This window comes from Salvelinus fontinalis, chromosome 26, assembly GCF_029448725.1.
Source record: "Salvelinus fontinalis isolate EN_2023a chromosome 26, ASM2944872v1, whole genome shotgun sequence".
Lineage (NCBI taxonomy): Eukaryota > Metazoa > Chordata > Actinopteri > Salmoniformes > Salmonidae > Salvelinus > Salvelinus fontinalis.
Window position 1 is genome coordinate 9,970,061 of NC_074690.1, and position 72,089 is coordinate 10,042,149.

General features: G+C 41.4%; 1 protein-coding gene across 1 annotated transcript; it reads right to left on the bottom strand.

Annotated features, from left to right (window-relative positions):
* Positions 1-27,847: 27,847 nt before the first annotated feature.
* LOC129823621 (desmocollin 2-like protein) lies at positions 27,848-47,913 on the bottom strand. The gene is made up of 16 exons (XM_055882478.1): positions 47,483-47,913; positions 42,627-42,717; positions 42,231-42,430; positions 42,001-42,105; positions 40,962-41,117; positions 40,664-40,808; positions 40,305-40,459; positions 40,044-40,178; positions 39,708-39,893; positions 39,239-39,486; positions 38,778-38,920; positions 34,998-35,222; positions 34,465-34,686; positions 31,748-31,863; positions 31,269-31,616; positions 27,848-30,940 (listed from the first exon to the last, which is right to left on the bottom strand). Exons 1-16 carry the CDS (start codon positions 47,519-47,521, stop codon positions 30,743-30,745), a joined length of 2,712 nt encoding a protein of 903 aa, XP_055738453.1. The 5' UTR covers positions 47,522-47,913; the 3' UTR covers positions 27,848-30,742.
* Positions 47,914-72,089: the final 24,176 nt, after the last annotated feature.

Here is a 72,089-nt window from a genome sequence, read left to right on the forward strand (position 1 = left end):
GCCTGGACATGTACTGGCTTAAGCAGGGGGACACGTCTGGCACTGCAGGATTTGAGTCCCTGGCGGCGTAGTGTGTTACTGATGGTAGGCTTTGTTACTTTGGTCCCAGCTCTCTGCAGGTCATTCACTAGGTCCCCCCGTGTGGTTCTGGGATTTTTGCTCACCGTTCTTGTGATCATTTTGACCCCACGGGGTGAGATCTTGCGTGGAGCCCCAGATCGAGGGAGATTATCAGTGGTCTTGTATGTCTTCCATTTCCTAATAATTGCTCCCACAGTTGATTTCTTCAAACCAAGCTGCTTACCTCTTGCAGATTCAGTCTTCCCAGCCTGGTGCAGGTCTACAATTTAGTTTCTGGTGTCCTTTGACAGCTCTTTGGTCTTGGCCATAGTGGAGTTTGGAGTGTGACTGTTTGAGGTTGTGGACAGGTGTCTTTTATACTGATAACAAGTTCAAACAGGTGCCATTAATACAGGTAACGAGTGGAGGACAGTGGAGCCTCTTGAAGAAGAAGTTACAGGTCTGTGAGAGCCAGAAATCTTGCTTGTTTGTAGGTGACCAAATACTTATTTTCCACCATAATTTTCAAATAAATTCATTAAAAATCCTACAATGTGATTTTTTGGATTTTTTTTTCTCATTTTGTCTGTCATAGTTGAAGTACCTATGATGGAAATTACAGGCCTCTCTCATATTTTTAAGTGGGAGAACTTGCACAATTGGTGGCTGACTAAATACTTTTTTGCCCCACTGTATACAGTGCTTTCAGAAAGTATTCAAAACCATTGACCTATTCCAAATGTTGTTGTTTTACAGACCAAAATTAAAATGGATCAAATGTATATATATTTTTGTCACTGGCCTACACACATTACCCCATAATGTAAAAGTGGAATTATGTTTCTCAAAAGTTTTACAAATTAATACAAATGAAAAGTTGAAATGTCTTGAGTCAATAAGTATTTAACCCTTTTGCTATGGCAAGCGTAAATAAGTTCAGGAGTAAAAATGTCCTTAGCAAGTCACACAATAAGTTGCATGGACTCTGTGTGCAAAAGTGTTTAACATGATTTTTGAATGACTACCTCATGTCTGTACAGTGAATCTCAAACACATATTCAACCAAAAGACCAGGGAGGTTTTCCAATGCCTCGCAAAGAAGAGCACCTATTGGCAGTGGCGTGTATACATGGATTGCAAGGGAAGCCAGGCTTTCCCCCCAAAATTGACCAAAATGTATTCATAAATACATACATTATTTTGTATATTTCGTCTCTCTGTGTTTCATAAATTTAAATTTGCAAGAGGCTGAATGTATCTCACTCATTACAGCATCCATGTGAACGAAGCAGAGCCCCTCTGGATCTATCTGATGCTGTCTGGTCAGAAAGAGTGTGAGTGTTGCTGTCCGTAGCATTGAATGCAAGGGAACCAGTGAGCATTTGGCCTCCCTTGATAATATTTGTAAATAATAGCCAATCAGCATTGAGATAAACTGAGTGAGCTCAGCTGTTAATGGTCCTGGTGCACCAAAATAAGTGTCAAGGGAAGCCAGTTTGGATTTGGCTTCAGACCAATCACATCACAACCCAAACGTCATTATTGACAGAAAAAAACATGAATTTTGCATCTTTTGCATCTTCTTGTACTCCAGTGGCTAGCTAGCTAGCTAAAATTGTCTCTTTCCTAAATTAGCCATGGATGAAGATAGGGATTTGGACTTGTGGTTTTATTTAATTATCCGTACTGGCCAACGATTGTAATGGTGATTCTGATCCAACCATAAATTCATACATTGTGCCCTTGGCCAGAGAGGATGGAAGTTCAACATGTAGCTAGCTAGATGTAGTATGCTAATTAAAACGTATCGTTGCCCATGAAAGGAAGTTAGGCTAGCAAGCAAGTATGTTAGTGAGCTAGCCTAGGAAAACAAAAACTTAAAGCATGTACTGAATAACAGTTATAGATTGTTTAGGCAACATTAAAGAGGAGGATGGCATTGGCGTTTCTCTACAAGTAGGGTCAGTCTACATGTTCTACTTGCACACACACACAGATATTCAGTACCATTGACAGCCACATCATATTTAGCTTACATTAAAACTAAATAGTTTTTGCTGTCTCTTAGTTGTCATTGTATTAGACTAAGCACAGTTGATTAGAAGATGTTGAAATGTTGAAGTTGAAATGGTGCTGGAATAGTGGAGGCAGCTCCTGTTTTCTTTGCGACATGTGATAACTCTTCGTGGTTCTAAATCAATATTAGTTCAGTAGACCGAATATGTTGGAAACATTACCTTGCCTGACCATGCTGTAGGTCAACAATCAATCAATCAAATGTATTTATAAAGTCCTTTTTACATCAGCAGATGTCACAAAGTGTTATACAGAAACCCAGCCTAAAACCCAAAACAGCAAGCAATGCAGATGTAAAAGCACTGTTGCTAGTAAAAACTCCCTAGAAAGGCAGGAACCTAGGAAGAAACCTAGAGAGGAACCAGGCTCTGAGGGGTGGCCAGTTCTCTTCTGGCTGTGCCGGGTGGAGATTATAAGAGTACATGGCCATTTAAGGCCAGATTGTTCTACATGATGTTAATTAATAGATGACCAACAGGGTCAAATAATTATCACAGTGGTTGTAGAGGGTGCAACAGGTCAGTACCTCAGGAGTAAATGTCAGTTGGCTTTTCATAGCCGAGCATGCAGAGGTTGAGACACCAGGTGCAGTAAAGACAGTGAGTCGAAAACTGCTAGTCCTGGACTAGTTAGCACGTCCGGTGAACAGGTCAGGGTTCCCTAGCCGTAGGCAGAACAGTTGAAACTGGAGCAGTAGCATGACCAGGTGGATTGGGGACAGCCAGGAGTCATCAGGCCAGGTAGTCCTGAGGAATGATCCTAGGGCTCAGGTCCTCCGGGAGGGGAGGGAGAGAGAGAGAGAATTAGAGGGAGCATATTCACACAAGACACCAGATAAGACAGAAAACTGGGTTCGGTCTGCTTTCCACCAGACACTGGGAGATAATTTACCTTAAAGCAGGACAATAACCTAAAACACAAGTTCAAATCTACATGTGAGTTGCTTACTAAGAAGACAGTGAATGTTCCTAAGGGGAAAATCAATGGCAAGACCTGAAAATGGTCTATCAATGATCAACAACCAATTTGACTGAATGTTGAAAAGAACAATGGGCAAATGTTGAACAATCCAGGGGTGGAAAGCTCTTAGAGGCTTACCCAGAAAGACTCACAACTGTAATCGCTGCCAAAGGTGATTCTAACATGTATTGACCCAGAGGTTGAATACTTATCTAATCAATATATATTAGCACTTAATTTCTCATATAATTTGTTTTTACAGATGTTAGAGATTTTCTTCCACTTTGACATTACAGAGTATTTTGTGTTGATCGTTGACAAGACATGACAATTTTAAAATGACATTTGAATCCCACTTTGTAACACGACAAAATGTGGCAAAGGTAAAGGGGTGTGAAAACTTTCTGAAGGCACTGTAGCTAACTCACTTTGCTCATCCCGTAGCGTCGACTGCCGACTGCTCAGTTGTGAAATTCCAGGAGTTGGGAAACACGGGAAAGAGATTGGGGATTGGGCTTAATTTTGATTATAACTACAGAGAAAAACACTTTGCCTGTTCCCTCTCCTATCCCCTTTTTTATTCACGCCAGATTCAGATGACGCCTGGTAATGGCACCATGTTCGCCGAAGGAGTGCAGTGTCACGCTGAGTCTCTGAGTGGGACTCGGGAAACAAGCACCCTTCTTTCATCTCTGATGCTTTACAGAGATGAGCAGCATCTCCCTTTAGATCCCATCGCTTGGTCTGTAATCAGGAACCATCTCGTACATTTCTCTCCGAGTGCATTGCGTGCTAATTAAACAGATTGTAACTGTGTTTTGACACAGTCAGTCGAATTGATCTCACTTTCAACCTCGCAACTGGAAACGAGAGGAGCTGAGGATTCCGTCTCAGATGTTTCTGGTTCAAAGAATTTCCAAAAGTTTGATAACCAGTGGGACTCTCAGCAGATTCAAAATATGGAACATGAAATTACAGCATGATGATTACATTTACATTTACATTTAAGTCATTTAGCAGACGCTCTTATCCAGAGCGACTTACAAATTGGTGCATTCACCTAATGACATCCAGTGGAACAGCCACTTTACAATAGTGCATCTAAATCTTTTAAGGGGGGGGGGGGGCAGAAGGATTGCTTTATCCTATCCTAGGTATTCCTTGAAGAGGATTACATGTGTCTCTTCAGCCCCACACTATTAATGAACTTTTAAAAATGGTCTTACGCAAAGACAAGCACAACCAAAGACCAAATACACCTACTCAGTATTTTTATGTGTTCCAGACCAGATTTGAATAATCGTCCAATGGAAAATTGGTTTCCAACTTCCTGTTTATAGTTGGTATAAAGTAAGGCACAATTGGACAGATGTTCCAACTGAAAAAAAGATGGAATATATATGCTAGACAAGATCTATAAGATACGTATTTTTTTATTTAACCTTTATTTAACTAGGCAAGTCAGTTAAGAACAAATTCTTATTTACAGTGACGGCCTAGGAACAGTGTGTTAACTGCCTTGTTCAGGGACAGAACGACAGATTTGTACCTTGTCAGCTCGGGGATTCGTATCTCTCATGGACAGAAGCACGTAACATAAATGGTAGTAGCGTCTGTCAACAGACTGTGGGATGTGACAACAAATGAGGAACTTTGTTCCAGTACGCTTATTTTTCGTTACTGATCATTTGGACAAATCACAATTTTGCAGGAGCTCGCGTCTTTCAAATTTCAAAAGAGGAGGGGACATTTGGGCCATAAACGTGCCTGATACTTGCAGAGTTTCCGTTTAGGGGTTTGGAGACTTCGCATGTCGCGTTAGTGTCTCTCTTAACATCTACCCCCAGAATTTAATCGAGCATCTGATGCAATTATGCAAGATTTTAATTCTAATGAGATACTGAAATTCTGTACAGTTCAGGACGGAAAATAAATTAACCCAATTCCCTTCTAAATTGTTTATTAATGCCATTGCTGACGCGTTCTGGAGCAAGCTCCATCATCAGAGCACTATTAAATACATTTTCATATCACTTTCATGTTGTAGCATGTGTGTCATTTATATCATTGTACCCCTCTCTCATGCCTTAGACCTATAGACAGATGGGACTGCGTATGCTGTACTTTAAAATGCCAGATCAAGATTATCTTCGCAGTACAACACACGTTAGTTGACCTCTTCACTTCCTATTCTTGGGTATTGTGTATGAATGTGTATCACCATATTGTGTATGTCACAAAAACATACAAATAGTAGTGGTATTGTACATTTTGTAAATAGTTTGGATTAGAATGAAGCTAGGACATTCATAAAAAGAGTGAGTTAGTTCTTAGAATTGAACTGTTGTCATACACAGGTTTTTTTTAAATGAGAGAATGAGCATGTTGTACTGAGAACATGTCAGTCCTCAGAATCTGGTAGAACATCATCCATAGACAAAGAAAAAATATATATTTTATTTTTTTGTGTTAATTCTGTAATTGTTTTGACTATCTCCTGAATCCTGTACATTTTTTTGAATTTATTGTTTCTTTATTATCCCCTGAATCATGTTGACTAATTGAGACAAAGATTCCTCTCTGGGGCTTTTCGCTGCTAAATGTATTTATCTAATTAACTTGTCAGCTGCGTGTATAAAATTTGCGTGGTTGATAGTGATTGTAACCCCGAAAGAAACACAATGGCCCAAACAAATCATTAAACAGGGAAATTATACTCTTGCATAATTAATGTACAAATAATTAATGGAATATTTTCCCAAATGGTGAGGATAGATCCAATGATGAGATGATTTCATTATGCTTAGGCATATCACATTAGTCGTACTCTTGATCTATCATATTACTTATCCCATACAAATTGATTAGCTACACTGTATACAATGGCTGAGAAAAATGGCTTGGTTACCTAGCATGTTTTACTCTTTCTAGGCTACATGTAAACAATTCTCTTCAAAACAACAATGTCATTCTTCAATCATGACTATATTTCATATCCAGTGTCCTTGGTCTTTCTAAAGAAATGCTATTCCATTACACTGACTAGCAGACTATAATTACATAAAGTCATGCAGTGCCTACACATTTCTGCTACGCAGGCACTACGGTCGATGCTGCTATGGGGAAGAGACCAAAACATATGTTCCTTCCTCCTTCCCTATTCAATAATCTCAGAACAAATAAGAGCACGAAGAAAAAATACTATTGTTGTGATCTGTTTGTTCCCTCTACCTTCCATTGCATTGCTTCATTAGTTGTTGCTGGATTTAAATTCTCCTAAATCATCCCTTATTACTGATCTCACCCATGTACAGTAAAGGCTCAGCATCAGCTCCTGAGTGGCGCAGGGATCTAAATCACTGCATCTCAGTGCAGGAGGTGTCTCTACAGTACCTGGTTCAAATCTAGGCTGTATCACATCCGACCTTGATTGGGTATCCCATAGGGTAGCGAACAATTGGCCCAGTGTCGTCTGGGTTTGGCTAGAGTAGGCCGCCAATGTAAATAAGAGTTTGTTCTTAACTGACTTGCCTAGTTAAAAAAAGATAAATAAATAAAAATAATCACCTTATAAATGAGACCTTGAAGAGCGGGGGTGGTGGATAACTAGAATCAAACTAAGGATATACAGTATGTAAGTGAATATAACCCATGCATGCCTAACAGTGGTGTGACACTGAACATCAGCGAGGAACACATTTTTTTTTTTTAACAAGGCAAGTCAGTTAGGAACAAATTCTTATTCACAATGATGCCTACCCCGGCCAAACCCTAACCCGGACGATGCTGGGCTAATGTTGCACCGCCCTATTGGACTCCCAATCACAGCCGGTTGTGATACAGCCTGGAATCGAACCAGGGTCTGTAGTGATGCCTCTAGCACATAAAGCCTCAGTGTTGACACGTCATTCAGGGCAGGTGCACCTGTTTTGAGCCCCACCTGTTTAGCTACAACAACAACAACAACAACAAAATATATATACACATTTTGCGTGTTTTGCATGTTATTTTGACATTAATACGTGTCACATATCAGTTTGCAAACAATGTAAAAAATATATATAATTGAGTTCATAAAGCCGCATTTGCTTTATTGAGAAAGGCAGCTCCAAAATGCAGGTGTTTCAGCCTACCTAGCTTAGTGCATTGTTCGCTGGTGGGGCAGCCAGCGGAAAATACGGAGCATAGGGGTTCGTAATGGCCCAACGTCGTTCGGGGTAGGGGATGGTTTAGCTGGCCTGGATGACTTTGTCTCTTTGTGCTCTAGCGACTCCTTGTGGCAGGAGTCTCAACCTTCGCCAAGTCCATAGGGGAGTTGCACCGATGAGACCAAATGGATATCACAAAAACGGGGTAACGCCATGGGCCAGAAAAGTTTGAATACATTGGCCATGCTGTCAATTCAGCATGACTTCTCCCACGGTCAAAACAAACTGGAAACTAGGAACTGGGAAATCTGGGAACTGAGTCATCCAACTCAGAATTCCAAGTCGGCATTTCGGGCCTCTTTCTAGAGCCCACAAGAAGGACCGCTGCGCCACCTTCCTGTTCAAGTGAGCACAGCACAACAAGGTGAGTCCAAAAATGTATTGTATGCTGCCATAAATTATGTAATATGCCAGGGAGATATGTATAGTGTAACTAAGAAAGTAATACTAAGTGTATGTTGTGTAGTAAGCTGTTAATAGCCCATGTGCCTCACCCTAATCATTTGGGACCTTTCCCTCTCATAATTTAGCCTACTGTTCTGACTTGGTGGTGCACATGTAGCCTATAGCCTGTTTTAGAGAAATGTAATCATCAAATATTGTAAGAGCTTTCATTGTCTGCTTATATGCCCCCTTAATTTATCCTACAATTCTGACTTGATGTACAGGGAGAATACTGTAAGAACGGCTCATGTTCTGAATTCTGTCGCTGTACATTTCAAAAGGGCTGAACAAATAGTTATTTTGACTATGTCCGTCCTAGCTCGCTCATTGTTGTCTTAATCCAAATTACAGATTGCCTCTTGCCTCTTATCATCCCCTTGTGCCATAGTTTGTACATCTCAATTGTCAGTAGAAACCACACTTGTTTAAGCAAGTCAGCCATATCATCTATGTTTTTTTAAAGGCAGTAAATTAGGCTGAATGAACTGTTTCGCTGCCAGACAAGGCTCCGCTGATAGCCAGGTGTAGCAGTGGTAAGGATTCACTACATGGTGCTTTTCATAACTCAAAGCGAGACCCAGATGCAGACACAGGAGGCAGATGTTTAATAATCCAAAAAGGAGTAGGCAGGAGAATAGTCATGGACAGGCAAAAGGTCAAAACCAGATCAGAGTCCAGTAGGTACAGAGTGGCAGGCAGGTTTGAGGTCAAGGCAGGCAGAATGTCAGGCAGGCGTGTACAGAGTCCAGAAACAGGCAAGGGTAAGCAGGAGAACGGGGGGAAAAATGCTGGTTGACTTGGACATACAAGACGAAATGGCACAGAGGGACAGGAAACACAGGGATAAATACACTGGGGAAAACAAGCAACACCTGGAAGGGGTGGAGACAATAACAAGGACAGGTGAAACAGATCTGCGTGTGACAAGTAGGACGGGCGCATACCTGGCTGGCCGGGGTATCGGTGGTGAAAATCGGTCGACGAGGGCTGGGTCCAGGATGTCTTTAGCAGAGACCCAGCACCTCTCCTCCGGGCCATAACCCTCCCAATCAACCAGGTACTGGAAACCCCTGCCCCGTGGTCGAACCCTCAGGAGGCGTCTCACCGTATACGCTGTCTGGCCATTGATGACCCGGGGGGAGGGATGGGCCTGGAAACAGAAGACAAAGGACTGTGAAACACAGGCTTAATCCTAGACACATGGACGGTAGGGTGAATACGAAGGGTATGGGGTAACACAAGATGGACAGCAGTGGAACTCAGGACTCTGGAGATGGGAAAAAGACCAATGAAATGGGGAGACAGCTTGCGGGACTCCCGAGTCCCGAGTGGAAAGCCATACCCTCTACCCAATGCGGTAGCGGGGACCTGGCGTACGGCGACGGTCCGCTTGTCGACGGTACCTGAAGTTAGTCTTGAGAATATCCGCCCTGGCTCTTCTCCAGGTACGTTGACAGCGGCGGACAAACATCTGGGCTGAGAGTACGCTGACCTCCTGCTCTTGTTCCAGAAAGAGTGGAGGCTGATACCCCATGGAGCACCCGAAAGGGGAGTGTCCCGTGGCAGAACAGGGAAGGGTGTTCCAGGCATACTCCACCCAGACCAGTTGACAGCTTTAGTGGGGTTGGTTGAGACCAGGCATCTTAAGGTGGTCTCCAGGTCCTGATTAGCTCGCGCCAACTGGCCGTTCGATTGGGGATGGAATCCTGAGGATAGACGGGCCGATGCCCCAATAAGGGTGCAGAACGCCTTCCAAAACTGATATGAGAATTGAGGACCCTGGTCGGACACCATATCCACCGGGAGATCATGGTGCAGCACGTCTTCCGCATCCATGAGCTGGGCCATTTCCTTGGCAGAGGGTAGTTTAGGGAGAGGGATGAAGCGGCCTTAGAAAACCGATCCACCACTGTCAGAATGACGGTGTTGCCATTAGACGGGGGAAGTCCAGTGACAAAGTCCAGAGAGATATGGAACCAGGAACGATGTGGGACTGGTAGTGGCTGAAGAAGGCCAGAAGGAGCTTGCCCTGGAGTCTTGTTCTGGGCGGACACCGTGCATGCGGCGACGAAGGCAGAGACATCAGGAACCATTGTCGCCACCAGAAACGTTGTTGAAGGAAGGCTAGGGTACGGCGGGAACCAGGATGACAGGTTAGCCTGGAGGAATGAGCCCATTCCAGGACCGGACTGAGCTGTAGACAAACAGCTGGGTAGACGGGCCCCCTTCAGGTCCAGGCAGGGAGCGTTGTGCCTTGCGAACCAGGGTCTCAATAACCCAATCCACTGTGGCTGCTAAGCATGAGGTAAGGTGAATGATTTTGGTGACTGAGGGTGTGGCAGCGGAACTGTATAGGCTAGAGTGAGTGTCAGGCTTCACATTTTTGGACCCTGGGCGGTAGGAAATGGTGAAGTTGAATCTGGTTAACAACAGAGCCCACCGGGCCTGCCTGGAGATAAGGCACTTGGCCGTTCGGAGATATTCCAGAATTTTATGGTCGGTCCAAACCAAGAATGGCTGTTCTGCTCCTTCCAGCCAGTGCCTCCACTCTTCCAACACCATCTTGACCGCCAGGAGTTCTCGGTTGCCTACGTCGTAGTTCCTCTCTGCAGAAATGAGACGATGGGACAGGAAGGCACAGGAATGAAGCTTTTGGTCCTGGGAAGATCGCTGGCACAGGATGGCCCACACTCCACCATCAGAAGCATCCACCACAACCACAAATTGACGCGACGGGTCCGGATGGATGAGGATGGGTGTTGTTGTGAATCGATGCTTCAGGTCCACAAAGGCTTTGTTGGCAGCAGGAGACCATTTGAACGGTACTTTCGGAGAAGTGAGTGCCGAGAGGGGGGCCGCCAGGGTGCTGTAACCCCAAATGAAATGGTGGTAGGAGTTTTTCAATCCTAGGAAATGTTGCAACTGCACCCTGGACGCTGGTTGAGGCCAATCCACCACTGCTTTCACCTTTCCAGGATCCATCTGGACATTACCCTCAGCAATGACATATCCCAGAAAAGTGATTGTAGAGCGGTGGAACTCACACTTCTCGGCTTTCACAAACAGTTGGTTCTCCAGGAGGCGCTGAAGGACATGCCTGACGTGAAGAACATGCTCTTGGGCAGACTGGGAAAAAAACAGGATGTCATCAAGGTAGACGAACACAAAACGGTTGAGCATGTCCCAGAGCACATCGTTTACATAAGCCTGAAAGACAGCGGGGGCGTTGGTGAGTCCAAACGGCATGACCTGATACTCATAATGTCCGCTGGCTGTGTTGAAGGCTGTCTTCCACTCATCCCCTTCGTGTTTCCGAACCAGGTGGTAGGCATTCCGAAGGTCCAACTTGGAAAAAATGGTTAGCCTTTTGGAGAGTTTCAAAAGCCGAGGAGTGGTAGGGGGTAACGATTTTTGACAGTAATGTAATTCAGTCCCCGGTAGTCAATGCATGGACTCAGGGTCTTGTTCTTCTTCTCCATAAAGAAAAACCCTGCGCTGGCAGGAGATGCAGATGGACGGCCCCAGTAGCCGTCCGTCTCCTCTATGTACTCTTCCACAGCCTTGGTCTCCGGCTCGGATAGAGAATATAGCCAACCGAGGTGGTGTGATGCCTGGGAGAAGATCAATGGCACAATCATAAGGAAGGTGCAGGGGTAGGGAAGTAGCATGCGCCTTACTGAAAACTTCAAGTATGTCATGGTATTCAGTGGGAATGACAGAAACATCCAAAGCCTTGCTGACGTCCTGAGGAAGACGTCTGGGGAAAGGCTGTGCTGCTTGAAGACAGTAGGAATGGCAAAATGGGCTCCAACCCATGATAGAGCTTGTGGTCCAGTCAATAACAGGGTTATGTTTTTGGATCCAGGACACCCCCAAGACAACAGGAACATGGGGAGATGCAATGAGGAGGAACTGTATGGTCTCACTGTGATTACTGGAAATCCGTATTTGAATGGGTACAGTACTATGGGTGACTCCACCTATTGAGCGGCCGTCCAGTGCCCTAGCATCCATGGGAACCGAGAGAGGTTGAATGGGAATACCTAGCTCATAAGCAATAGTAGCATCCATAAAACTTTCATCCGCCCCAGAGTCAATAAGCACTTGGAGAGACTTAGATTGGTCTCCGAACAGCAAAAGCACAAAAAAAGGTGTGAGGGTGATGGGAATTAGGGAACTCCCAGTCTGACTCACCAAAGTACTTGTACCCACCAGAGACAAGTGTTTCCTAACAGGGCAGGTAGGTATGTAATGTCCTGCCCCGCCACAGTAAAGACACAGTAAAGACAGTAAAGTTAGAATTCAGCCTAGGTGAGCGTTCCGCAAACGATAACCTAGCTCTTCAGAATAGCATAGACTCAGGAGAATCCAACTCACTCGTCATTGATAATTCACGAGGGCGCTCGGGTGGCTTCGGATCCTCTTGGGAAAACTGCCTTCGGGAACTTCCCGATTTCTTCGAGGATGAGCGAGCCATAGCGGGTGAACGAGTGTGCCGGAGGCCAGACCTACTCTCACTCCTGCGTTCCCATCAATTTTAATGGTTAGGGCAATGAGGGAGTCAAGATCCACTGGCAATTCCCGTGCAGCTAGCTCATCTTTTATCCACCTCAGATAATCAGTGAAGAAAGGTATCGAAGAGAGACTACGGATTCCAAGCAATCTCGGCAGCCAATGTGCGAAAATCAAGAGGTTTACTGGCTGCCTCTCTCCCGGATACCGGAGACTCTAATAGATTCCTCACCTTCGCCATGAATTCCTCCAGATTACAACAAAGGGTGCCTTATTTCACCCAAACAGCCGTGGCCCAGGAGAGCGCCCTTCCCGACATTAGCGTAATAATATATGCTATCTTCGATCGGTCCGAAGGGAATGAAGATGGCTGTAGCTCAAAAATAAGCGAGCACTGAGAAAGAAATCCCCGACAGGTACCCAAATCTCTAGAATATCGTGCCGGAGTAGGTAAGCAGGGCTCTCGGGGAACCGGGGTAGGCTGTACCAACTCACCACTAAAAGGAAAAAATGTACCGGGAGGTTGGGGTCTCTCAGGGATGGCAAACAGCCTATGAGTTAACTCCTTAATTTGCTCCATAGTAGCCTTACACCCTTGGATGTGGCGTTCTGTCAGAGAACGAGCGCTTCCAGAAGGTCCTGTAACAGCTCCTTATGTCTCCCAATTGTGGCTCCCTGCAGGGAGACAGCGTGACGAAGCTGGTCCAAGTCTGCTGGGTCTGTCAAAGCCAGTTTGTACTATCAAAACTCAATGCAAGACCCAGATGCAGACACAGGAGGCAGATGGTTGGAGTCTTAGATGTTTAATAATCCAAAAAAGGAGTAGGAAAGAGAATGGTCTTGGACAGGCAAAAGGTCAAAACAAGATCAGAGTCCAGGAGGCACAGAGTGGCAGGCAGACTCAAGGTCAAGGCAGGCAGGATGGGCAGGAAGGATGGTCAGGCAGGCAGGTACAGAGTCCAGAAACAGGCATGGGTAAAAACCGGGAGGACTAGAAAAATGAGAAATAGCAAAAGCAGGAGAACGGGGAAAAAAAATCTAACTGAGAGCACCAGCAAGACTGATGACTGGAATTGTAAAGGAAGGGTATAAAACTTATACCAGAAAAACTACCACAATTACCAGAAACTACCGGAATTGTATCACATCACATCACATCTAGTGACATTTCTGGGTATTTCATATTATCACAGTTACAGTTGAAGTTGTAAGTTTTTATACACTTAGGTTGGAGTCATTAAAATCCGTTTTTCAACCAATCCACAAATGTTTTATTAACAAACTATAGTTTTGGAAAGTCGGGTAGGACATCTACTTTGTGCATGACACAAGTAATTTTTCCAACAATTGTTTACAGACAGATTATGTCACTTATAATTCCCTGTATGACAATTCCAGATGGCTCAGAAGTTTACATACCTTAAGTTGACTGTGCCTTTAAACAGATTGTAAAAATCCCAGAAAATTATGTCATAGCTTCAGAAGCTTCTGATAGGCTAATTGACATCATTTGAGTCAATTGGAGGTGTACCTGTGGATGTATTTCAAGGCCTACTTTCAAACGATGTGCCTCTTTGCTTGACATCATGGGAAAATCAAAAGAAATCAGCCAAGACCTCAGAAAAAAAATTGTAGACCTCCACAAGTCTGGTTCATCCTTGGGAGCAATTTCCAAATGCCTGAAGGTACCACGTTAATCTGTATTAACAATAGTACGCAAGTATAAACACCATAGGACTACTCAGCTGTCATACCGCTCAAGAAGGAGACGCGTTCTGTCTTCTAGAGATGAACGTACTTTGGTGTGAAAAGTGCAAATCAATCCCAGAACAACAGCAAAGGACCTTGTGAAGATGCTGGAGGAAACCGGTACAAAAGTATCTATATTCACAGAAAAACGAATCCTATATCGACATAACCTGAAAGGCCGCTCAGAAAGGAGAAGCCACTGCTCCAAAACCGCCATAAAAACCAGACTACGGTTTGCAACTGCACATGGGGACAAAGATCTTACTTTTTGGAGAAATGTCTTCTGGTCTGATGAAACAAAAATAGAACTGTTTGGCCATAATGACCATCGTTATGTTTGGAGGAAAAAGAGGGAGGCTTGCAAGCCGAAGAACACCATCCCAACCGTGAAGCACGGGGGTGGAAGCATCATGTTGTGGGGGTGCTTTGCTGCAGGAGGGACTGGTGCACTTCACAAAATAGATGGCATCATGAGATAGGACAATTATGTGGATATATTGAAGCAACATCTAAGACATCAGTCGGGAAGGTAAAGCTTGGTCGCAAATGGGTCTTCCAATTGGACAATGACCCCAAGCATACATCCAAAGTTGTGGCAAAATGGCTTAAGGACAACAAAGTCAAGGTATTGGAGTGGCCATCACAAAGCCCTGACCTCAATCCCATAGAACATTTGTGGGCAGAACTGAAAAAGCGTGTGCTAGCAAAGAGGCCTACAAACATGACTCAGTTTCACCAGCTCTGTCAGGAGGAATGGGCCAAAACTCACCCAATTTATTGTGGGTAGCTTGTGGAAGGCTACCTGAAATGTTTGACTTGGATTAAATGTCAGGAATTGTTAAAAACTGAGTTTAAATGTATTTGGCTAAGGTGTATGCAAACTTCCGACTTCAACTGTATCTGAAATTATCTATGGCCCTTTGTGTGGTCTTATGGCTTCGTTTACACAGGCAGCCCAATTCTGATATTTTGCCCAGTTATTGACTGAAGCTGATCTGATCTGATTGGTCAACAGACCAATTAGTGGGGGAAAAACATCAGATTTGGGCTGCCTGTGTAAACGCAGCCTATCACATATCAAATATTTAAAATAATCAAATAAGATCATTTTAAAATATGAAATAGAATGACAAAGTTGTAAAACATTATCCTAAATTTAAACTGTCAATTTAGTGAATGCCATTTGTGTATAATATGAGGGTTTAAGCATGAAATATCCTTTATATTTTTTTACTCACTTATTAATTTTACTATTTTAGTATGTTGTAAATGTTTTGGCGCCAAACCGGTGGCAGTTGTGAAAAAAGTCAATAGTTGGAAGAGTTTTAGAGCTAATTGAAAATATTGCTATTGTTGATTAGATGCTTTTTTCATTAATTGGGCTATGTTCTCTTTAACCATATGGTCTATCCACTAGAAACTTGTGTACAACATGGTCTATATATTAATATTTTGGGGTTGTTGTATTTGTTCTTCAGGTATAAATTACCAAAATGTTTATAGATTGCCATAGTTTACTGGTAACTTTGGTAAATTACTGGTAGTTTTGCAACCCTAACTGAACTCATCAGCCACCAGCCACCAGACTACAGCCCACAGAAGGGGTAAGAGTGACACCTAGCGGTTGTAAGAAATTCCAATTTGCATTAAAATAAGACATTTCCAATGGCCAGGTCCTTCATATTGTAAATGTAAATGTCCTTACAGTGAACTAAACATCATTTTGAAGTCCATCAATGGTTAGGTCACTGTGGTAAGGGACAATTTTATTTAAAATCCACTAATATCAGAGTATACTGTTTATGGAAATTATACTGACTTTAATTATTTTCATAGAAGCAAAAATGTAAAGTCACCAATCAAATTTCAATAGTCTATTGACTTTGATATAGATTTGGAAACATCTTTCACAGTGACAAGAAAAAAAACAATTTTGGAGCGTACAGTAGGCCTTTATGTTTAAATAATAGGACTGTAGGGTAACAGCCACCAGAGGTTTAAGAGGCCACATAGAGAGCCCCTGCAGTGCATTGTGTCTCCCTGTCAGCCAGTCCATGGTGGACTGAGATGCAGCAGCCAAGTGCCCTCAGAGTGTCCCGTGGAGGACGAAAACGAACAACTAGAGAGACTGGTTTCAGAGTATGCAGAAAACTAATTACAAGCAATAAATTAATTTCACGCTGTCGCTTTAGAATTAATTGCATCTTTAAAGAACTGACTGGAAGAGATGGCTTGAGTGGTGATAACAGTGGACAAAGTGTTGTATTAATTTATGTACCAATGGCATCGCCGTGCTGAAGGTTGCACTTCATGCGTCTTAAAGGAATGCGCTAAACCTCATTTAATTGCTGCTTCAGTATTTTCGTCATACATCTTATGTGGTCTATCTACAGGCTATAAATGGCCATAAGTGCTTAGATTGCCTCAGCCTGTCTGTCCAATTTTTTCGACTGTTTGGTGTGGAATAAAACCAGGGAAAGAATGAAACAACTGACATCTCCCAGTCATCTTGACTGACAGTCTGCTAGCCTCGCTTCAACTTCTCACCTATGAGACAGCCATTTTGAGGTGAGGTGATACATTTTACACCATGCAGCTGAGGCTAATAATAACAACTGTTACCAGGTAACCCTGACTACCAGGCTTCCAACAGGTCCACGTGACACGGGTGCACGTCACAAGTCCTCAACTGGCAGCTTCATTAAATAGTACCCGCAAAACACCAGTCTCAACGTCAACAGTGAAGAGGCGACTCCGGGATGTTGGCCTTCTAGGGATGCTGGCCTTCTAGCATCCCGGAGTCGCCTTTTCACTGTTGATGTTGAGACTGGTGTTTTGCAGGTAGTATTTAATGAACCTGCCAGTTGAGGACTTGTGAGGCGTCTGTTTCTCAAACTAGACACTCTAATGTACTTGTCCTCTTGCTCAGTTGTGCACCGGGTCCTCCCACTCCTCTTCATATTCTGGTTAGAGACAGTTTGTGCTGTTCTGTGAAGGGAGTAGTACACAGCGTTGTACGAGATCTTCAGTTTCTTGGCAAATTCACACATGGAATAGCCTTCATTTCTCAGAACAAGAGTAGACTGACGAGTTTCAGAAGAAAGTTATTTGTTTCTGGCCGTTTTGAGCCTGTAATCGAACCCACAAATGCTGATGCTCCAGATACTCAACTAGTCTAAAGAAGGCCAGTTGTATTGCTTATTTAATCAACACAACAGTTTTCAGCTGTGCTAACCTAATTGCAAAAGGATTTTCTAATGATCAATTTGCCTTTTAAAATTATGAACCTGGATTAGCTGACACAACGTGTCATTTGAACACAGGAGTAATGGTTGCTGATAATGGGCCTCTGTACGCCTATGTAGATATTCCATAAAAATCTGCAGTTTCCAGCTACAATAGTCATTTACAACATTAACAATATCTAAACTGTATTTCTGATCAATTTGATGTTATTTTAATGGACAAAAAATGTGCTTTTCTTTCAAAAACAAGGACATTTCTAAGTGACCCCAAACTTTTGAACAGTAGTGTATATGTGTTTATATATATATTATCAGGGGTGCTGCAGCACCCTCAACATCCCTGCATCCCGCAGCTATGTTTAGGTGCCAAGGATTCAGACATGATGAAGCAGTGTGTAGAAGGGATATCCCACAATGTGAGAAATGTGCAGAAGGGTATAGCAGAGGGAGTGTAAAGTTGGGATAGAGAAAGCATTGTGTGTCAACTGTGGGGGCGCCCACAGCTGGGGATCTGAAGTGCCCTGTGAGACAGAGACAGGTTGAGATTGCCAGAGTTCGAGTATCCACTTTGTTAGATTTGTTGAATATACTCCAATCCGGCATCCTTCTTCTAACTAGGTTCAAAATATATCCCATCATCAACCTCGTCTTCTATCCCGCACGGTCTGCGTTCCAGTAACCTCTTTACAGCATAAGCAATAAGCATGACGCATTTTGAATATTAAGTAGCTCTGTGTACAAAGGGGAATGCTTATTTGGACCATGCCGGCCAGGCTTTGGCTTCTGTAAAATACTAGTAATTCTAAGAAAAAGAAGAATAAAAAATATATATTATTTAATAATAAAAAGTATTAGGTCATTCATTGCCTTATCCGAGCACAGTATTAATGTCACAGGGGAACATTTTGAAAAGTACATATATCTGGTTTGAGGTTATTTGTAAGTCTGTTCTTAGAATGCCTTCTTATTAAATTTGGGTCAACTGGTCTTTTCTGTTATTTTTAAATACAGAAGAACTGCTGAAGTCATTTTTGTGGATTAAAAAAGAAAAATAGAGAGTCTTTTAAGATAAAACTAATTGGCTCCTGTGGGAATTTGTGCAGAAATCTTTGATGTGGCTGCTCTGCTCTCTAGCAATGCTTCTTTACATGAAATAAAAACTATATGTTATTGTGTAATCCTCTCATAATTATGACAGTAATTGTAATCTTACCAGATAACATTGTATTTTTTAAAGCACTTCACTGTTTGATCATTGTAAGGTATTTCAGACTTTGAACATTAATTTCCATTCCCATTTTACTGTCCACTGTCATCTTTGATATTCATCACCCACAATTGATTGACAGATGTTCCAATCTGGACCTTCTGTGTTATATGTTTCTAAGACATCTTCAGAGTTATTTTAATTAAATTGAGAAATGATAACTTCAAATCTCCTATGCTGAAACACTGTACACTTCCACCATTGGAATGTAGCACTATTTTCTTTCAATATGCCTATAGGCCTACTCTGTATAACAATTTTAATCACTGTTAGATTGAAACCACCCTCTGTCAAAACAGTTTTGGTAAGATAACCACTTTTTTATTTGTAGGGTTTAGACTATTTTTATTCAGCTGTGTTTAGACAGGCAACACAATTCAGTTCCTTTTTTGACCAATCAGATTAGCTCTGAAAAAGATCTGATGTGAAAAGATCTGATGCAACTGGTCAATAGTCCAATTAAGGGGGGAGGGGTATCAGAATTGGGCTACCTGTGTGAACGCAGCCTAACACAGACCAGCATATGTATCTGGTTTGGATGTGCTCCCTGTGTTATTAAAACTTCTTACGGCTGAGATCCCGTTAACGGGATCAACTTGACAACAGCCAGTGAAAGTGCAGGGCGCCAAATTCAAACAACAGAAATCTCATAATTAAAATTCCTCAAACATACAAGTATTTTACACAATTCTAAAGATAAACTTGTTGTTAATCCCACCACAGTGTCCGATTTCAAAAAGGCTTTACGACGAAAGCACGCCATCTGATTATGTTAGGTCAGTACCTAGTCACAGAAAAACACAGCCATTTTTCCAGCCAAAGAGAGGAGTCACAAAAAGCAGAAATAGAGATAAAATGAATCACTAACCTTTGATGATCTTCATCAAATGACACTCATAGGACTTCATGTTACAAAATACATGTATGTTTTGTTCGATAAAGTTCATATTTATATCCAAAAATCTTAGTTTACATTGGCGCGTTATGTTCAGAAATGTTTTGCCTCCAAAACATCCGGTGATTTTGCAGACAGCCACATCAATTTACAGAAATACTCATAATAAACATTGATAACAGATACAAGTATTACACATGGAACTTTAGATAAACTTCTCCTTAATGCAACCGCTGTGTCAGATTTCCAAAAAACTTTACGGAAAAAGCACACAATGCAATAATCTGAGTACGGCACTCAGACACAAAAACAAGCCATACAGGTACCCGCCATGTTGTGGAGTCAACAGAAGTCAGAAATAGCAAATATTATTTATAAATATAAATATTCACTTACCTTTGATGATCTTCATCAGAATACACCCCCAGGAATTCCATTACAGTTCGTAGAAACATGTTAAACGATGTACAGAATCAATCTTTAGAATGTTTTTAACATAAATCTTCAATAATGTTTCAACCGGAGAATTCCTTTGTCTTTAGAAAGGAGAAGGAACGCGGGGGCGTGCCTGAGTGAGCTTGTGGCACTCTGCCAGACCCCTGACTCAATCAGCTCTTATTCCCCCCTTCACAGTAGTAGCATCAAACAAGGTTCTGAAGACTGTTGACTTCTAGTGGAAGCCTTAGGAAGTGCAATATGACCCCATAGACACTGTATATTGGATAGGCAAACCTACAAACCTCAGATTTCCCACTTCCTGGTTGGATTATTTTCTCAGGTTTTTGCCTGCCATATGAGTTCTGTTTTACTCACAGACATCAAACAGTTTTAGAAACTTCAGAGTGTTTTCTATCCAAATCTACTAATAATATGCATATTTTAGCTTCTGGGTCTGAGTAGCAGGCAGTTTACTCTGGGCACCTTATTAATCAAAGCTACTCAATACTGCCCCCAGCCATAGTCTTGCTTTTTATGGTGGTTTTGGAGCAGTGACTTCCTCCTCTCTGAGCGGCCTTTCAGGTTATGTTGATGTAGGACTCGTTTTACTGTGGATATAGATACTTTTGTACCGGTTTCCTCCAGCATCTTCACAAGGTTCTTTGCTGTTGTTTTGGGATTGATTTGCACTTTTCGCACAAGTATGTTCATCTCTAGGAGACAGAACGTATCTCCTTCCTGAGCGGTATGACGGCTGCGTGGTTCCATGGTGTTTATACTTGCATACTATTGTTTGTACAGATGAACGTGGTACCTTCAGGCGTTTGGAAATTGAGGGATTGTGCGTTCATGGTGTAACTCGGGCAGTTGTTGTTGTCATCCTGTATCTGTCCCGCAGGTGTGATGTTCGGATGTACCGATCCTGTGCAGGTGTTGTTACACGTGGTCTGTCACTGCGAGGACGATCAGCTGTTCGTCCTGTCTCCCTGTAGCACTGTATAGGCGTCTCACAAACGGCCATTGCAATTTATTGCCCTGGCCACATCCACAGTCCTCATGCCTCCTTGCAGCATGCCTAGGGCACGTTCACGTACATGAGCAGGGACCCTGGGCATCTTTCTTTTGGTGTTTTTCAGAGTCAGTAGAAAGGCCTCTTTAGTGTCCTAAGTTTTCATAACTGTAACCTTAATTGCCTACCGTCTGTAAGCTGTTAGTGTCTTAACGACCGTGCCACAGGTGCATGTTCATATGCATGTTCATTTACATGAGTTTTCACACCCCTGAGTCAATACTTAGTAGAAGCACCTTTTGCAACAATTACAGCTGTGTGTCTTTCTGGGTACGCCTCCAAGAGTTTTCCACACCTGAATTGAGCAACATTTGTTTGTTTTATTTTCAAAATTCTTCAAGCTCTGTCAAATTGGTTATCATTGCTAGACCATTTTCAGGTCTTGTCGTAGATTTTAAGCAGATTTAAATCAAAACTGTAACTTGGCCACTCAGGAATATTCACTGTCTTCTTGGTAAGCAACTCCAGTGTAGATTTGGCATTATGTTTTAGGTTATTGTCCTGCTGTAAGGTGAATTCATATCCTAGTTTCTGGTGGAAAGCAGAATGAACCAGTTTTTCCTCTATGATTTTGCCTGTGCTTAGCTCCATTCCATACCCATAACATGATTGTCACGATCGTCTTGCTATGAGAGATTGGACCAAGGCGCAGCATGTGCAAAATACATCTTCTTTATTAAAAGAAGAGAGAAACAAACAAGAAACAAACAACTATAAACAAACTAAACAAAATAACAAAACTGACGACCATGAAGCTAAACAGACATATAGTGCTGACACAAACACTACACATAGACAATTACCCACAAATGCATGATGCCCAGGGCTGCCTTAAATATGGCTCCCAATCAGAGACAAATGAAAGACATCTGTCTCTGATTGAGAACCACTCAGGCAACCATAGACATACCTAGACACATTCACTCAACCATAGACATACCTAGAAACATTCACTCAACACAAACTCATACACTACACCCAACACCCCCTTTACCATATAACCACCCAAAACGACAAAACACAAACATTCCCCATGTCACACCCTGACCTACCTAAAAATAATAATGAAAACAAAGAATACTAAGGCCAGGGTGTGACAATGATGCAGCCACCACTATGCATGGAGAGTGATACTCAGTAATGTGTTGGATTGGATTTGCCACAAACATAACACTTAGTTTTCAGGAAAAAATGTAATTGCTTTGCCAATTTATTTGCAGTATTAATTTAGTGCCTTGTTGCGAACATGATGCATGTTTTGGAATATTTCTATTCTGTACAGGCTTTCTTCTTTTCACTCTATTAATTAGGTTAGGGTTGTGGAGTAACTACAATGTTGTTCATCCATGTTTAGATCTCTTATCACAGCCATTAAACTATACCTGTTTTAAAGTCACAATTGGCCTCATGGTGAAATCACTGAGTGGTTTCTGTAAGGGGTGCGTACTGGCGGCAGAGAAGTCAGACGCAGGAGAGCAAAAACTGTGTTTCCAACGGCGCAATTTAAAAACAAAAACCCACCGGAAAACAGAACAATCAATAAATGGGTACATAACCCGACGCACACCAGGACAGACGTGCACAAGCACTTACAATAAACAATCCCCGACAAGGACATGAGAGGGAACAGAGGGTTAAATACACAACATGTAATGAATGGGATTGAAACCAGGTGTGATACAAGACAAGACAAAACCAAAGGAAAATGAAAGAGGATCAGCGATGGCTAGGTCGGCGACTTCGAACGCCACCCGAACAAGGAGAGGGACCAACTTCGGTGGAAGTCGTGACAGTTTCCTTACTTTCCGGCAACTGAGTCAGGAAGGAAGCCTGTGTCTTTGTAGTAAATGGGTGTATTGATAAACCATCCAAAGTGTAATTAATAACTTCCCCATGCTCAAAAGAAATATTCACTGTCTGTTTTTTGTATTCATTTTTACCCATGTAACACTAGGTGCCCTTCTTTGCGAGACATTGTAAAATCTCCCTGGTCTTTGTGGTTAAAGCTGTGTTTGAAATTCACTGCTCGTCTGAGGGACCTTACAGATAATTGTATGTGTGAGGTACAGAGATGAGTTAGTCATTCAAAAATCTAGTTAAACACTATTATTGCACAGAGTGAGTCCATACAATTTATTATGTTAAGCACATTTTTACACCAGAACTTATTTAGGCTTGCCATAACAAAGGTGTTGAATAGTTCCAAATTAAGCAGCAGCAGCTGAAAAGATGAGCTCCTACAAATATTGAAATTTAAATGTTTTTTTTAGAGTAAAGTACATCGGAAAAAAATCAAAAGAAAACTGCAAACTGAATAGGAGACCAAACAAGCAGCAAACAAAGAAGAAAGGCTTTTGAAAAAGTAACAATTTTTTCATAAAATTATACCGTTTTCTTAGCTAGCTAAGTTGTTTACCTGTTGCTAGGCAGTTGCTAGGGACATTCCTGGAAGAAGCTAGCTAGCTAACAAGGAGTGTCTAGTTGGCAGAAGAGAAGAAGGGACAAAGAAGGGACAAAGTGGGACAAAATAAGGACAGAAGAAAAGGGAAAGGGGGGAAAGGGGACATTAAGGTGAAGCAGTCCTCTAAAGACACAAAAGACAATAATACAAGAAACAACACTTCTATTGCCTCTCCCTCTACGATACGCACTTCCGGGTTGGAGCGAGTAGTTGCATTCCGCTTTGCTCCACAGGTAGTATTACATTTCATTTCATTACAGTACAACAGTTTGACTTGTTTGATCTTAGCTGGCTACATAGCCGTCTTTGTATCCAAGATAATTGTGTAGTCTAGAGTAATTGTCGAGGTTACCTAGCCAGTTAGAGGTTACGTAGCCAGCTACACTTTCAAACAAAGTCAACAACGCAGCCACTGCTAGCTAGCCTATTTCACCAGCCAGCAGTACTATATCATTTTAGTCAATAAGATTTTTTTTTTGCAACGTAAGCTTAACTTTCTGAACATTCGAGACGTGTAGTCCACTTGTCATTCCAATCTCCTTTGCATTAGCGTAGCCTCTTCTGTAGCCTGTCAACTATGTGTCTGTCTATCCCTGTTCTCTCCTCTCTGCACAGACCATACAAACGCTTCACACCGCGTGGCCGCTGCTACTCTAACCTGGTGGTCCCAGCGCGCACGACCCACGTGGAGTTCCAGGTCTCAGGCAGCCTCTGGAACTGCCGATCTGCGGCCAACAAGGCAGAGTTCATCTCAGCCTATGCTTCCCTCCAGTCCCTCGACTTCTTGGCACTGACGGAAACATGGATTACCACTGATAACACTGCTACTCCTACTGCTCTCTCCTCGTCTGCCCACGTGTTCTCGCACACCCCGAGAGCTTCTGGTCAGCGGGGTGGTGGAACTGGGATCCTCATCTCTCCCAAGTGGACATTCTCTCTTTCTCCCCTGACCCATCTGTCTATCGCCTCCTTTGAATTCCATGCTGTCACAGGTACCAGCCCTTTCAAGCTTAACATCCTTATCATTTATCGCCCTCCAGGTTCCCTTGGAGAGTTCATCAATGAGCTTGACGCCCTGATAAGTTCCTTTCCTGAGGATGGCTCACCTCTCACAGTTCTGGGTGACTTTAACCTTCCCACGTCTACCTTTGACTCATTCCTCTCTGCCTCCTTCTTTCCACTCCTCTCCTCTTTTGACCTCACCCTCTCACCTTCCCCCCCTACTCACAAGGCAGGCAATACGCTTGACATCATCTTTACTAGATGCTGTTCTTCCACTAATCTCATTGCAACTCCCCTCCAAGTCTCCGACCACTACCTTGTATCCTTTTCCCTCTCGCTCTCATCCAACACTTCCCACACTGCCCCTACTCGGATGGTATCGCGCCGTCCCAACCTTCGCTCTCTCTCCCCCGCTACTCTCTCCTCTTCCATCCTATCATCTCTTCCCTCTGCTCAAACCTTCTCCAACCTATCTCCTGATTCTGCCTCCTCAACCCTCCTCTCCTCCCTTTCTGCATCCTTTGACTCTCTATGTCCCCTATCCTCCAGGCCGGCTCGGTCCTCCCCTCCTGCTCCGTGGCTCGACGACTCATTGCGAGCTCACAGAACAGGGCTCCGGGCAGCCGAGCGGAAATGGAGGAAAACTCACCTCCCTGCGGACCTGGCATCCTTTCACTCCCTCCTCTCTACATTCTCCTCTTCTGTCTCTGCTGCTAAAGCCAATTTCTACCACTCTAAATTCCAAGCATCTGCCTCTAACCCTAGGAAGCTCTTTGTCACCTTCTCCTCCCTCCTGAATCCTCCTCCCCCTCCTCCCCCCTCCTCCCTCTCTGCTGATGACTTCGTCAACCATTTTGAAAAGAATGTCGACGACATCCGATCCTCGTTTGCTAAGTCAAACGACACCGCTGGTTCTGCTCACACTGCCCTACCCTGTGCTTTGACCTCTTTCTCCCCTCTCTCTCCAGATGAAATCTCGCGTCTTGTGACGGCCGGCCGCCCAACAACCTGCCCGCTTGACCCTATCCCCTCCTCTCTTCTCCAGACCATTTCCGGAGACCTTCTCCCTTACCTCACCTCGCTCATCAACTCATCCTTGACCGCTGGCTACGTCCCTTCCGTCTTCAAGAGAGCGAGAGTTGCACCCCTTCTGAAAAAACCTACACTCGATCCCTCCGATGTCAACAACTACAGACCAGTATCCCTTCTTTCTTTTCTCTCCAAAACTCTTGAACGTGCCGTCCTTGGCCAGCTCTCCTGCTATCTCTCTCAGAATGACCTTCTTGATCCAAATCAGTCAGGTTTCAAGACTAGTCATTTAACTGAGACTGCTCTTCTCTGTGTCACGGAGGCGCTCCGCACTGCTAAAGCTAACTCTCTCTCCTCTGCTCTCATCCTTCTAGACCTATCGGCTGCATTTGATACTGTGAACCATCAGATCCTCCTCTCCACCCTCTCCGAGCTGGGCATCTCCGGCGCGGCCCACGCTTGGATTGCGTCCTACCTGACAGGTCGCTCCTACCAGGTGGCGTGGCGAGAATCTGTCTCCGCACCACGTGCTCTCACCACTGGTGTCCCCCAGGGCTCTGTTCTAGGCCCTCTCCTATTCTCGCTATACACCAAGTCACTTGGCTCTGTCATATCCTCACATGGTCTCTCCTATCATTGCTATGCAGACGACACACAATTAATCTTCTCCTTTCCCCCCTCTGATAACCAGGTGGGGGAATCGCATCTCTGCATGTCTGGCAGACATATCAGTGTGGATGACGGATCACCACCTCAAGCTGAACCTCGGCAAGACGGAGCTGCTCTTCCTCCCGGGGAAGGACTGCCCGTTCCATGATCTCGCCATCACGGTTGACAACTCCATTGTGTCCTCCTCCCAGAGTGCTAAGAACCTTGGCGTGATCCTGGACAACACCCTGTCGTTCTCAACTAACATCAAGGCGGTGACCCGTTCCTGTAGGTTCATGCTCTACAACATTCGCAGAGTACGACCCTGCCTCACGGAGGAAGCGGCGCAGGTCCTAATCCAGGCACTTGTCATCTCCCGTCTGGATTACTGCAACTCGCTGTTGGCTGGGCTCCCTGCCTGTGCCATTAAACCCCTACAACTCATCCAGAACGTCGCAGCCCGTCTGGTGTTCAACTTTCCCAAGTTCTCTCACGTCACCCCGCTCCTCCGCTCTCTCCACTGGCTTCCAGTTGAAGCTCGCATCCGCTACAAGACCATGGTGCTTGCCTACGGAGCTGTGAGGGGAACGGCACCTCCGTACCTTCAGGCTCTGATCAGGCCCTACACCCAAACAAGGGCACTGCGTTCATCCACCTCTGGCCTGCTCGCCTCCCTACCTCTGAGGAAGTACAGTTCCCGCTCAGCCCAGTCAAAACTGTTCGCTGCTCTGGCACCCCAATGGTGGAACAAACTCCCTCACGACGCCAGGTCAGCGGAGTCAATCACCACCTTCCGGAGACACCTGAAACCCCACCTCTTTAAGGAATACCTAGGATAGGATAAAGTAATCCTTCTAACCCCCCCCCCCCCCCCTTAAAAGAATTAGATGCACTATTGTAAAGTGGTTGTTCCACTAGATATCATAAGGTGAATGCACCAATTTGTAAGTCGCTCTGGATAAGAGCGTCTGCTAAATGACTTCAATGTAAATGTAAATGTAATTATTGACTCAAGACATTCTAGCTTTTCATTTTTAACTAATTAGTAAACATTTTGAAAACATAATTCCACTTTGAAATGATGAAGTATTGTGTGTAGTTTAGTGACCAAAAAATCTAAATGTAATCCATTCTAAATCAAGCTTTAACACAACAAAGTCAAGGGGTGTGAATACTTTCTGAAGGCACTGTACAGATTACTACTTGGAAATAATATGTTTTTGCATGGACATTCCATTGAGGACCACCATTTTAAAGTAGTCAACTGGGTGGGACTTCCTATAGATTAAGGAAGGACCAGATCCTGATAATAATCCAGATCCAGATTATACTAGTGAGCAAACAGTTCATAACCGCAGGTGTTCAAACCTGTTCAAACACACTCCAGTTGGAAGTATGCAACCATTCAGTTTGTTTACCAAGTCATAGTAGTAGAAGAAAATTCATTACTTCAAAATGTAGATGGCCTCAATGGCGCTGCCCATTCCCTCACAGACGCCATAATAGGACAGATACAATTATTTGTTGTCTACGTCTATGGTTCAAGGGTGAATAAAGTGTCCTTAGTTACAGTACCTTGTGCTGTTACAGTTATTTTGCAAGGCTATATGTACTGTACTGAACAATGAACCACACCCTCTTAACCATTCACCAGGCTTATCTAGGCATGAGTAACAATATTTCAACGCTAATCCACTCTCTCTCTCACATCTTCACTCTCTCTCTCTACTTAAAATGAAGTATTTACACTAAAACAGCATGACCAAAGTGAATAACACAACAAGTGTATTTTATATTATTTACTTTTAAAAAACATATTAGCAAAATTTGACATTTACGAAATAGGCAATACGATTAATTTACAAAATGGGTCAGTTTGGTAATTGAATTCCAAATGAATAATATGAACATAGAACAATGCTGTTGAATCCATAGAATTAGGAATTAGAAAACTAGAATGGAAATGAACCTTCTAATAAATGGCCAAAGGTCAGCCATGTTGGTCAGGGAGTTTGCCAGAGTTGTGATAAGATACTGTGTAAAACAATGAATGTGAAGAATTTATCTGCACTGTATGTGTGTCAGCTAGCTAGCCAAACAGTTTTAGATGAATGATTCCAAATTAACTCCCAATATGCCAACAATCCATTCAAACAATGCAGTCAATCCACAGCCACTACACTGGTTCAAATCAGTTGATGATAGGACATAGACAAGTTGTAAATGCAACAAGTACTGATATTGTATCATATAATAGCACGCACTGCTTTCCAATAAAACTAAATCTGAGACATTTAGGGGCTATTTACATATAACATTTGTATAAAACCCATATACATTGTATTTATATGACAATATTTGAGGTTGACTATAATTTCATTACACAATTTCTGATACATCACATGCCTTACTTTTATTTTTCTGCATAAGTAAAATCAGGAAATGCATCACCTATCCCTCTACTGCCATTCATTCCAACTAGACTAGTTTTGGATTTCTCCCTGACCAAAATGGCTGCCATTTTCGCCCCATTATGGAACGAACTTTGAGGGTTTATGACATAGCCCCTCTAGTAATGTCATAGGGGGCAGCATGTTGGGCCAGTAACCGAAAGGTTTCTGGATTGAATCCCCGAGCTGACAAGGTAAAAATATGTCATTCTGCCCCTGAGAAAGTTAACCCACTGTTCCCTGTGCGCTGTGGATGTTGATAAAGGCAGCCTCCCGCACCTCTCTGACACGTTTCAGTTAGACACATTTCAGTTGAAAGCATTCAGTTGTACAACTGACTAGGTATCTCCCTTTCTATGGATCAATCAATCACATGTCACTATGAATACTCACAGGCTGTCTGTCTGGTTCAAACCCCTCCCTGTTCACACACTCAGCCTCATGCTGAGTGTGTGAACTGACTCACTGTCAGACACTGTCTCATCAACCCCATGGGCCGTATCAGCACCTGTCTCTTCAGAACCTTCTATTCTAAAAATAATCACTCAGAACCTTCTATTCTAAACAGAAGCAGGCAGAACATTATATTATAAAAAGAAGCACCCAGAACCTTTTATTTTAAACAGAAGCACCTATAACATTCTGTTCTAGTCTAAACACAAGACTCTCTGCAGCCAATCAATCCTAGGAATTGAATGGATTAGAGCAGGGGTGTCAAACTCATTCCACGGAGGGCCTAGTGTCTGCAGGTTTTTGGTTTTTCCTTTCAATAAAGCCCTAGACAACCAGGTGTGGGGAGTTCCTAACTAATTAGTGATGTTAATTCATCAATCAAGTACAAGGGAGGAGCGAAAACCCGCAGACACTCGGCCCTCCGTGGAATGAGTTTGACACCTGTGGATTAGAGGGACGATCGTAGTGTGACCAATTAAACATAGAAGCTCCAATGTAGTCTAATCAACACCCATATAGAATAGTGTGTAATGTTTGTACCCCATCCACCTAAATTCATAGGTTATATAAAAAATCTAATAATCTAGTCAAATATTCATGTATTCTTCAAGGCACCTGTTTTTAGCGTCACATGAATAAACATTTGATTCTACGATACTAAACTTCATGGGGCTTTACCATAATATACAAATAAAATAACATGACCAATGCCAACAAACAAACAAAAAATCTTTAGCGCTAAAATCACATAATGTACACAATTTACACACAGGAAATTGGTCAGTGTTACCTAGTGTTGATTTTTCTGTGGAACATTTCTGGTGTTGGTTCAGGATTTAAACGAACACTCAGTGGTGCAAAATAACTCCATTGTTGGTGTTAATAACCAGATTTGAGTGTGATTAAAACACTTAAAACCACGGCCATCATTACCATATTTCCCAGCATGCTCTATTACAGTTTTTTATTTGTATTATTGTTTGTTTCAATATCTGTGTTTTTGCATGTACATTGACTGATCAATGAATATTATGCTACACAAAGATAAATAACATAATTCTTTCTAAACTAATTCTATCTGTTAGTTAGATTTATTGCAATGGTTGTTTCAGTTTAGATGGTTTAGGTAGTCTCATCTATCAATTTTCCAAACTCTGACAGTCATTCTGAATGCAGGCTACGGGTGATCAAAAATGTAAACTCTTGGATATCCACACTCTGGCTAGATTCCAATAGGAATGACATCACCTTGCAAGCCAGCATAATGTGAATGCAAGCCTGATGTGGCCTGTAAACTAGGAGTTTCAGGCCACTGTTAATCATTTTATTTGATGAAAGCCACAGGACAGAAAATGAACGAATGCAATGACCATGTCTTTGTCACTAACAATTCTACAATTCACTCGAAAAGGTAAGGCTCACTGGGAAATATGCAAATAAGGCTTTACACCATACCCCAAATACAAGTTACCTTAACACTACAGGTGTTCATTAAAATGTTAATATCACTGAAAAAAGTGTGGACCCGTATAGACTCTGAAAAAGTGTTACATTTAACAAATCGCAGAGTTGATTCAACACTGGAGTATTTGCTGTACAAGTAAATACATGGTACTTTCCAGTCCAAAATGTCTCTAACCAACAAACAGCAATTCAGTGTGATTACTCTGAATGATAGCATTGCAACCCTCTTAACAGATTCCTAAAATTCATGGTATTATCAGAAAAAGAGTACACTTACAGTAATAAAAACATAATGCATTACATTCTCTTTGTTCATTTCTTGTTACAGACCTCAGCTAATATCTTGAACTTTGGCCCCAATGTGTTTAGGAAGTCCAGGTCTTCCTGGTTGCCTTGGTCACTGCAGCAGCCCACTGAGCCGGCTGGAGACCCCACCCCCTCGAAGCCGTACTCGTGGATGATGTCATCGGCATATCGCCCCTCCTCCCTCGTCCCTAGGTAAGCCAACTTCTGCAAAGACCAGGTAGACAATGTAAGAAATGAGGTGAAGAAAGGAGAATGCATTTTGTTATTAGTCCATAGAGAGCAGCCAAGGACTAGTCCGATGTTAGGGAAAATATTACAGTAGGTGATATTGCATCCTTGCATAGGATATTACTGGCAGGTATTACACTGAAAACAGACCAACATTTTACCAACCAGACAAGATATATGAAAGCTAACACAGGATTTAGCAAGTAAGCAAGCATTTCAGATGGGAATTGTCTAGGCTTTTACCAATAGGAAGAACGATTTACATTGTTAGAGTTGTTTCTCGAGTCCTTTACAACTACTTTACCTGTTGTAAAAACAGCCCGTTGGTTTGCCAGGTGTGCCAAGCTGCAGAGTTGTTGAATTTCATGAAACGTGTGTTGTCAAAAGTCATGTTTCCACTGCCATATTGACCTCCACCACATTGTCCACTGGCATATTGTCCACTGCCATATTGTCCAACGTATTGGCTGCCTTCGTATTGGCCAGAGAAGCCGGTCTCCATATTGGTCACTATGACGCCGCCGGACTGCTGAGCGCCCAGGCCTCCTCCAATCATACCAGAGTTCTTAGCTCCCACCCACCCCACGTCAATCATGGATCCCTTCACTGATGAGTCGATCCCAGATGCAGGAACAATGATGAGATTTGAATCCTGAGGAGCCATATTTCATAGAGGGAAAAAAATAAATATCCAAAAACATATTAGGATATAACGTGAAATTTGCTAAGATTCCATGAACATGAGAAATGTGTTTAGTAATGCTGTCATTATGACAGACTTACCACTGCATCCCCTGGGGCCTCAATGTTAGACTTCAGGAGGATACCGCCACTGCCTCCTATATCTTCCAGCTCCATTTTCTCATTCTTTGTAACACAGATGAATGCAAAGAAGATACCTGCAATAAAGAACGAAAAAGAAAAGTAGCTCAATAAAAATGTATGGTCGGAAAGTGGTCACAGGGTCGTCTGACGAACAAGAAGCACAAGCCATTTGCTAAGGAACAAAGTTATACTAGCCGTCATCAGTTGCTTAAAACTTCTTGCCACTAGGGGGGTGCCATTTCAACATAGCACAAATTCGTATCCAAATTAAACTGCCTCGTACTCAATTCTTGCTCGTGCAATATGCATATTATTAGTACTATTGGATAGAAAACACTCTCTAGTTTCTAAAACCGTTTGAATTATGTCTGTAAGTGAAACAGAACTAGACTTAGAGCAATTCTCCTATGAGGATTTGAAAATGGTGAAATCTGCTTGCTGTTCCCAGACCTGTGTAATAATTTGCCTGTCCTCTATTGGTTGAGATGCACTGCATACGCCTTCCCCTGGTTGATAGCGAATAGGGAGAGTTGAAATGGAGTCTCTACGTAGGTCCCAAAGTTGATAAATTGATTGGAATCGAGGTGTCCACCCTTTTGGATCTTCGCGCTGACGCAGAAAGGGTCTTGGAATGTCTTTTTAGAAGCTCTGGTTTTAGAAACGAGATATATCCGGCTCTGTTTTTATTCGATATAGGCTTTAAAGACATCATAATCTTGTTATTTTAAACCGATTTATATCAGTTTATGTCAGTATATTGCGATTTTCGGGCATTTCATTTTCTGACGTTGTATTGAGTTGGGTATCTCTCTCTTGAATGCCATTGTGTACTGCTAATTGCAACGTGGAAGGAAACATTCTCCAACCCAGCAACGATTCTTTTGGCCAACGGACACCTTTACCAAGATTCTGATGGGAGTTCAGCTAATAATAAGTACTATTTATGCTGATAATTCGTTGTTCTGTTGAAAAAGTAAAATGCATAAGACGCCACTATTTGCTGTGTAGCCTTGCGCTATCGCACCCTGTATTGCACCCTGTATTGCGCAGTAAGGTTAATTTTAAAAATGTTATTCAGCGATTGCATTAAGAACTAATTTGTCTTTCAATTGCTGTCCACCCTGTATTTTTTAGTCAAGTTTATGATTATTTATTGATTAGACTAGGTGACTCTCCAAGATGGCGCCCGAAATTTTCTGGGCAGCTTGGCAACTTTTCTCATTGTATAAGCACGATTTGTGCCGCTAAATATGCACATTTTCGAACAAACTCTATATGCATTGTGTAACATGATGTTACAGGACTGTCATCTGAAGAATTCTGAGAAGGTTAGTGAAAATTAATATACACTGCTAAAAAAAATAAAGGGAACACTTAAACAACACAATGTAACTCCAAGTCAATCACACTTCTGTGAAATCAAACTGTCCATTTAGGAAGCAACACTGATTGACAATACATTTCACATGCTGTTGTGCAAATGGAATAGATAAAAGGTGGAAATTATAGGCAATTAGCAAGACACCCCCAAAAAAAGGAGTGATTCTGCAGGTGGTGACCACAGACCACTTCTCAGTTCCTATGCTTCCTGGCTGATGTTTTGGTCACTTTTGAATGCTGGCGGTGCTCTCACTCTAGTGGTAGCATGAGACGGAGTCTACAACCCACACAAGTGGCTCAGGTAGTGCAGTTCATCCAGGATGGCACATCAATGCGAGCTGTGGCAAAAAGGTTTGCTGTGTCTGTCAGCGTCTTTTGAGGTTTGTTTTTTCCCTTGCTGTTCTTACCACTGTGGATTTTCTTTGTATTTTTGAAGATATCCATTTTTGCCTCTTGGCTTTATTTTGGACATTGTGGATTTATATTATTTGCCTGAAGACCTTGTTCTTTTATTAAACCACCATCTTTAGTACTGCTGTGTCTGCCTCATCTTCTGGGTTCTGCCGATTATTAGTGACTGTTTCTCGCACCGGGTCCTGACAAATATTGTCTGGATTCACAAGATCTGTGTCTTTCAATTGCTGTACGCTGTGTATTTTAAATAAATGTTTTATGATGAGTAATTAGGTAATACACGTTGCTCTCTGTAGTTATTCTAGTCGAGTTGTGATGGTGGCTGCAATGGTAAACTATGATTTATACCTGAAATATGCACATTTTTCAAACAAAACATATGCTATACAATAAATATGTTATCAGACTGTCATCTGATGAATTTGTTTCTTGGTTAGTGGCTATTTATATCTTTATTTGGTCGAATTTGTGATAGCTACTGATGGAGTCAAAAACTGGTGGAGTAAAAAAAAATGGTGTCTTTTGCTAACGTGGTTAGCTAATAGATTTACATATTGTGTCTTCCCTGTAAAACATTTGAAAAATCAGAAATGATGGCTTGATTACCAAGATATTTATCTTCATCTGGTGTCTTGGACTTGTGATTTAATGATATTTAGATGCTACTATTTACTTGTGACGCTATGCTAGCCTATGCTAGTCAGCTTTTTTATTGGTGGGGGTGCTCCCGGACCCGGGTTTCTGAGGAAATAGAGGTTAAGACTAATGTCTAATGCCTCATACAGTTTTATATGTTATCCTATCTTATTACTGCTTTGACACTAACCTGTCAGGCCTACATAAATAAGATGAATGAACATAATAAAGCATTAGATACTCACAGAGAAGAAGCAGCAGGCACAGCGCCAGCAGCATGGCCAGGATGGCCCACACCCCCAGCGACGTGGAGTTCTGGTAGGCCAAACACGCTCCGTTCCTGCAGCGGCAGATCTGGACCGTTACAGTCTGGGTCTTTCCAAATCCCTGTAAGTCCTTGACCATCAGGGGGACAGTATACAGACCAATAGGGAGCTCCTTTGTGTGCTCCAACATCCCTGCAGTGTCTGAGGAGGAAATACACGGTTGTAAAGAACAGGAGTTTGGGCACTAGTTTTCCTGGTGAGATTACATTGTAAAGACTAAAACTCCTGGCTCTAAACAATACTCATTGTCAGTAAGGTGGCTCTGGTGAGGTTGCATTCTAGAGTATTTTGGCTCTAACGTTGTATTGAAGAATGTATGAGACTGACTACTCACTATAAGATGCGCATATTCCGTTTATATTGAAATAATTGCTTCACTTTTTAAATCACATGCAAGATATCAATTTATATAGAGATGGAATGGAGTCCGGAGGTAGGAATCATTTTCATACCGTTAAGTCGCTTCACAGCCCATCTTCCATCATGCTCCTCTCCCAGTTCGAAGCTGAAGGGGGCGGAGAATGGAGCTCGATCTTTGTCCTCTGCTACCACCAGCACGGAGCCCATCTCTCCCCCATCCTTCTCACACACCACCAGGTCTTTAGAGGGGATGACTGGGACATGGTCGTTCACATCCTCCACTTGAATAATCACTGTCCCTGTACCTGTCTTGAGACCTAAAAATAGAGTAAGAAACATGATAACATATCGATGAATAATTCTTGCTGGTTTGATTGTGGTTTTATTGTGAGAGCTTGACTGAGTAAGATTTCCAATGTATTCAATAATCACACTCAGAAATAAACTTTAAAGTTCAGTGAAATACAGATGCTACAGTACTGGTATCTCCCTAGTAGTCACTCCCTGTTATAAATGCAAAACAGAGATAAGGGCCAGTAGCTAGGGCATGTATTGATATGTAGGCTACGTGTGCCTTTTCTTAAATAGATGTAGTTCTGTCCTTGAGCTGCTCTTGTCTGTTAATGTTCTGTATTATGTCATGTCTCCTGTATTGTGTGGACCCCAGGAAGAGTAGCTGCAGCTTTCGCAATAGCTATTGGGGATCCTAATAAAATACCAAGTCACACCAGGTGTTATAGAGTGACTACTACATTTACATTTACGTCATTTAGCAGACGCTCTTATCCAGAGCGACTTACAGTAGTAGTGAGTGCATACATTTTTATACTAGTCCCCCGTGGGAATCGAACCCACAACCGTGGCGCTGCAAGTGCCATGCTCTACCAACTGAGCTACACGGGACTACGATACTCCTCAATCTTGTCACTTAAACAACACATAGACTTATTGTTCCAATTCATCCCAAAGGTGTTCGATGGGGTTTAGGTCAGGGCTCTGTACAGACCAGTAAAGTTCTTCCACACCGATCTCGACAAACCATTTCTGTATGGAGCCCTGTGTGCACGTGGGCATTGTCATGCTGGAACAGCAAGGGCCTTCCCCAAACTGTTTCACAAAATCATTTAGAATGTCATTGTATGCTGTAGCCTTAAGATTTCCCTTCACTGGAACTAAGGGGCCTAGCCTGAACTAGAGGTCGACCGATTAATCTGAATGGCCGATTAATTAGGGCTGAATTCAAGTTCAACAATCGGTGATCGGCATTTTTGGACATCGATCATGGCCGATTACATTGCACTCCACGAGGAGACTGCGTGGCAGGCTGACTACCTGTTATGCGAGTGCAGCAAGGAGCCAAGGTAAGGTGCTAGCTAGCATTAAACTTATTTTATAAAAAACAATCAAACTTAACATAATCACTAGTTAACTACACATGGTTGATGATATTACTAGTTTATCTAGCTTGTCCTGCGTTGCATATAATCGATGCAGTGCCTGTTAATTTATCATTGAATCAATGCTTACTACACCAAACGTGTGATTTAACATGCGCAATCGCAAAAAAAGCGCCGTTCTTAAAATCAATACACAAGTATATATTTTTAAACCTGCATATTTAGTTAATATTGCCTGCTAACATGAATTTATTTTAACTAGGGAAATTGTGTCACTTCTCTTGCGTTCTGTGCAACAGAGTCAGGGTATATGCAGCAGTTTGGGCCGCCTGGCTCGTTGCGAACTGTGAAGACTATTTCTTCCTGACAAAGACAGCCAACTTCGCCAAACGAGGGATGATTCAACAAAAGCGCATTTGCGAAAAAAGAACAATCGTTGCACGAATGTACCTAACCATAAACATCAATGCCTTTCTTAAAATCAATACACAGAGGTATATTTTTTTAAACCTGCATATTTAGTGAAAGAAATTCATGTTAGTAGGCAATATTAAACTAGAGAAATTGTGTCACTTCTCTTGCGTTCATTGTACGCAGAGTCAGGGTATATGCAACAGTTTGGGCCGCCTGGCTCATTGCAAACTAATTTGCCAGAATTTTACGTAATTATGACATAACATTGAAGGTTGTGCAATGTAACAGGAATATTTAGATTTATGGATGCCACCCGTTATACGGAACAGTTCCGTATTTCACTAAAAGAATAAACGTTTTGTTTTCGAAATGATAGTTTCCGGATTTGACCGTATTAATGACCTAAGGCTCGTATTTCTGTGTGTTATTATGTTATAATTAAGTCTATGATTTAATATTTGATAGAGCAGTCTGACTGAGCGATAGTAGGCAGCAGCAGGCTCGTAATCATTCATTCAAACAGCACTTTAGTGCGTTTGCCAGCAGCTATCAACACCCGAGATTAGGCTGGTGTAACCGATGTGAATGGCTAGCTAGTTAGCGGGGTGCGCGCTAATAGCGTTTCAAATGTCACTCGCTCTGAGACTTGGAGTAGTTGTTCCCCTTGCTCTGCAAGGGCCGCGGCTTTTGTGGCGCGATGGGTAACGCTGCTTCGAGGGTGGCTATTGTCGATGTGTTCCTGGTTCGAGCCCAGGTAGGGGCGAGGAGAGGGACGGAAGCTATACTGTTACACTGGCAATACTATAGTGCCTATAAGAACATCCAATAGTCAAAGGTATATGAAATACAAATGGTATAGAGAGAAATAGTCCTATAATTCCTATAATAACATCAACCTAAAACTTCTTACCTGGGAATATTGAAGATTCATGTTAAAAGGAACCACCAGCTTTCATATGTTCTGAGCAAGGAACTTAAACGTTAGCTTTTTTACATGGCACATATTGCACTTTTACTTTCTTCTCCAACCCTTTGTTTTTGCATTATTTAAACCAAATTAAACATGTTTCATTATTTATTTGAGGCTAAATTGATTTGATTGATGTATTATATTAAGTAAAAATAAAAGTGTTAATTCAGTATTGTTGTAATTGTCATTATTACAAATAAATAAATAAAAACATTTTTTTATATAAATCGTCCGATTAATCGGTATCGCCTTTTTTGGCCCTCCAATAATCGGTATCGGCATTGAAAAATCATAATCGGTCGACCTCTAGCCTGAACCATGGAAAACAGCCCCAGACCATTATTCCTCCTCCACCGTACTTTAAAAGTTGGCAATATGCATTGGGGCAGGTAGCGTTCTCCTGGCATCCGCCAAACCCAGATTCATCAGTCGGACTGCCAGATGGGGAAGCGTGATTCATCAAGCCAGAAAAACTTGTTTCCACTGCTCCAGAGTCCAATGGCGGCGAGCTTTACACCACTCCAGCCAACTCTTGGCATTGTGCCTGGTGATCTTAGGTTTGTGTGCAGCTGCTCGGCCATGGAGACCCATTTCCTGAAGCTCCCGACAAACAGTTCTTGTACTGACGTTGCTTCCAAAGGCAGTTTGGAACACAGTAGTGAGTGTTGCAACCGAGGACAGACCATTTTTAAGTGCTAGGCTCTTTAGTACTCGGTGGTCCCGTTCTGTGAGCTTGCGTGGCCTACCACATCGTGGCCGAGCCATTGTTGCTCCTCGATATTTCCACTTCAAAATAACAGCACTTACAGTTGACCAAAGAAGCTCTAGCAGGGCAGACATTTGATGAACTGACTTGTTGCAAAGGTGGCATCCTATGACAATACCACGTTTAAAGTCACTGAGTTCTTCAGTAAGGCCAGTATACTGCCAATGTTTGTCTATGGAGATGGCATGGCTGTGTGCTCAATGTTATACACCTGTCAGCAACAAGTGTGGCTGAAATAGCCAAATCCACTAATTTGAAGGAGTTTCCACATAGTTAAATACACAATATATACAAAAGTAAGACACTGTAAACAATATATACTTACTGGCATCAACAGCTTTCATAGTGACGTTGTACACGCCATTCGTTACAAAGTGGGACTCCCTGTCGATATTATTAGCGATCTTCAGCTGTCCGGTGCTTTCATCTACCTTGATCCATGAAGCAGGGTCTGAGACCTTGTAATACCTGAGAGGGAACAGAGAGAGAGAAGGAACTTTTACAGCACTCTCATGTATAACGGTACAATTCTGCTGGAGTGAGAAAAAACATGGCATTTCTCTATCTTCTATTGAAACACAATCTGACCTTACTTGATATAACATCATATTATTATTATTATGATTATTATCAACATGGTCACACAATAGGCCAATACTACCCTGGTTTCAGATCTGTTTGTGCAGTCTTGCCATCTCCTGTAATTATGGCAAGACAGTACAAATAGATCTGGGACCTGGCTAGGTCAATTATGGGTGAGATCAATAAGGTAAACTAGGGTCTTACTTGATGCCGGCGCTGCTCTTGGTCTCTGGGTCTACGGCTATGTAGGTCCCAATCAGGGTGTCGTTAGGAGTGTTCTCCTTGACTGTGAAGAGTACGGTGGGGGCGGTGAACTCTGGTCCCTCGTCCTCGTCCACTACAGAGACGTCTACAGGGATGGACATCCACTGGGCCGTGGTCCCACTCAGCTCAGCCTGGTTACAGGCCAACACCTCCAGCTTTAGGTTCTTGGTCTTCTCGTAGTCTAGAGGCTGGAGACACATCAAGGACATAAAGTGTTATTTTACTGTATTATCATCCGTCAATGACAATGCCCAAAGAAGCCTTTTGGCTCAATATTTTGACTGTCTTTATGTTATGGGATAGTTCACCAAATGTATAGATTAGCCTAATTTTATAAATAACTAGCAAGACAACTATGGAAAGTCATGATCAGATCAAAAATAGAGGTTCGTTGTGAGTACCAGCTCACCTTTATTAGGTAAATTAGTCCTTCATTCGTTTTGGGGTCTCTTTCGATCCTGAAGTTCCCGTTTTCATTCCCCTTTTGGATGACAAACTCAGTGTTCCAGTTTGGTGTCTTCACCAAGTCCTTATCTTCAATGGGGATTCTGAGGATGAGTCCCTCTCCTTGGTTCTCTTTAACTTTTACATCGTACTGCAAAAAGAAGTAACATATAGATATTTGGCCAAAGTAAACAGAGTATTCATAAAACAAACTGGGACATCCATGCTTTTTTTGTTACATTGCGGGAAAAACTGCAATACACAAACTCCACCACTGTCAAAGTTGTCAAAGAAAACGTACAGATGTCTTTGTGAATGTGGGAGGGTTGTCGTTGATATCACCCAACACAATGGTGGCTGTGGCTGTGTTGAACAGACCACTCAGAGCTCCATTCATGTCTCTGATTTCCACTGTCACCAAATACTTATCATTCACCTGAAAAACAAATACAAACATACATTTAGATCAATCATTTAAGCAATGATAGCCATGATCAACAACGTGGAACCCTGGAAAACTGTAAGTGAGATATTTTTTAAAAGGTACAACGATGGGACTGACCTCTCTGTCGAGGGTGTCTGTTTTGGTGCTGATGACTCCTGTCTCTGGGTTAATGTAGAACAGGTTAGTCCTAGAGAGGAGAGAGTACCTGATCTTAGTGTGGTCTGTACCACGCTCGTCTATGTCTGTGGCATTCACCATCCCCACCATCGTCCCTGCAATAGAACGTATCACAACACACCGGCTATTCTATTAGTTCACATCCACAAGTTCCTGTTACAAAGGTCAATGTCTGGATGTGTGCACAAATTGCTCAGAAAATTGACTAACTTGTGAAACGTATATCAATTTTTCCATGTACTGTATTGCAGAGGCTAGGGGCACTCTGGTATTTCTTATTTCAGCTGTGTGTTTCTCACCTGCTTTGCTTTGCTCCAGCACAGTAAACTGCAGTAGGCCAGTGAAAGTTGGTGCATTGTCGTTCACATCATCTACATTCACTGTGATGGGTAATGGTAGATCTGTCTCCTGGTTGGTGTATCTGTCAAACACTCTGGCTTGAAACTGGAGGAAGATGGACTCAGTTTAGAAATGGCTTACACTGTTTGTGTTGTCTGTGCTACGCATCAAGAGTACAATTGTCATGTTTTAACATCACAGATAAAGAATCAATCAATTATTCAAGCAAGCAATCAATAATTGTTGTTTACTACTCACTACAAACTGAGGGGTTCTCTCGCGGTCGACAGCTTTGTTGACCTTCAACATCCCAGTCTCCATCACCACACTGAACACACCCACAGGCTCCTCTGTCACTCCGGGCCCACTGATGGTGTAGTACACACTGCGAGTGGCCGACGAATCAGACGCAATCTGGACCAGGAAACAATCAAGTATTATCTGCGGTCAAGCTTCAACAAGCGGTGGGATAATAACATCACCCTGGTTCAAGGCCGTGCACAGACCTTTCAGGGGGCAGGTGCTCAAAATGACAATTTGAACATATTTGAGCATAAGCCTATTTATTTCTCCAGCAACACTCTCACTCATTATCACAAATTGTGAACTTGACGACGACTTGCGGGCAGTGGGTTACGAACCACAATGACAAAAAAATGAATACAAAATTATACCACCACCCAAAAGGGCACTTTAGAGACTAGAAGGACAAAGGGGCATGTGCTCTGCACAGGTAGAGCCCTATCTGTGCACGTGCCTGCTCTGGTTAAGAAATTGCACAATTAAGAATGTGAAGCATTGAGCTATGCAAAACAGAAATGCTCATATGCCTTACAGGTAATAGGCCTAAATCACTTTACTTGTCGACTACTATTAAAACAAGTTATTTTGTATGAAGATTTATTCTCTAGGCAGGTTACAACAGATTCAATTACAGTGCACATCCAGCCTTGTAGTTAGAAAGGAAGGGGAAGGGTTAAAAAGAAGGAGAAAAAACAACTAAGTAAACGTTCCAACTGATCCCTCTGTGTGTGTGTGGTTCGGTGTGTCTGGGTAATGTGAACCCCCAGGTGAGGGCGTGGACCATACAGATACAGAATGTGCATTAGCTGCACGTGAGAAAGAATGAGAAATAGAGTGGAACATGGGGGTGGGAGAAAGGCAAGGACATGTAGAGGATAAATTGGGGTTTGTTACATGACACAAAATATGTACATGGCTTAGGTTTAATATCAATATTCAAACACAAAATGTGCTGAAATGTGATGCAAGTTGTAACTTATTTTAAGGATATTACCAGCTCAACGTCCTTTGGAAATGGCTGAACGTCATTTTCTATGATGTTGAAGGGCAGAGGACTCCAACGTCTTTTGGAGCGCTTTAGTAGGCCGTCTTTCAATACCTGAAAAAGCAGAAAAAAGACCACACAAAGTCACAAGTCAACAATGTGATATAGATAATTTCACAAAAACAATACTTTGAAAAATGGGACTTTGTACTATAAGCCCATGCAGAATCCAACCTTACCTTTCTAGAGTCCTGGACAAGGTAAACATTCATTTCTCTCTTCTGAGCATTGGGGTCCTGAAACTGCACTGAGAATGTTCTGCCATTGGCTGGTACCATGGTGATGGCGTCTGTTACTATAGTGCCATCAGGTCGTACTGTGAAGTCGGGGTCACTAGTTGTAAAGTGCAATGTGATGGTGTCACATTGGTCCACATCAACTGAACGACGGGAGAAAGAAACGTTATCAACTATACAATGACTAAAAAACAACATGGATCATCCACAACACAATAACTTGATTATGATTAAGGATGTCAACTGGTTATAAACAGTTCATGACTATATTGATTGTTTCATTCAGTATTAAGTACATTCAAAGTTAGACAGGATGGAAACATTTGTGAATGGCAGGACCTTTTGCAATAACATGTCCAACTTGTACTGTCCGAGGTACTGTTGCTTGTATGGAGACAGGGATAAAGCAGGAATCCACACATGAGAGGATCTGGAATTGCATGCAAGAGAGATATTGTTCATACATTCTAACAGGTGGCATATCATACAAAAGCTGTGTACAAATATGATACTGCATTCATGGACATTCTGTCTCGTCAGTTCTTTGTACTAGATGAACCAAAAGAATATACATTTAAATGTGTGCATGGACGTTTTCAAGGAGTGCATAGGCTGCACAGGTACAGTGTCTTCAAAAAGTGTTGACACCCTTTAACTTGTTCAACATTTGGTTGTGTTACAGCATGGATTTAATATTGATTACATTGAGATGTTGTGTCACTGGCCTACACACAATACTCCATAATGTCAAAGTGGAACTATGTTTTTCAAAATGTTTACAAATTAATTAATTCAATTAAAAGCTAAACTATCTTGAGTCAATAAGTATTCAACCTCTGTTATGGCAAGCCTAAATTAGTTCAGGAGTAAAAATGTGCTTAACAAGTCACATAATAAGTTGCATAGACTCACTCTGTGTGCAATAATAGTGTTTAACATAATTTTTGAATGACTACCTAATCTCTATACCCCATACATACAATTATCTGTAAGGTCTCTCAGTCAAGCAGTGAATTTCAAACACAGATTCAATCACAGAGACTTGGGTGGTTTTCCAATGCCTCGCAATGAAGGGCACCTATTGGTAGATGGGTAGAAAAAAGCAGATATTGAATATCCCGTAGAGCATGGTAAAGTTATTAATTACACTTCGGATGGTGTATCAATACACCCAGTCACTACAAAGATACCGGCGTCCTGCCGAACTTAGTTGCCGGAGAGGAAGGAAACCGCTCAGGGATTTCACCATGAGGCCAATTGTGTCTTTAAAACAGTTACAGAGTTTAATAGATGTAATAGGAGAAAACTGAGGACGGACCAACAACATTGTACTGTAGTTGCTCAACAATACTAACCTAATCGACACAGTCAAAAGAAGGAAGCCTGTACAGAAAAAAAATATTACAAGAGTTGCATCCTGTTTGCAATAAGGCACTAAAGTAAAACTGCAAGAAAATGTGGCAAAGAAATTAACTTTGCCTTGAATACAAAGCATTATGTTTGGGGAAAATCCAACACAACATCACTGAGTACCACTTAATATTTTTCAAACATGGTGGTGGCTTCATCATGTTATGAGTATGCTTGTCATCGGCAAGGACTAGGGAGTTTTTGGGATAAAAATGAACTGAATAGAGCTAAGCACAGGCAAAATCTTAGAGGATAAGCTGGTTCAGTCTGCTTTCCAACAGACACTAGTAGACAAATTCACCTTCAGCGGGACAATAACCTAAAACACAAGGCCAAATATACACTGGAATTGCTTATCAAGACGACACTGAATGTTCCTAAGTGGCCTAGCTACAGATTTGAGTGAAATCGTCTTGAAAATCTATGGCAAGACTTGAAAATGTCTGTTAAACCTTGCTGATGCTTGTGTACTAGAAGATCTTTCCTGAAGCTTAGTTGCTTAGGCATTAAGGTTGAGATTGTTAAAGTAACGAGATCATATAAGATAGAAGAATTGTACGTGCATTAGTATAGGCCTGTTTTAACTTGTCTTGTGAGTGTGTAGCATATAAACCTAACTAGGAAATGAGGTCCCCATGATGTTCTGGGCACACAGTCAGGAGCTGACTGGGACAACCTATGGTTTTCTGTTAGTCAGAAGGGAATGAACTGGTTCCTTTTAATATACTGAAAACAGAGCAAAGTGTTGTATCCTGCGCACCAGTCATAGAGCCTGTTGCTGGGCGACAGGTTAGTGCTTGTGAATGTGTGTAAGTGAAACCATACATCAACCAGACAGTAAAAGGCTCTTGCTGGCTACTTTATGAGGAACTATGTCTGGAGTGATTTCCTCTTGCTTTGACACCTATTGTCCTCACTAGAAGATTAGAATAACCAGCAGTTGCTCCAGAACGAGACGACCAAATTCACAGTTCGACTGTAACTTTCACTTCAGTTTCGTCCTGTTCTCCACACATGTACACATAACAAGATCATGTGTTTTGTACACGCTTGCATAAGACGGTGGGACTATGTAAGGTTTCTGCACTCCTTGTTTCATTTGAGCTCTCGGCCTTCCACCTCAGAGTGTAGGGCTGACCAGCTACATTATTGCAAATCTTATCAAATAAAGGTTGATGTTTGAAGAAATGACAAGTATCTCCTTATTGGTTAGAGTTTCGACGACACTTGCAATGAGCAACAACCAACTTGACAGTGCTTGAATATTTTTTTTAAAAGAATAATGGGCAGAAATCGTACAATCCAGGTGTGCAAAGCTCTTAGAGACTTACCCAGAAAGACTCACAGCTGTAATCACTACCAAAGGTGATTCTAATATGTATTGACTCAGGGATGTGAATACTTGTGTAAATTAGATATTTCCGTATTCAATTTTGAAAAAACGTGAATACATTTCTAAAAACATGTTTTCATGTTGACATTATGGGCTATTGTGTGTAAATGGGTGAGAAAAATAAATATATTTAATACATTTTGAATTCAGGCTGTAACACAACAAAATGTGGAATAAGTCATGGGGTATGAATACTTCCTGAAGGCACTGTCGATGTATCAACAAGCTGCACCTTGCCAGTGATCTTTTTAGCTGAATGTTAGACCACCGCATAGCCGTGGAAAGTAGAAAAATGAAAATTCTGAATAAAAAAACTAGAAGCAGAAATAGGCCTATATACACTATATATACAAACGCATGTGGACCAAACCCATATTAATGCCCATTATTTTGGAATGAAATGTTCAACGAGTAGGTGTCCACATACTTTTGGTCATGTAGTGTATATATACAGTACCAGTAAAAAGTTTGGACACACTGATTCATTCAAGGGTTTTTCTTTATTTTTAAAAATTTTCTACATTGTGGAATAATAGTGAAGACATCAAAACTATGAAATAACACATATGGAATCATGTAGTAACCAAAAAAGTGTTAAACAAATCAAAATATATTTTAAATTTGATATTCTTCAAAGTGGCCACCCTTTGCCTTGATGACAGCTTTGCACACACGTGGCATTCTCTCAACCAGCTTCACATGGAATGCTTTTCCAACCGTCTTGAAGGAGTTCCCACATATGCTGAGCACTTGTTGGCTGATTTTCCTTCACTCTGCTGTCCAACTCATCCCAAACCATCTCAATTGGGATGAGGTTGTGTGATTGTGGAGGCCAGGTCAACTGATGCAGCACTCCATCACTCTCCTTCTTGGTCAAATAGCCCTTACACAGCCTGAAGGTGTGTCGGGTCATTGTCCTGTTGAAAAACAAATGATAGTCCCACTAAGCTAAAACTAGATGAGATGACGTATCGCTGCAGAATGCTGTAGTAGCCATGCTGGTTAAGTGTGGTTTGAATTCTAAATAAATCACTGATAGCGTCACCAGCAAAGCACCCCCACACCATCACCTCCTCCTTCATGCTTCACGGTGGGAACCACACATGCAAAGATCATCCGTTCACCTACTCTGCGTCTCACAAAGACACGGTGGTTGGGACCAAAAATCTCAAATTTGGACTCATCAGACCAAAGGACAGATTTCCAACGGTCTAATGTCCATTGCTCATGTTTCTTGGCCCAAGCAAGTCTCTTCTTCTCATTGGTGTCCTTTAGTAGAGGTTTCTTTGTAGCAATTTGACCATGAAGGCCTGATTAACGCAGTCTCCTCTGAACAGTTGATGTTGAGATGTGTCTGTAACTTGAACTCTGTGAAGCATTTATTTGGGTTGCAATTTCTGAGGCTGGTAACTCTAATGAACTTATCCTCTGCAGCAAAGGTAACTCTGGGTCTTCCTTTCCTGTGGCGGTCCTCATGAGAGCCAGTTTCATCATAGTGCATGATGGTGTTTGCGACTACACTTGAAGAAACTTTCAAAGTTCTTGAAATGTTCCGTATTGACTGACCATGTCTTAAGGTAATGATGGACTGTCGTTTCTCTTTGCTTATTTTAGCTGTTCTGTCCAAAATATGGACTTGGTCTTTTACCAAATAGGGCTATCTTCTGTATAAAAACCCTAGTTTGTCACAACACATCTGATTGTCTCAAATGCACTAAAAGCATTAAGGAAAGAAATTCCACAAATTAACAAGGCACACCTGTTAATTGAAATGCATTCCAGGTGAATACCTCATTAAGCTGGTTGAGAGAACGCCAAGAGTGTGTAAAGCTGTCATCAAGGCAAAGGGTGGCCACTTTGAAGAATCTCAAATCTAATATATTTAGATTTGTTTAACACGTTTTTGGTTACTACATGTTTCCATATCCGTTATTTCATAGTTTTGATGTCTTCACTATTATTCTACAATGTAGGAAATAGTAAAAATAAAGAAAACCCCTTGAATGAGTAGGTGTGTCCAAACTTTTGACTGGTACTGTATATATATTTATTTTCTCCTCACAGAAGTAGAGCACTGGGGCTTTACTAGTCCTGTATTAGTGGACCAATGCCATCTGTAACACGGGAAAAAGTATACATTTTTTGAAAGTGTTATTTTTCACAAACGTACTGCACTGGGCCTTTAGTAGTCCTGTATTAACTGACCTATGAAATCCCCCCCCCCCCAAAACAAAAAAAACATCTTCCCCGGCTATGCAACACTGTGAAGTCAAAAGTTTGGCTACACATTTGCAAAGTCAATTACATTAATAGAAACTTGAGCAGGTGATATATCAAAGTCAAATGTGAAAAATACAGAAACACTTTAATTTAATAGAATCGACTTACTTACCAAAAATATGCATAAATGTACAGGTAAATTCGGTGCCATTTTTGTTGCCGCAATTCGAAACACTGTATCCGACTAGACACGATTACACACGCAAGAACAATAACTAAACTTTGTTCTGTCAAGGGCGGGATTGAAATGGTGGATATTCTTTACATCAATCAATTACAGTACCCTCATTTTGTCCATATGGCGACTGGCATTGCCGGTAGCGGAATAACGATTTCGTTTTTGTTCTAATATGACCCTAGAAATGTAGGCATGCTACCACGCCCGCGATTACTCACTAACCTGCATGTCCGTGACGCATTCGTAGTCTAGGGGTGAGATACTCCCCCCTAACAATAGTCAGTAGGAATTAGATCGAAGTCATGCCCAGCCTTCCTGTGGGGAAAAACAACCTGTGGTTACCTAGGTTATTCCATTGGCTCACAGCAAAAACTTCACCCTTTTCAAACGCAATTTTGTTGTTGTCGTCTGCTTGTTTTAGTCAATTACACAACTACATTTAAGAAAATCACAACATGTCTAATGATTACTGTTCAACATTGCCTGCTCCAGCGTTCTCACTACTTAGAAAAACCACCATGCCCCTTTCATGATGGTGCAAGCAGGCAGGTGAGTGAGTTCGTGCTAGCTGACGACCGGAACATTAAACTAGCCAAGGCCAACAACACAAACAAAGAGCCACAAGTGACTGGAGTTATAAACTGACTATACTAAACAAGTTAACTGTCTTACCTGTGATGAAATGTTTTCAACACACATAGCTACATGTAGTCTACTTGGACACCGGGTGAAATAAAATATTATTTGTCACATGCGCCGAATACAACAAGTGTAGAGACCTTACCGTGAAACGCTTTCAAGCCCTTAACCAACAATGCGGTTCAAGACTATCCCAATCCCCTTACTAAAACAGATTGCAGTCAGAGTGCAGTTGAATTCAGCATTACTGCGTCTAAAATACCACAGTCGACTGCAGTTATTGCACTTTTACTGCAGTTTCAAAACTGCAATCTTTTTTTTGCAGGGGCCAAACAGGCTCTAGAGAAGTTAGTTATTCTTATCAACGAATAAGTAATATACTATGCATTATTAAGGTGTCTAGTATGATTCAGAGAAGTTTCATGTGATTCTTCAAAATGGTCACAAGACCACAAGCATACATATCTAAGGTGTACTTTTACAGACGAATTTGACACCAATAGTCTGTATTTAAAAGTTTAAAAAACAAATACATTGTTGCATTTTTTAAATATTTTTTTTGTAGTTTACATATGTACCTTCATTTTCAATACATTGAATCCATGATGCACGTGGTATATTAACATATCTTAGCGGTCACATTTGTGACCAATGGGAAAATATACTGGCACTAATTTATTATATACTGTATATTTGATCATAGGAGATTATACTTTTTTCAGTAGATTGAAGTTGAGTTGGGTTCAAATGAAATAAAATCCCAATTTATTTGTCACATGCTTCGTAGACAACAGGTGTAGACCAACACTGAAGTACTTACCTACGTGTCCTTTTCCAACAATGCAGAGTTAAGGATATGATTTTTTTAAATAACAAAAACATTGAAATGGTGACACAGTGAATAACATAAAAAAATAAAGAGTAAAAATAACATGGCTACATATAGGGAGTAGAAAATGACCTCTCTATGTACAGGAAGTACAAGTACCGAGTCGATGTGCAGGGGTATGAGACTACGTCTTGACAAAATGTATAAATAAATAAACATTTATAAAAAGTATGCTATTCTAATGGTTGTTACAGTGACCATGGTCATTTGGCTGGCCAATTACCATCATACCAAAATTCCATGACTGTCACAGCCCTACTCCCCATGTGGCATGGGGCAAGATGCCTCATGAAGATTAGTGTTTTAAAATCCATTTTAAACATTTTATTAAAAAATGTAATGTAATTGACTCTTAAAAACTAAATTCTACGTATCTTATTTTTATTTATTAAATCAAATATCGAAAGAAAATGGCATTGCACCTCTCACTAAAAATATCGTCACTATGATGAAGTTTTTCATTTTCAAGCTTCATGTCCAAATCAAATTGTATCTACAAATTGATTGGGAAACGAAATGAAGTTGCTTATACATGACTTGGACATGATCGGACATGATTTGGACATGATCGGACATGATTTGGACATGATCGGACATGATTTGGACATGATCGGACATGATTTGGACATGATTTGGACATGATCGGACATGATCGGACATGATTTGGACATGATCGGACATGATTTGGACATGATTTGGACATGATCGGACATGATTTGGACATGATCGGACATGATTTGGACATGATCGGACATGATTTGGACATGAACGGACATGATTGGACATGATCGGACATGATTTGGACATGATCGGACATGATTTGGAAAATGGTAATATACAGTTTGTACCGTTGACCCACTGGAGAGGGGGTGCCCAAACATCACTTAAAATATTACTACTTTATTAAAAATTGATTACAATTTTTCTTTCTTAACAAGTGTATTACTTATCTTTAGTCTGCCCTACTGGTATATATTAGACGTTTATAGATGTAACTTTTTGTAAAAAAAATAAATTTTGATCAATTAATCTCAAAATCGTTTTGTTGGTTTAACTTAGATGAGATGATACAGATTACATTTTTAGTTAAGCAAGAGTAGTGGCAGCCAGGGAAGGTGTTGGGAAATAAAATGGATGACATAAAGTGGTTTTTGTGAGAATTACAGGCAGGAGGCGCCTTACACCGGGGTTCGCTTTACCCCAAGTTACCCTACTGTAGTCCACCTTTTGGTCTGTAAAAAATAATATATACAAGTGTGATTGATGCTCTATTCACATGTGATCATAAGCTGCTCAAAACATGCTAAGTAAATTGTGTTACATTGTAACATGAGAAAGCACTGTGAAGAAATGTTACCGACAGGGGGAAACGTATCGGCAAAGGGTCATTGTCTGAAATGGAATGCCCCTTAGCGCTTCAACTGTCCCACTATGCAATGGATTTACAGTGCCTTGCAAAAGTATTCCATCCTCTTGGATTTCTTCACATTTTATTGTGTTACAAAGTGGGATTGAAATGGATTTAATTGTCAGCAATCTAAACCAAAAAAATATAACAGTTTTAATATAAATGTAATAACAAAAAAATATAGTTGTTGCATAATTATTCAGCTTATTCGGTAAGTCCCTAAGAGCTTTGCACACCTGGATTGTGCAATATTTGCCCATTATTCTTTTCAAAAGTCTTCAAGCTCTGTCAAGATGTTAGGGATCATGGCTATACTGTTACTCAGTGAGGTGTTATGTTGGATTTGCACCAAACATAAGGCTTTGCATTTAGGGCAAAAGGTGTATTCCTTTGCTGTGTTTTTTTTGCAGTATTACCTTAGTGCCTTGTTGCATACAACATGCATCTATTGGAATATTTGTATTCTGTATATTTGTATTCTTCTTTTCACTCTGTCATTTAGGTCATTATTGTGAGTAACTACAGTGTTGTTGATCCATCCTCAGTTTTCTACCATTACAGTCATTGAACTTTGTAGCTGTTTTAAAATCACCAATGGCCTCATAATAACATCCCTGAGCAGTTTCATTCCTGTCTTGCGGTTCAGATCAGAAGGATGACTGTATCTTTGATGTGTCTGGGTGGTTTAATACATAATCCACAGGATAATTATTGACTTGACTATGCTTAAAAAGTTCAATGTCTGATTTGTTATTGTTACCCATCTCCAATCACTGCCCTTCTTTAATGAGGCTTTCAAAAAGTTCCCATGTCTTTTTAGTTGAATTTGTTCTTGAAATTCAATACTTGATTAAGGGAACTTACAGATAAAGTATATGTATGGGGGACAGAGGAATGGTTAGTCATTCAAAAATCATGTAAACCCCTATTATTTCACACAGTTAGCCCATGTAAATTATTGTTAAGCCAAATTTTACTACTGAACTAGTTATTATATTTGATAGATTGTACATTTGGTTTTATATTATTGTTTTATGTCTTTACTCTTTTATATAATTATATCCTCCTAGTATTAATATCTCGTTTTTATGTATCCTTAGAGATTGAACATAGTGTTAGGTTTAAGCTCTTTGTGTATAGAAGTGTAATTATACTGAACAAAAATATAAACGCCACATGCAACAATTTCAAAGATTTTACTGAGTTACAGTTCATACAGTTTAAGGAAATCAGTCAATTGAAATAAATTCAGTGGGCCCTAATCTATGGATTTCACATGACTGAGCAAGGGCACAGCCATGGATGGGCCTGGGAGGTTATAGGCCCACCCATTGGCGAGTGAGGCCCAGACAATCAGAATGAGTTTTTCCTCACCAAAAGGGCTTTATTATAGACAGAAATACTCCTCAGCACCCCTCATGCTTTTAATCAGCTTCTTGATATGCCTCACCTGCCAGGTGGATGGATTATATTGGCAAACCAGGGATTTAAACAAATTTGTGAACAAAATTTGATAGAAATAAGCTTTTTGTGCTTATGGAAAATGTTGGTGATCTTTTATTTCAGCTCATGAAACATGGGACCAACACTTTACATGTTGCGTTTTATATTTTTGATCAGTGTATTTAGTGGACTGAAGTGAACTGTAGGAATGTGTACTCCCAATAACTCAAGGCTTCTCGTGACTGATGAGAAGTCCTGTGATATGCACAGAAGAGCATGGAGAAATCCTGGGTGATGGAAAATGACACATTTGTAGTTGGGAGGGTTTGAGTGTTAAGGGTATGGATCAAATGTATGCATTCAGCTGGTACATCTTCCCTGAGTAAACATTTGAAATGTCACTCAGAGTTTGGCCTCTTTTGTATGATAAATATGTTTATTGTATATTGAGATAGTGGTATTCTTATCACTAGAGCTTTTGTAACTCTTTTGTAATTCCATGGAAATAGGGTCAGATACATTTAATCACATCCACATCTAAGCCCCTACCATTTTGATTTGTTCTGAAGAGAAGGGGAGAGATTAAAATATTTTGAATCGTTAATGTAATCCTTAATGCAGTTATCGTGTAAAGTATCTTTCCATTCAACAAACCTATGATGAGCATTTTCTACAGCTGCTGTGACTGTTCCAGGGAAGTGAAGATGACATACATGACATGTTCCTATTTTTTTCTCTCATAATACAGGGCTGCCAACGTTTGAATATAGCTTGGAGTGAGATTTCCTAACGTGAATGCCATTGGCTCAACTAGTCTTAAAGCTCATTTCCTGTTATTCAACATAACTTCACATGGCTCAGGCCCATGAACAGGGTGGAATAAAAAATAAACATGTATTCATGATTCTTTTAAAGTTGAATACACACAAACCATTTGACCACTTGTTTTGAAGGTACTTTGAAATAATTTGGGCCGGAAAATTGGAGTATGCTAACTGGGGGACATTGAATTACATTGGATTTTGGTTAGAAAATGCTAATGTTAACAGTTGGTAGCAGTGGCTAACCATAGGATGGATTGCAGTTTCTCCTTGTCCATAAGAAACAAATGTAAATATGTAATTCATTTTGGTGAACTATCGCTTTAAAATAGGACCATAGAAAATCCTGCCTAGAGGTGCATGTATAGCTCTCCAAGAGCGTTGGCCATCGCTGATCTGTTTCCCAAGTCCTGTGGGTTTGAATATGTTCATGTTACATTAGATTTATACAAATTACCTGACAGGTGGTTGAGGCCGATTTGCAGAACCTTGACATCATCTTTCTCTATATAGGCAAGATTTGTTGCATTTCTGCCTGCCAGTTCTGCCTAGCAGCTTGTGCACAATACTAAAATGACAAAACAGGATATTTGAGGCAAGGGGCATTTCAATATATACAATGTCCATAAATGCTAACAAAAATGCCTAGGCCTCATTGCATTTCTGTATGTATTTTTCTTAAGACATGAGTTGGAATATTATATTTCCGATAGCCTAATTACACCAACAAAATTGGTAAAAGGTGAAATGATAAAATGATGGGAATAACGGTAGTGTTCTTGCTGAGATAAGTACACAAATTAGTCTATATTTTAGCCCATTGTAGGGGATGCGGATGACTTTCGTCAGCTATTGTGAAAGACCAAATAAATTAACACCCAACCCAAATTGTCTTTCAATGTCTTGTCTCCCCACAAGATTGTAACGTTCGTCGTCTGAAGAAGATGAGGATCATCGGACCAAAGCGCAGCGTTGTAAGTGTTCATGTTAATTTATTAAAAACAGAACACTAAACAAAATAACAAAGAGAATGAAACGAAACAGTCCTGTCTGGTACAGACACAAAGACAGAAAACAAATACCCACAAAACACAGGCGGGAAAAGGCTGCCTAAGTATGGTTCTCAATCAGAGACAACGATAGAAAGGAACAAAGGTCCGCACCCCCAAAGGTGCGGACTTCGGCCGCAAAACCTAAACCCATAGGGGAGGGTCTGGGTGGGCATCTATCCGCTGTGGCGGCTCTGGTGTGGGACGTGGACCCCGCTCCACCTTAGGGTTGGCCCACTTAGGTGGCGCCTCTGGAGCGGGGACCCTCGCCGCTGACACCGGACTGGGGACCCTCGCAGCGGGATCCGGACAGGAAGGAGACTCTGGCAGCTCCGGACAGGAGGGAGACTCTGGCAGCTCCGGACAGGAGGGAAACTCTGGCAGGGCGGAGCGCAGGCATAGGACAAACAGCACCCTCCCAGCGCCCCGGAGACACAGTACGCAGAGCCGGCGCAGGATACCCTGGGCCGAAACGGCGCACCGGAGACCAAACACGCTGAGCTGGCACAATCCGCCCTAGCTGGATGCCCACTCTCGCATGGCACTTCCGGGGGGCTGGCCTATAGCGCTCCGGGCTATGAGTGCGCACTGGTGACACCGTGCGCTTCACCGCATAACATGGTGCTTGACCAGTACCGCGCTGCTTCCGGGAAAGCACGGGGAGTTGGCTCAGGTCTATCGGCTGACTCCGCCAATCTCCCCGTGTGCCCCCCCCAAAAAACATTTTTGGGGCTGCCTCTCGTGCCTGCTGCGCTGCCTTGCCTCATATTGGACGGTAAGGGACCCTGGAGACAGGCTGGGGAATATCGCCGCCCGAAAAAAGAGCTGGAGGCAGCTATAGCTGAGAGGCGGCGATATTCCCCAGCCTGTCTCCAGGGTCCCTTTCCATCCAGGAGTCCAGGAGTCCTGAACCCTCTGCTCCTCGTTACCACGCTGCTTGGTCCGTTGGTGGTGGGTAGTTCTGTAACATTCGTTGTCTGAAGAAGATGAGGAATCATCGGACCAAAACGCAGCGTGGTAAGTGTTCATGTTAATTTATTAAAAACAGAACACTAAACAAAATAACAAAGAGAATGAAACAAAACGAAACAGTCCTGTCTGGTACAGACACAAAGACAGAAAACAAATACCCACAAAACACAGGTGGGAAAAGGATACCTAAGTATGGTTCTCAATCGGAGACAATGATAGACAGCTGCCTCTGATTGAGAACCACACCCGGCCAAACACACAGAAATAGAAAACATAGAACACAAAACATAGAATGCCCACCACAACTCATGCCCTGACCAAACCAAAATAGAGACATAAAAAAGGAACTAAGGTCAGGAACGTGACAAAGATTCAGTTACACATTTGGGTTTACACTCTGTTTGACAAAATAATGTTCACAATACAGTAAGACAAATCATGTCACCCTAACAAAATTCCTGCTGAATTCTGCTGTTACAGCCTAATGAACCTAGTGCTAAATTGCCAATGACAAACTGTAGAAATAGAATGAATAGAAAGGGCATCTCATTTCAAGTCAATGATGGCATAATGTGTGGACTGACAGCCATTTTGAGTGTACCCATTCCTAGGTTGAAGATGACAGGATATTTTCAACCTAGACCCATGCAGGAAGTAAATAGCCTATGGATCTGGGATCATGCAAGTGGTCGATTAAATCACAAGGACTGTCAAAAAGCATTCTGCGACAGAAACAGGCAGGGCCGTAGCTACATATGATGATACTGAGGTCCGGAATAGTAGAATACACAAAGTGCAATTTCGAAACTTGGTTGTGCATCAGCAGTTTTCCTCTTATTATATGTCACTCACTGACAGTCACTCAATTAGCCCATGTCACATAAAATGTTTAGTTTGTTAAATTAGTCTAGTTAGTCTAATACTTTTTTTCTCTGTACATATTAAATTATAGTTTTTAATCCCAGTTCTGATGAAATAACACATACGGAATCATGTAGCATCCCAAAAAGTGTTAAACAAATCAGAATATATTTTAGATTTTAGATTCTTCAGAGCAGCCACCCTTTGCCTTGATGACAGCTTTGGTCACTCTTTGCATTCTCTCATCCAGCTTCACCTGGAATGCTTTTCCAACAGTCTTGAAGGAGTTCCCACATATGCTGAGCACTTGTTAGCTGCTTTTCCTTAACTCTGCCGTCCGACCCATCCCAAACCATCTCAATTGGGTTGAGGTTGGGTGATTGTGCAGGCCAGGTCATCTGATGCAGCACTCCATCACTCTCCTTCTTGGTCAAATAGCCTTTACACAGCCTGGAGGTTGATAGTCCCACTAAGCGCAAACCAGATGGGATGGCGTATCACTGCAGATAGCTGCGGTAGCCATGCCGGTTAAGTGTGCCTTGGATTCTAAATAAATCACTGACACTGTCACCAGCAAAGCACCCCCACACCACACCACCCCCACCTCCTCCTTCATGCTTCACGGTGGGAACCACACATGCGGAGATCATCCATTCACCTACTCTGCTTCTCACAAAGACACTGCGGGTGGAACCAAAAATCTAAAATTTGGACTCCTCAGACCAAAGGACAGATTTACATCGGTCTAATGTCCATTGCTCATGTTTCTTGGCCCAAGCATGTCTCTTCTTATTATTGGTGTCCTTTAGTCGTGGTCTCTTTGCAGCAATTCGACCATGAAGGCCTGATTCACGCAGTCTCCTCTGAACAGTTGATGTTGAGATGTGTCTGTTGAGATGTACTTGAACTCTGTGAAGCATTTATTTGGGCTACAATCTGAGGTGCAGTTAACTCTAAGGAACTTATACTCTGCAACAGTGGTTACTCTGGGTCTTCCTTTCCTGTGGCGGTCCTCATGAGAGCCAGTTTCATCATAGCGCTTGATGGTTTTTGCGACTGCGCTTGAAAAAACTTTCAAAGTTCTTGAAATATTCCGTATTGACTGACCTTCATGTAATGATGGACTGTCATTTCTCTTAGCTTATTTGAGCTGTTCTTGCCATAATATGGACTTGGTATTTTACCAAATAGGACTATCTTCTGTATACCACCCCTATCTTGTTACAACACAATTGATTGACTCAAATGCATTAAGAAGGAAAGAAATTCCAGAAATTTACAAGGCACACCTGTTAATTGAAATGCATTTCGAGTGACTACCTCATGAAGCTGGTTGAGAGAATACCAATAGTGTGCAAAGCTGTCATCAAGGAACACTTTTTTGGTTACTTCATGATACCATATGTGTTGTTTAATAGTTTTGATGTCTTTACTATTATTCTACAATGTAGAAAATAGTAACAAATAAAGAATAACCCTTGAATGACTAGGTGTGTCCAAACTTTTGACTGGTACTGTATATAAACCCTGGATTGCTGATGCGATGTTTTGGACGTTGAGAGGCTTTGAAGCCACCAGTAGGGCATATTGGTATTCCCCAGTAGGAGCAGCCCTCCATAGGAATGAATGGCATTTTACAGTATTTCAATGAAACGTAATTAAGTGACACTGGAGAAGAGTGCCTCTTTGGGATGTAGTTAATCCATTTGGTGCTCTTTGATCATGGGATGAAATACTATAAAATAAAAATAATTTAGTGCTGGATAATGAACAACGCCGAAATAGCCTTTATGCCAAACGAACTTCCAGAAGAAATCAAGGCATTCTCATGTAGTTAATTGTTCCTTATTATTTTTTCACTTCACGCACGTTAGTGCCTTGATAACTTCTAGAAGTTCGCTTTTGCACAAAGGCTATTTTGGCATTGTTCATTATCCAGCATCAATTTCTGTTTATTCTAAATGTATGTTGGTGTAGTAGGTACAGTAACATTAGTACTCTGAAGAAAATGTTTTTGTATATTTTTTAGCTCACATAACATCATTTTAAAATATGCATTAAGGTGTCTGTAACAGAATAAACAACAAATGTCAAAAACAAATGTAGACATTAATAAATGCAATTCTATAGCTTCCAAATCTTTTTCACAATTGAGGAGGAGTACCAACATGGCTGTGCAGTGGCTTCATTACTGCTCCCCCTGTCAGTCATCCAGTGTTTATACACATCATTCGTTTATACACATCCCATATTTATTTTTTAAACTGGGTGGTTCGAGGCCTGAATGCTGATTGGCTGACAGTCGTGGTATATCAGACCGTATACCACGGGTATGACAAAACATTTATTTTTACTACTCTAATTACATTGGTAACCAGTTTATAATCACAATATAGCACCTCGGGGGTTTGTTGTGTATGGTCAATATACCAAGGCTAAGGGCTGTGTCCAGGCACTCCGCAATGCACCGTGCTTAAGAACAGCCCTTAGCCGTGGTAATGCCTTATTGCTTAAATATACTGGATTCTTGACATAGCTCACTCTAATATATCTACTGATGTACATATCATAACATATATGTTATTGGAACTGACCCTGTATATCGCTTCCTACTTTCCCATGTTCTTCTTATTTCTTATTTTTAGTTCTTATGGGTTTTTTGTTCTACCTTTATGTTATTTTTAGTGCTACATTGATATTGATTACTGCAAGAAAGGCATATAACTGTGCCTGTGCCAGGACATAAAAATGCATATCTTGTGTAAATTCATCTGGTGTATATATGTATAGATTGCATTTTGATTACCGTTACAGTGCTATTTGGGTTGTTAATTGAATTCATCCCAACAATCTTCATTTCTTGTTTTTTTATTGTACTTTTTCAACAATTTAATTATTTGTGTACTTGTTTTGGGAATATGCTTTGTCATTATTAAAATGAGTATGAGATTTTAGTGAGCCAAGTGCACCATACCTGTTGGTCCCAAACGTTTGTTTTGCACTCTAACGGACACGCCCAAGGCCTATTAACCCATGCATGGTCTGTACTTGAAAGTACATGACCTCCCTCTGCCCCTCTTGCTGCCTGTGGTAAATGTGTCTTGGATGGGAGCTGAAGTGGAGGAGGCTGGGATTTGTGTTTAGACTGTTGAGCTCATGCTATCACTATAAACTGCTGATAAGACTGGAGCATTCAGTCAGCTCAGTACATATAGATCTCTGCTGAGAGAGAGAGAGAGAGAGAGAGAGGGAGAGAGAGAGAGAGAGAGAGAGAGAGAGAGAGAGAGAGAGAGAGAGAGAGAGAGAGAGAGAGAGAGAGAGAGAGAGAGAGAGAGAATAAGGGAAAGAGAGAGAGAGAATAAGGGAAAGAGAGAGAGAATAAGGGAAAGAGAGAGAGAGAATAAGGGAAAGAATAAGAGAGAGAGAGAATAAGGGAAAGAATAAGAAAGAGAGAGAATAAGGGAAAGAATAAGAGAGAGCGAGAATAAGGGAAAGAAAGAGAGAGTGACAGAAGCAGAGATGGAGAGAGATATTTGAATAACATTCTAACAGGCCCACAATGTAGTTAATAAAATCCGATTTGGATATATTTGGCTGTTTTTGCTGGATATTATTTAGGATTAGAAAAAATGGAGAGACATTATGGTAATCCTAATTGCTGCTATTATTACATTTTCACTATCATTTTATAGCAGATATCAGATGTTTGAATCTCCTACTGATGGGCCAACACAGTATCACACTCCATGGAGCATTGTTTTACTTGGTTTGTTTAATATTTTTTTTGCATTCAGAATACACACAAATAATTAGAACAGGAAAAGAAAAGACAATGAAAGCACTGTAGTGGAAAAATCTTTCACACGTGGGTCTGAGTCATGGTTGTGGACATCATGACAGGCCTTGAGAAGGAATGTAACACCATAATGCAAAGCAGATACACACGCACAGAGGCACACACACACACACACACACACACACACACACACACACACACACACACACACACACACACACACACACACACACACACACACACACACACACACACACACACACACACACACACACACACAAACACACTCTGTAAATGCCCCTACAACGACGTCCCTCTCCTCTCTCTCTCTCCTATGTCAGTCTCCAAGTGATCAACTTTTATACTGTTTATTTATTTATTTTATTTAACCTTTATTTAACTAGACATGTCAGTTAAGAACACATTTTATTTACAATGACGGCCTACCAAAAGGCCTCTTGTGGGAATAGGGGCTGGGATTAAAAATAAAAATGTAGGACAAAACACATCACGACAAGAGAGACACCACAACACGACATAAAGAGAGACCTAAGACAGCACAGCATGGCAGCAACACATGATAACACAGCATGGTAGCAACACAACATGACAACAACATTGTAGCAGCACAAAATGGCAGCAGCACAACATTGTAGCAGCACAAAACATGGTACAAACATGATTGGTCACAGACAACAGCACAACCAGTACTGTAGGGGCTGGTCCAATAAAGTTGTGGTGCAAAGCATAAAGGATTATTCACCGTGTGCAGACGTTGAGAAGAGTATAGACAGAAAACAGAATCGCGTCATCCTGAGTTTCTGTCATTGTGTCTGTGTTGTCGAGGCATAATCTTTCTTCCACATGAGTCACCCGTTAACTGATAAATACTTAGTCATTTAGAGCTTACTGTGAATAGGTGTGTCTACTACAGGCTAGTAGACAACTGCAGGAGTGAACACAATCCCAGTATACCCTATAGCACTGCACAGGTCTGCTAGTGTTAGAATCATTTCACTGTGAAGTTAATTTGAGGTAGTAATGTCTGTTATTGTCAACCAAGGCCCAGCCAAAACTCCAAACAAAAGTACCTTACCTGTGATAGCAATTTCATGTAAGAGTGTTACTTTAAGTAGATATCCATCCCTAACCAGATCTTGCATTAAGCCTCTAAAGCAACTGAAGCTTGAAAACCTACAGCAGGCCTATATATATATTGTCTATTTTTGGTTGAACCCTCGGTTAAATTGAAACAATACCTGTTGATGACTTCGCAAATACTATATACTAAATAGCATCATTGATTATATATTAAGTATGGTTAGATTTCATTTGTTCTGTTAAACCAACCCTTTGGAATGACTTTGGTAGCAACAGTGAATCTATTTAGTTATTAATCATTTTACATTTACATTACATTTTAGTCATTTCGCAGACGCTCTTATCCAGAGCAACTTACAGTAGAGTGGATACATTTTATTACATTTTTCTTTTTTTTACATACTGAGACAAGGATATCCCTACCGGCCAAACCCTCCCTAACCCGGACGACGCTATGCCAATTGTGCGTCGCCCCACGGACCTCCCGGTTGCGGCCGGCTGCGACAGAGCCTGGGCGCGAACCAAGCCCAGCCTGGGCGCGAACCCAGAGACTCTGGTGGCGCAGCTAGCACTGGGATGCAGTGCCCTAGACCACTGCGCCACCCGGAAGGCCAATTTTCACGATAACACATTGGTAGTAGTCAGTAACAAATATCAAAGCTAAGCATGACTGGGCTTGGTTAAAACCTTTGATGGGAGACCAATTGCTAGCTGTAGATAGATCAACTCTCTAGTAGGAGGTACTACCCAGCATTTGTTCTGATAGTTGAAGATCTGACGTTGTTTCAAAGTTACAAATTCAAAAAAATTTATACAAGATTTGTCTATGTTGAAAATTGGTTACCGTGATGACATAATCCTGTGGTTTAAATTTCAACCTAAAAACAACAGTTTACATTGATGACTTTTTGCAAATTCAATGTATTTTCCACATAGATTCCGTGCATTCAAAACATAGTGTGACAAAGTTAAGTTAAAGTTATCCTCATGCTGGACAGTTCTGGAGACTTTCTGGTAGAGTTTGATGAGATGCTCTGATGTTACCGTTCTAACCCTCGCCTTCACATGTGCATAATTTAAATCGGTTAAATGTATGGGCATAGACAAATGACAGATTGGGTTTTGTATTCTCTCTGATTTACGAGTCCTAGTTTTATTTCCCCTAAGCAGGATAACCAGGCAAGGATTGATGATTGTTCTTGTTCTTTCAACAAACCACATCATTTCAACCCCCTTTACCGGTAAATCTTATCAAACTGTTGAGAAGTAGAAGAAGAAAAAAGGAACAAAGAGGCTTGTGCAACTCTCCCCTCAACTGTCAGTTAATGCTCTTAGTTAAACGTAAACACAAAACAATACCTTAGTCAGTACTGTTCCAGTAAAAGGGAAAGTCTATAAAGGAGGTTGCTCAATGAAACCTTCTTCAGTAGAAAGGCCAGTGACAGATGAAGGTGTGGCTCTGCGTATACCTCAGGCACCCACCTCTCCCCCCCTCCCTTACCCAAACATTAGCCTCACCAACACACCCTCTTCCCTTCCCTTGAAGCCAGTGAGTGAGAGGGAGGGAGGGGCACCAATGTTATGTGTGAAAAGGAATCGTTGTCTGGGTGAGAGAAGTTGCATTATAGGCTTTAAAAAATCTAGACACCATCTTTGCTACAAAGAGATAACAAACTACTGCACTGTCAATGGCCATTCTGATTTTAGATTTCAGATTACAAAAAGTCAGAAGGAACATTATAATTTTTCAGTCAAAGGACTGGTCTGAGGCCTTATCTACAAGTCATCTCGGTCTTTATTGGTGTACAATCAATCATACTTTACTTTTGACCAAGACCCAGGTTATGAATGTACAATATCACTAGATAGTTGACTTTGTCACATAAACACATATTAATATCCTTAGACACATCACCAAATATAACACACATTTCTGGAGTGCCTTATCTGATTGGCTGACTGCAGACATTATGTGTCTCACTTACGGGGTTTCCATAGCAGTGTTATCTGCTCTTCTCTCTTCAGAGAGGAATGCCGTTGAAACTTGTTCCCTGCCAAACACGGTGTGGTGAGGCGTCCAGGGTTCTAATCAGGTTAGAGATAGAGCCATATCACTGGACACACCCTGTGGCCTGCCCTCAGGTGGTATCACACACACACACACACACACACACACACACACACACACACACACACACACACACACACACACACACACACACACACACACACACACACACACACACTCTGAAGATCTTATCCTGCTTCCTATTCTATTTTTTTTAAGTGTATTTTTTAAATTGAACCTTTATTTAACCTTTAACTAGGCAAGTCAGTTAAGAACAAATTCTTATGTACGGCCTACACCGGCCAAACCCAAACGACGCTGTGCCAATTGTGCACCACCCTATGGGACTTCCAATCCCGGCTGGTTGTGATACAGCCTGGATTGCAAAAAGTCAAACATCTGATGTCGTCCTATTCTTTAACTTAGATTTTAGTTGTATTCTTTTCAAAGTTAAAGAATACGACTAAATGGAATTCTATCAAACTTTAAATTAACTTTCAATAAACTTTTATTTGATTTAGTCCTATTCCTTAACTTAGATTTTTGGTTGAGATGGAGACATGAATCCAACATATCAATTATTAACTTTAAGATTACATTTGAAAGCAACTAAAGCTTGAAGACCTACAGTAGGCCTATATACAGTGTATATTGTCTATTTTTGGTTGAACCCTCGGTTAAATTGAAACAATACCTGTTAATGACTTCGCAAATGCTATATACTAAATAGCATCATTGATTATATATTAAGTATGGTTAGATTTCATTTGTTCTGTTAAACCAACCCTTTGGAATGACTTTGGTAGCAACAGTGAATCTATTTAGTTATTAATAATTTTCACGATAACACATTGGTAGTAGTCAGTAACAAATATCAAAGCTAAGCATGACTGGGCTTGGTTAAAACCCTTGATGGGAGACCAATTGCTAGCTGTAGATAGATCAACTCTCTAGTAGGAGGTACTACCCAGCATTTGTTCTGATAGTTGAAGATCTGACGTTGTTTCAAAGTTACAAATTCAAAAAAATTTATACAAGATTTGTCTATGTTGAAAATTGGTTACCATGATGACATAATCCTGTGGTTTAAATTTCAACCTAAAAACAACAGTTTACATTGATGACTTTTTGCAAATCCAATGTATTTTCCACATAGATTCCGCAACACAATACATTGACAAATGACAGTACCTTAAAACAACATTGATTCAAGTAGTTTGTGCCCAGGGGGATGTGTCTGTCTTGTGTGTATTTTAACACAAGCTATGTTATACAGATATCTATCTTAAACAGACAGATTTTGATGGGGATCTTTGTAGATTTGGCCCTCCTTTTCCTGTAGTCCATGAGCAGCTCTTTTGTCTTGCTGACATTAAGGGAGGTTGTTGTCCTGGCACAATACTGACAGGACAGTGTGGTTGTGTCGTCTGCCAGGCCTACCACTGCCGGGCCTACAACTGTCGTGTCGTCTGCAAACTTACTGATGGTGTTGGAGTTGTGCACGGCTACGCAGTCATGGGTGAACAGGGAGTACAGGATGGGACTAAGCACGCACCCCTGAGGGGCCCCCGTGTTGAGGGTCAGCGTGGCTGATATGTTGTTGTCTACCCTCACCACCTGGGGCGGCCCATCAGGAAGTCTAGGATCCAGTTGAAGAGGGAGGTGTCCCAGTGTCCTTAGTTTAGTGATGAGCTTGGAGAGCACAACTGTGTTGAACGATGAGCTGTAGTCAATGAACAGCATTCTCACGTAGGTGTTCCTTTTGTCCAGGTGGGAAAGGGCAGTGTGAAGTGTAATAGGGATTGCATTATCTGTGGATCTGTTGGAGCGGTATACAAATTGTAGTGGGTCCAGGGTGAATGGGATGATGGTGTTCATGTGAGCCATGACCAGCCTTTCAAAGCATTTCATGGCTACAGATGTGAGTGCTATGGGGCTTAGGCATTTAAAATCAAATCAAATCACATTTTATTTGTCACATACACATGGTTAGCAGATGTTAATGCGAGTGTAGCGAAATGCTTGTGCTTCTAGTTCCGACAATGCAGTAATAACCTACAAGTAATCTAACCTAACAATTCCACAACTACTACCTTATACACACAAGTGTAAAGGGATAAAGAATATGTACATAAAGATATATGAATGAGTGATGGTACAGAACGGCATAGGCAAGATGCAGTAGATGGTATAGAGTACAGTATATACATATGAGATGAGTAATGTAGGGTGTATAAACAGAAAGTGGCATAGTTTAAAGTGGCTAGTGATACATGTATTACATAAAGATGGCAAGATGCAGTAGATGATATAGAGTACAGTATATACATATACATATGAGATGAGTAATGTAGGGTATGTAAACATTATATTAAGTGGCATTGTTTAAAGTGGCTAGTGATACATTTTTACATAATTTCCATCAATTCCCATTATTAAAGTGGCTGGAGTTGAGTCAGTATGTTGGCAGTGGCCACTAAATGTTAGTGGTGGCTGTTTAACAGTCTGATGGCCTTGAGATAGAAGCTGTTTTTCAGTCTCTCTGTCCCTGCTTTGATGCACCTGTACTGACCTTGCCTTCTGGATGATAGCGGGGTGAACAGGTTACCTTAACGTTCTTAGGTGCAGGGACTATGTTGGTCTGCGTGAAACATGTAAAGGTATTACAGATTGAGTCAAGGAGAGTTCGAAAATGTCAGTGAAGACACTTGCCAGCCAGTCAGTTCATGCTCTGAGTACACGTCCTGTTAGTCCATCTGGCAATGCGGCCCTGTGAACGTTAAAACCTGTTTAAAGGTCTTGCTCACATCAGCTCACATCACCTCGAAGCGCGCATAGAAGGTATTTCGCGAGTCTGATAGGCTTGCGTCACTGGACAGCTAGCGGCTGGGTTTCCCTTTGTAATCCTTGATAGTTTGCAAGCCCTGCCACATCCGACAAGAGTCAGAGCCGGTGTAGTTGGATTCCATCTTGGTCCTGTATTGACACTTTGCCTGTTTGATGGTTCGTCAGAGGGCCTAGCAAGGGTCCAGATTAGTGTCCCGCTAATTGAAAGCGACAGCTTTAGGCTTTAGCTCAGTGTGGATGTTCCCTGTAATCCATGGTTTCTGGTTGGGATATGTACGTACGGTCACTGTGGTGACAACATTGTCAATGCACTTATTAGTGGTAAACTCCTCAATGCTGTTGGATAAATTCCGGAACATATTCCAGTCTATTCTAGAAGAACAGTCCTGTAAATTAGCATCCACTTCATCAGACCACTTCCGTATTGAGCGTGTCACTGGTACTTCCTGTTCGAGTTTTTACTTGTAAGCAGGGATCAGGAAGATATATTTATGGTTAGATTTGCCAAATGGAGGGCACGGAAGAGCTTTGTATGTGTTTCTGTGTGTGGAGTTTTTTTTTTGCACATGTCACATTCTGGTAGAAATGAGGTAAAACAGATTTGTAGTTAACAAAGAGATAGACATCCCTACCTATTAGCTTACCCGGCGCAGCGATTCTGTCCTGCCGATGGATAGAAAACAGCTAGATTTATATTGTCCATGTCCTTATTCAGCCACGACTCGGAGAAACATAGGATATTACAGTTTTTTAGATCACATTGATAGTATAGCTCGAATGGAGCTCATACAGTTTATTTTCCAGTGATTGCACCTCCGCCAATAGAACGGAGGGTAGAGGCGACTTATCCCCTCTCTCCGACTTAGTCTCGTCAGGTATCCCGCACGCCTGCCTCTATAGCACTGTCTCCTCCTTTGAGTGTTGGGGATTTGGACCTGGTCTGTGATAATCAATGTCTTTAGACTCCTACTCATTGACGTAGAATTCCTTGTCCAAATGGAGGTTAGTGATAGCTGTTCTGATGTCCAAAAGCACTTTTTGGTCATAGAAAATGATGGCAGAAACATTATGTTCAAAAAGGTTTAGATCAGCACAAAAAAATACATAAATTGACACAATTGGTCAGTAGCCCGAAAACGTCCGACATTCCCTCTGGCACCATTTTCCATTCTTAAAATACCAACCTGCAGAAGCACTTTGAACATGAAACCTTGTTAGGACCAACTGCAGAGGAGGCTGGTGGGAGGAACTACAGGAGGACAGGCTCATTGTAATGGCTGTAGGACTGCCATGATGCATTCTCTATAGAACCATCACAATGGCTCTCTGAGAAGATATTTGATTGACAGCTCAGAACTAGCCTGGGTACCAGTCTCTTTAGTTAATTCACTCGCTGTACTCTATGATGTGCCAAAGAGACTGGCATTTCTGCCGTCTTCAAATATGAGCATTCTATCTATAGTGATCCTATTAAATTACTAGATGGTGTCACAATTCCAATGGTGGACATGAAAGAGTCAGGTGCAGAGAGCAGGGTAATCTCAATCAAGTGGATTTATTATTTCACCCAGAAATAATCACATAAACGGCGACGCCACACAAACAACGGGCGCGTCAAAAACTATCCAATAAAAGTAGGACTGAAATCCACTATACAAAACACCACCAACACAAACAGAAAAACAAGCCCGCACAAAAGTCGGCGGGCCAACTGGGTTTAAATACCCCCTACCCTAAACACAAAACAGGTGATACAAATTAGACCAACTCAAAAGAAAACAGAAAAGCGTGTCAGAGGAAAGCCCATAAAATTGTCAGAGACTCCGGTCACCCGAAGTTACATACTGTGTTCTCTACTACCGCATGGCAAGCGGTACCAGAGCGCCAAGTCTCGGACCAAAAGGCTTCTCAACAGCTTCTACCCCCAAGCCATAAGACTGCTGAACAATTCATAAAATCTCCACCGGACAATTTACATTGACCCCCCCCTATCCTTGTACATTGCTGCTACTCGCTGTTTGTTTGTTACCTGTGCATAGTCACTTCGCCCCCACCTACATGTACAGATTTCCTCAACTAGCCTGTATCCCCGCACACTGACTTGATATCAGTGTCCCCTGTATATAGCCTTGTTATTGTTATTCTTATTGTGTTACTTTTTATTATTACTTTTTATTTTAGTCTACTTGGTAAATATTTTCTTCTTCTTGAACTGCACTCTTGGTTAAGGGCTTGTAAGTAAGCATTTCACGGTAAAGTCTACACTTGTTGTATTCGGCGCATGTGACAAATAAAGTTTGATTTGATTTACACAATATCTTATCACAGGACTGGCAAAGTTGGCCAACTCCCTGACGAACATGGCTGACCTTTGGACCATCACAAGAAGGTTCATGACCATTCCAGTGTTCTAATTCCTAAAATGTGATCCTGATTCGATCACCCTCTCAGCTATCCTCCAATGCAAATATTTACACTCTATCAAATACAGACAGCAATTCCAACCACAAAACATCTTAGTTTTGATTTTAAGCTTCAAAACAACCACATGTTGTCATGGAAAACAACCAATTGGCAACTCCACCATAAATCCAGCGCCTATTGAACATTGAGATTGCCTAAAGGGAACATTTTGCCAAAAGGGAACGCCTACTCTGTGAAGTACATGTGCAATAACTCAATTTGCCCTTGCACTCCTTCTAAACAATGCAATTTAAAAAAAACTTTGGCAAGGAGTAAAGTCTACAAAATACAGTCTATTCTGTTTGTTCCAGATTATAGTTTTGGAAACAGAAAAAATCTATGGAGATCAAATGTTTCATTGATGTGCAAAAGGTCGACCAAAATCCATCTCGCTCTATTTTCTCCCAGACTCCTACTGCCGGCCACAGGGCTTCCTCTCATCACAATTTGGAAACGCCAACTGAATGCTTCACATTTATACATCCGGAAAAATATCTGGCTCCTTGTTCTGTCTGTGCTGGTCCACGAACTAGCACAGAACTATCAGGGGCAAGGGCATGGACAGGGCCGGCCTGCCCATTAGACATGATTAGGTGGCTGCCTATGGCAGCAGATTGACAAGGGTGACATTTTCCAAGCGAAACTGACCAAGACGCACCTCCAACAACCTCACAGAATTATTCCCAAAAACAATTACAGTTTCTCTCAACCAGTGGCATATGTGCGGTGGCCCAGAAGAACCCATCGGATGTCGCTGCCACCCATAGTTGGCAAAATGCCCACAAAATGTCCATCGAGTAAAAATAACTTTTTCATGGAAATTGACATTTGTAATGAATCAGATACTTTGAACCATTTACTTAGTATGTGTTTACAAATCTTAAATTAGTCCATTTAGTTGTTTTGACACTGTTCACGTTCGGTGCCTGGCTAGCCAACTGACAGCTCCCATGTTGGCTTAGGCTAGTAGCCAGTTCCTTGATGATTTATAGTACAACTAGGCTAAGCATCAACAGATCAGAGCGCAGATTGATTCTAATTTTCCATATCATTATAATGTTGATGCGGATGCAGGGAGTTTATCCGAGATTGCTTTCCTAGCCTAACTGAAAGTTAAATCCATTCAGCTGGCCCAAATAAAATGGAGTTGACAGACAGTGATCAAAAGACAAACAGTGATGAATATTTTGTACCCTACTTCATGTTAAACGATAGCCTACTTTATTCTTAAAACATTAGAAGTGAGAGACAGGTCATTCACCCTGTCCTAATTCACATGAAATGATCCTGCATTTGACTGCATCCTCCCAATGATTCAAGCAAAGGCAGTGGATTATATGAAGTCCTTTATCTCAGTTAAACTATAATCTATAAATCTTTTAAATGAAAAGCAACCACTGAGAAACTGCCCGCTCCACACCTTGTGAAGATGGTTAAAGTATTCAGGTGCACATCCCACTGCACGTCACCCCCTCCCTCGCGCTTCCCGCTGTGTCCGAAATGAAGACATCAACTTCAAAAATTGACAGCTGTCAATCATCAGGGTGGCACCCTTTGCAGGTAGTGAAGTTGCTTATTGTTCAAGCTAATTGGATCTAATTAATATGAGAATTGTTGATAGTGGTTCTGATTTGCCAGAATTGATAAATTATTATTTTACGAGGGCCCTGCTGCTGCTGAAGATGATGATGATGATGAGAGAGGAAGTCAAAGTGACAGCAGTGAAACTGACAATGATGGTTCTTCTTCCCAAAAACATTGTTTGACCAATTCAGATGAGGAAAACAATCAGACGGATTATGATGATGAACAAGGTTAACATATTGTGAGGTAAGTGATTGTTCCAACTTATGACTGGACAGCATTCCTTAGCAGTTTCTTCAGGAAAGTGGCGGGGGTAAAAAAGAACCACCATTTTATTTCACACAGGGGTCAGGGTCTGTGAAGAACAGAGTTTGCACAGTGATGTCACACAGCAAAGTCTGCTTAAAGATGAAGAGCCACCTGTGAGAAAAAAAGTGATTGTTCCAAAAAGGACTGGATACAAAATGACCATGGTATCGCTATGATGAGATAAGGCCTTTCACCGCTGAAGAGTGTAGGGACATCACCATCCCTTTCCCATCAGTCCCTAAGCCTGGGAGGAGGGCTTACTGTGAGGATACTGAAAATTATTCATCAGCTTCGCACACACCAACACGCAAGCTCGCGCGTATGCATGCACGCACACACACACACACACACACATACATACACACATATACACACATACACACACACACACACACACACACACACACACACACACACACACACACACACACACACACACACACACACACACACACACACACACACACACACACACACACACACACACACACACACAGTCTTGTACAGCTAACCTTGTGGGGACATGCAATTCAGTCCCATTCAAAATCCTATTTTCCCTAACCCCAAACCCTAAACCTAACCTGTACTCTTACCCTAACCCTAACCCTAACCTTAACCCTAACCCTAACCCAAAAACCTAAACTTTATCCTAACCCTAAACCTAACCCTAGCTCCTAACCCTAACCCTACAACTAACCCTAGCTCCTAACCTTAATATTTAACTTAATTCTAACCCTAACACTAATTCTAACCTTAACCCTAAACCCCCTAGAAATAGCATTTGACCTTGTGGGGACTAACAAAATGTCCCCAGCTGGTCAACTTTTTGTTTGTTTACTATTCTTGTAGGGACTTCTGGTCCCCACAAGAATAGTTAAACACGTCCACACACACACACACACACACACACACACACACACACACACACACACACACACACACACACACACACACACACACACACACACACACACACACACACACACACACACACACACACCACAAAAACTTAATCAATAACTAGCCTACTGTAATGTATATCTAGCCTACAGTAATGTTCAGAAGTTACAGTACATAATTTAATATAATAATAGAAATATAATTATTATAATTTGTATATATAGTACTATAACTGGGTGGTTCAAGCCCAGTTGATTGGCTGAAAGAAATGTTTTGTCATACCCGTGGGATACTGTTTGATGTACCAAGGGTATGAAAAAACATTTATTTTTACTGTTCTAATTATGCTGGTAACCAGTTTATAATAGCAATAAGGCACCTCAGGGTTGCGTAACTTGCGTTGTGCCTAAGAACAGCCCTTAGCCATGGTATATTGGCCATATTCCACACCTCCTCGTGCATTATTGCTTAATTATATAATCATCATATTGTAATGATTGTATAATTACATATAGCCTTTAATATAATTATTATAGTTAATTGTTTGTGATATTTTACACTGTATCCAACCTGTTAATCAACTTTTAAATGTAAACTGATGTAAAAAATGTATAAATAATATTGACTCTGAAATGTGTTCATTCTAGTGGTACCAATAATTCAACACTATTGTTGTCAAGATAATTTGTTCTATGTGATATTTTATTGCAAATAATATGAATAAGTGTTGTTTCAAAAGATATAAATACAATGTCAATCTTTTTGAAGACAACCCAGTTGAGTGTCTTTAAATCTTTTAATTACTGTTTTTCTCTTTTTAATTTGGGGATGTAGACGACGTTAAAAGGTTCTTACTTTGGTTCTGTTAAAGATAGCTGTGTTAATAAAACAGATTTGTATTCAAGAGAGTTTGTAGTTTTCAGAAATACTGGATATAAACTCAGCCCCAAAAGTTACGTCCTCTCACTGTCTACAGCGTTTATTTAGCAAACTTAACATGTGTAAATATTTGTATGAACATAACAAGATTCAACAACTGAGACATAAACTGAACAAGTTCCACAGACATGGGACTAACAGAAATTTAATAATATGTCCCTGAACAAAGGGGGGGTCAAAAGTAACAGTCAGTATCTGGTGTGGCCACCAGCTGCATTAAGCACTGCAGTGCATCTCCTCCTCATTGACTGCACCAGATTTGCCAGTTCTTGCTGTGAGATGTTACCCACCTCTTCCACCAAGGCACCTGCAAGTTCTCTAATATTTCGGGGGAAATGGCACTAGCTCTCACCCTCCGATCCAACAGGTCCCAGACGTGCTCAATGGGATTGAGATCCAGGCTCTTCGCTGGCCATGGCAGAACACTGACATTCCTGTCTTGCAGGAAATCA

Coding starts and splice junctions, on each gene's coding strand:
- LOC129823621 (XM_055882478.1), bottom strand. CDS start 47,521: ATGGCACCGAATTTACCTGTACATTTATGCATATTTTTG. Junction 42,718..47,482: donor TACATTTATGCATATTTTTG/GTAAGTAAGTCG, acceptor ATGCAATTCCAG/ATCCTCTCATGTGTGGATTC. Junction 35,223..38,777: donor TATGAAAGCTGTTGATGCCA/GTAAGTATATAT, acceptor CTCTATTTTTAG/GTCTCAAGACAGGTACAGGG.